The following is a 66,914-nucleotide window of genomic DNA, read 5'->3' as shown; positions in this document are numbered from 1 at the left end:
ATCGCCCGTATCTAAAATAATCCCCGGCACATGATTGGTGCTCAATAAATATTTGTTAAATGGATACATTAATAAATCACAATTATTTTTAAAATTCTGACAGATAGGTTCTCCTCCTACTGTAGAAGTCCCTCTTCTGCTGGGATTCAAGTCCATTATATAAGATGGATAAACAAAGACAGCATGTTCATAAGGTAGGTATTTCCTATGCCCTTTAAACAGTAACGAGAAGTAACTCAGAATGGCCTAAAATGTCATTTCATTAAGTGGCAAAATAACCTAGCTACCCATAAGCAAGGGATATATTATATAATAGAAAGAAACACCATAACAAGATTATCATGACCCTAAAGATAATGATTATGTCTCTTTTAGACACACATTTTTCATTGTCAAGTTTTTTTTTACAGTAATGTTATTATGACACTTATGATATTCAAAACGCTCATATAATAAAATTTCCTAAGACTCTCTATTAAACATTTCAAAGACTGTACTGTTGGAAAGATCCTTCAGTTTTTCTGAAACTTATATATTCTAACAAACCTAGTGCATGTCCCTTACAGACTACTAATATTTTACAACCTCCTTGATCCCAAATGTTGTCATATTAATATGAAAAGCCACAATAAAAACTCAATAGTAAGAAGGGTCTGACTTACCAACAATGCAAGAATATCTAAACATGCTTTTGACAACAAAAACCTCACTTAGGTCTCTTAATTAGAGGGAAATTTATTAAAAAGCACATATTTGTCTCCAAAAACCCAAGGGAAAAGCAGGCTTGGGAGGGACTGGAAAATCGAAAACAGGAAAATCTACAACAAGGTCATTCTTTTGATATCTTCTTTTTTCTTGTCTCTCAGTAGATTGATGTCCTGTATTTCTTTTCAAGTGTTTAGCCACGTATGACACCACTTTCTGGTTATGTTCCTAACAAAGAGACTATATTGTATCTGGTTTCTAAAGCCATTTTTTAAAAAAATAGATAGAATCAGATTAGGCCAGCTAAGATCATCTTATTTTTGTGTTTGAAATCACAGAGGGAGTTGGGTCATATAAAATAAATGTGGCTGCAACATTACACTTCTGCTAAAGACAGGGAGAAGTTTCCAGAAAAAGATCAGGTGGGCTAGATAGGCACTACAAAAGGGAGCTATGATTTTTTAAATCTTGAGATAATCTAATAATCATTAAGTAATGCTCATATGGCCGGGCGAGGTGGCTCACGCCTGTAATCCCACACTTTGGAAGGCAGAGGGGAGTGTATCACTTGAGGTCAGGAGTTTGAGACCAGCCAAACTCCAGGAGCCAGTTTGAGTTTGGCCAACACGGTGAAACCCCATCTCTACTAAAACAAGGGGCCTGTAATCCCAGCTACTCAGGAGGCTGAGGCAGGAGAATCACTTGAACCAGGAAGCGAGGTTGCAGTGAGCGAGATTGCGCCATTGCACTCCAGCCTGGGCGACAAGGGTGAAACTCTGTCTCAATAATAATAATACTAATACTTATATATGTTATATAATTAAGGTTATAAAAAGAGCAGAAAAGTCTTTAAGTTTGGGGAAAAATGTAGTCTTTCCCACATCATGCTATTGTGAAATAAAACCACGCAATTTTTGCAGACACTTCTCCATTTAAAAATTCAAGACAGGTAAGCATAAGACAGATTAAACAGAGTATGTACTAATAATCACTATATCATCGTTCTTGTCTTCTAAGCATCAAAAGTTTAGAAAAGCTTTCTTTAATGAAACAGAATGGGGCTGGAGTTTTCAAATCAACAGCCTGTGATTTTGAAAAGTTGATAAATTGAACAAATATGACTTTTCATTAGTGAGTAAACTTGAAAATTGTATTCATCAAAATGGACATGATAAAAAGAGACTAAGTATGAACAAATAAAGAAAATGTCTAATCTTAACTAGGAAAATGAAAGCAGCAAAATCTTAGAAAATCTATATAGAACAAAAAATATAACAGAGACTTAATATATTGATAAAGAACTAACCTTTATCCTTAATGCTCTGAAAAATATACAGATTCTTAATTGAATCCAAAACCATTTACAAAGTTGGACTTATTCTACCGTCATTCAGAGCGCCCGGATGCTTAGGGATAACAGACTTCAGGAATTTGAACTCATTTGTCGGGGAGCTTCCAGTCAGACACACTTCATACTGGTACCTCTGGGATAGGGTCCTGGTGCGGCTCATGTCCACCAGATGCCTGGAAAGGGGTCCTCGGGCACCGAGCAGTGACCCACCGAGGCCACTCTGCTCCTCCTACACTGCCGCACCACCACGAACAGGAGCACTGAGAGAGGAAGAGCGACCACACCAAGGCCAATGCCATCACCAGGTAGACGGTAAGCAAGTCGCCCTGGACCTGGGCCAGGGCCGCCTCTGGGAGCGGCAGATAGGACTGGGAGAAGTCATCCACCAGGGGCACGTGCAGCGTGGCGGTGGCCGAGCGCGGAGGCTCGCTATTGTTCTTGACCAGCACCACCAGCTTGTGCTTGGCCGCGTCGCGCTCGCTCAACAGCCTGGCGGTGCGCACCTCGCCATTGTGCGCCCACACGCGGAACAGCCCGGGCTCCGTGGCCTTCAGCAGCTGGTACGACAGCCAGGCGTTCTGGCCCGAGTCGCCGTCCACCGCCACCACCTTGGTCACCAGGTAGCCCGGCTCGGCCGCCCAGGGCACCCGCTCGGTGCAGGGCGCGGAGCCGTTCTGCAGCGGGTACAGCATGAAGGGCGAGTTGTCGTTGGCGTCCAGCACCAGCACGCGCACCAGCGCCTCGCTGCTCAGCTCCGGGGAGCCGCGGTCTGTGGCACCCACGAGGAACTCGAACCCCTGTAGAGCCTAGTAGTCCAGCGATCGGAGGGCGAACAGGTGGCCGTTTTCTGTGCTGATGGAGATCAGGGAGGCGAGGCGCAGGTGCGGGTTCGGTGGCAGCAGCGAGTAGGTGACCTGGGCGTTGGTGCCCAAGTGTCTGTGGCGCTGACGCTGCCAATGTGCAGGGCGGGGCTGTTGTTCTCGCGGACGAACAGGGTGTAGGAGGTTTGGGTGAAGGCGGGAGCGTTGTCATTGACGTAGGAGACCAGCACGGTTACACGGTACTCGGTTTTCAGCCTAGGCGTTCCCTAGTCCAAGGCTGTGATGGTGAGTTGTACTCGGCTCTAAACTCTCTGTCCAGTGGTCCTTCTGTTAACAGCCAGTAGAAATTCTAAACGGAAGGTTTCAGCATGAACAGAACATCATTTTGAATTGAGCAAACTATTCTTCCATTTTCCTCAGAATCTCGGTCTGAAATGCTGAAAAGAGCTACCACATCTCGGGAGAATTTTTGCGGATGGGGCTTGTGAATGAAGCCATGGTCAGTTCTGGAGCGTTATCGTTTATATCTACCATCTGTATTATGACGGCGCATTTTCCATGAAGACCTGCCCCATCACAGTCTTTAATATCCACCTCATATGACACAATTTTTTCAAAATCTAATTTTCTGATCATTTTAATTTCTCCCGTTCGTTCATTAAGTGCAAATGTCTTAGAAATCTCTTCATCACCATAAAAAGTGAGTAGAATATTTCACCATTAATTCCCATGTCTAAATCTCTAGCGGAAACAGTGGCAACAAGGGATTCCAAGGGGCTGTTTTCTGATATCTGCACCTGATAGAGTGGCTGCACAGACTCAAGCACATTGCCATTGATGTCCAAGGTTTCAACGAGGACCAGAGCAGTCCCAGTTCTGGGAGAAGCCCTGCCATTTACTGCCATGAGAGTTAACCCGAACTCAGCCTGCTCCTCCCGATCCAGGGCTTTGTCCAGAACCAGCTCTGGGTATTTTCTGCCTTCACTGCCATTTTGGGTGAGAACGTGGACATGGGAGTTGGGGTTGGTGGTGTAGTTATGAGTGTTATTGATGCCCACATCCAAATCTTGTGTGTTTTTCAGAGGAAACACAGTTCCTGGAGGAGTATTTTCCATGATTTTCAAAATAATTTCTACTTCTGGGAATACAGGGGAATTGTCATTTATGTTACTGACCAAACGTTTAAACCTATATACCTCCAAAGGTTCTTCCAGTAACACTTGGAATTGCAGCACACAAGGCTCAGTGAGGTCACACAATTCTTCCTGATTCAGTTTCTCATTTACTTGCAGGTCTCCAGTCTGAAGGTTTAGCTGAAAATATTTTTTTGTTATTGTTAAAAATGACCCAAGCCCTCCGCCGGGATATTTTTCTTACTTCTAGCCCTAGGTCCTTTGCTACATTGGCCACAAAAGAACCGCTTTCTGTTTCTTCTGCTACAGTATAAACATTTCACTCCGCGCAAGTCTGAGACAGCATAACAAAGAGAAGCAGCACTTGCCTTATTCTAGGAAAATGCTCCTTTTCAGCCTCCATTTCTCCAACACCAACATCATTCAGGGTCTGGATGCCTGTGTTGGGTTGGTAGGCAATCTGCTCTGGGAATCAATCCTTGCCACAACGCAATTTTCTGTTAAGAAAGCCTCTTCTCTTTGATGGGTCTAATGACTGCTAGCACAGTAGATGAAGAGATTCATTCTAACATTTCAGGGGTATGAACTTAGGTGATATACTAGCTAAAGCTGGTTTATTATGCAAACTCAATACGTAGCTTAAGGAGTTGTGGATAACTTATTTGTGAATATTGTCTAAGGACTGTGAGCTTGCTATGTTGAATTGTTACAGTATCTAAAATAATTTGTAAAGAGCATCACCATCTATTGTTAATGATGAGATACACATATGTTGAAGCTGAGAGTCACTGAAACCTTTAAGAGGGAGACAGCTAAGATCATAGATATAAAAGCTGAAGTTAAAGTAAAAAGTAAAATGCAGAAGAAAATGTGTTAAGTTCACCTGAAATAGCACGTTAAGCATATTCCCAACTGGAGAAGATCTCAACTGATTTTTAGTAAGCAATCATATATCTCTTGTGGATTCATTGGAATCCTGAAACCCTAGCATGGAACTGAAATTCTTACTTCTAAGGAAAGAGAAAACATTTTTGGGGAGGAGACTTGGGGGTCTTCCCAACTGTGCCAACTTTAACCAATGTTTTACTCACAATGTTTAAATAATAGACACTATTATGTGTTCTGGCATTCTAACTACCTAGCTAACTGAGAAAACTAAGGATGAGCCAAATGTAAGAATTGTGGTTTATATTGGTTTCTCTTAAGGTATAAATAGCTCAAATCAACATTCTACTTTAGAATGTTTTCTTCTATACAAACAAATTTGATTAAACTTTCAAAATATGAGAACATGCCAGTCACAGTCAAAATCTGATGGACAATTTTCCTTATAGAAATATATTGGTCATGGATCCAAATTCACTATTATGTGAAGAAAATGTGTCCTGAATGTCTATGCATTTTTTAATATTAATGGGATAGAAGCTTGTACCTATGTCAGTAACCTAATGGATCGAAGTTAGTTTTTCATTCCCATCTTTCTTCTCTTGGATAAAGTTTCTCCTTTCTAAGATCTTAGCTCCTAGGTTTGGCAGAAACTTAAATTTTTTCATGAGGTTTTCTAGCAATAGGGTATATTAATTAAATGTTTATTACTATAACTGAAATCATGAGTCAATCCATATGATCTATAAATTGGGATTATTTGTGGAGCAAGAAGATTTTACATTACATGAGAAAAATAATTTTGTTCACACTGAGCTTAACAAGTAATTTTTAAAAGAAGGAGTCTGCTAAGGAAGGTATGATGATCCTGAGAAAAGGTACAGAAACCCAAAACTTAACAATTTTAGTGTTATTATTATTATTTAAACTAAAAGTATTATTTAAAAGTAATCCTGGGACATATAAAATAATGGAGGGAAAGTTAAGTTAATGAGACATTTCATAAAGCCCTTTGCAGCATTTATCTGTTGAAAGACCTCATAAATTATTTACAAATTTAAATTTTGTTACATAAGCCTCTAGTATAGATTTGTTATCTCTAGGCTTGTACATATTGTATTTCATTCATTAAGTTAACATTAGAAGCATGCAATAAAAGACCAGGGTTTCGTGGTAGGTAATCTAATTGAGTACTCAAGGTTGTACATACCTTTCAAGTCTCTTCTGATTTCAAGAAATCCCACTTCAAGATAGGTTAAACAAAGGAATTTTACTATTAGCAATGGAGTCTTACTGTAGAACCCAAGGGCAATAAGACATTGGAGACTTAGGAGGAACTGAACTTAGGTGGACAGGTCTAGAACTAAGTAGCTATTTTAGTCTCTACTGTTTTCTAGGCTTCTGCCTCCTCCACTCTTATTCCTTTCCACTTTTACTTTCCTTCCATTTTCTCTCCCTCTTTTTCTCCCTATCTAGAAAACTTATAAACATGGCTACCTCAGCACACGTTCAACATTTATTCAAGAGGAAAAAGTAGATGAACTATACCTCAATCACAAATTTAGGGGTTTGGAGAATGTAGCTATTCCAGCTTAAATTAGGAATCTATCACAGGACCAATAAAAAGTGATCAGGGCTCTTGCCTATAATCCCAATACTTTGGGAAGCTGATGTGGTAGGATCACTAGAGCCCAGAAGTTCAAGACTAGCCCATGTGACATGGCAAGACCCCACCTCTTAAAAAAATATATGGGGGGAGGGGGGCGTGTAAGAAAAGAAGGCCTGCAATGGAATAAGCATCACACTAGTGATCACCTCTCTTAGGTAGTATAGAGAAGTTCTCAGACAAGAAAGGATCGTGAGCTGGATATATACATCTTAATTCAAACAAGGTTTTGAATATATTTAAATAAAACAACATCTACTAGCATATATATGGTTCACACATAATTATGGAAAAAAAAAAAACCCTCAGTACAGGAAAAATTCTCTGCAATGTTTGCCAGAAAAGTAGAATGAAAAGATTATAGGTTTTAAAAAAAGAAACCTAAATTAGATAATATCTTAGAAACCAACCTAACCAGATAACAAGCAATTATTTTTATTAATATCATGCATTTACCTCTATAATAATATTCTCAATCATATAAAAACTGCTTTGGTTAGAGGATCCACAGTCAGAACACTCAGAAAATACGAATGAGCCCAGTGTGCAATTAAACTTGAAGGGAAAATAATGTGTATGTGAACATATTATTTGAGGTTGTATTTCAAAACAATGACTAAGCAAATTCCAGCTCTCTCAATTTTTTCACTATTAAAACAACAAAAAATAGTCTTAAATTCTTGTAACTTCTGAAAACTCTTGAATAAAATGCAGTTACCCAAAATGAAAAACTCTACATAACAAAAAGATTTCAAAGAAATAGACTCATTCTAAAAGTTCTGCATCATAATCAGATCCCTAATTGAATTCCATGCCATTCAGAAAGGTGGGGCTTTCTCCATTTCGCTGTCCTGGGGCAGCAGATTGGGAATTATCGGCTTCAGGAACTTGAACTCATTTGTCCCGGAGCCTCCCGTCAGACACACCTCGTACTGGTAGCTCTGGGACAGGGTCCCGGTGCCGCTCACGTCCACCAGATGCCCTGGAAAGGGACCCTCGGGCACCGAGCAGCGGCCCACCGAGGCCGCCCTGCTTCTCCTGCACAGCCGCACCGCCACGAACAGGAGCACCGACAAGAGGAACAGCGAAGACACCGAGGCCAACGCCACCACCAGGTAGATGGTGAGCGAGTCGGCCCGGGCCTGGGCCGGGGCCGCCTCAGGGAGAGGCAGGTAGGGCTGGGAGAAGCCGTCCACCAGGAGTACGTGTAGCGTGGCGGTGGCCGAGCGCGGAGGCTCGCCATTGTCCTTGACCAGCACCACCAGCCTGTGCTTGGCCGCGTCCCGCTCACTCAGCAGCCTGGCAGTGCGCACCTCGCCATTGTGCGCCCACACGCCGAACAGCCCGGGCTCCGTGGCCTTGAGCAGCTGGTACGACAGCCAGGCGTTCTGACCCGAGTCGCCGTCCACCGCCACCACCTTGGTCACCAGGTAGCCCGGCTCGGCCGCCCGGGGCACCAGCTCGGTGCAGGGCGCGGAGCCGTTCTGCGGTGGGTACAGCACGAAGGGCGAGTTGTCGTTGGCGTCCAGCACCAGCACGCGCACCAGCGCCTCGCTGCTCAGCGCCGGGGACCCGTGGTCTTTGGCTCCCACGCGGAACTCGAAGGCCTGCAGGGCCTCGTAGTCCAGCGACCTGAGGGCGAACAGGTGGCCGTTGTCTGCGTTGATGGAGACCAGGGAGGGGAGGGGCAGGTGCGGGTCCTGGGGCGGCAGCAGCGAGTAGGTGACCTGGGCGTTGGTGCCTGAGTCTCTGTCTGTGGCGCTGACGCTGCCGATGTGCAGGGCGGGGCTGTTGTTCTCGCGGACGAACAGGGTGTAGGAGGTTTGGGTGAAGGCGGGGGCGTTGTCATTGACGTCGGAGACCAGCACGGTTATGTTGTGCTCGGTTTTCAGCCTGGGTGTCCCCAAGTCGGTCACGGTGATGGTGATGTTATATTCATTTCTGATCTCTCTGTCCAGTGGGTGCTCTGTTACCAGAGTGTAAAAATTCTTGAAGGTAGGCTTCAAGACAAAGGGGAGGTTGTCCTGAATTGAGCAAACCATTCTCCCATTGTCTCCAGAGTCTTGGTCTCGTATGCTGAAGACAGCGACCACCATCTCAGGTGAAGAGTTTTCCGGTATGGGGCTGGTAAGAGATGTCATGGCTATTTCTGGCGGGTTGTCATTCACATCTACAACCCGAACTAAAATGTTTGATTTTCCAGAAAGGCTCCCACCGTCAATGGCCTGAATGTTTATGATGTAAGATTGAATAATCTCGAAATCTAGAGGTGCTTTTAAATAGACTTCGCCAGAAATTGGATGGATTTCAAATGTTTTCCGTACATCTCTGGAGACGTGGGAAAATGAATAAGACAGTTCTCCATTTATTCCTGCATCTAAATCTGTAGCAGACACTTTGATGATCAAGGAGTCCAGAGGGCTGCTCTCAGGTACATGAACTTCATAGACTGGCTTCTCAAATTCAGGGGCATTGTCATTGATGTCCAGGACCACAACATTAATCAGTGTAGTCCCAGACCTGGGCGGAGACCCGCCATCCAAGGCTGTTAGCGTTAAACTAAGCTCAGACTCCTTTTCTCGATCCAGGGATTGGTCCAGTACCAACTCTGGATATTTTCTGCCCTCATCACTATGTCGTAATTTAAGGTGGAAATGGGGATTGGGACTTATTGTATAGTTTTGAACACCATTCTTTCCCACATCCAAGTCCTGAGCACTATCTATTTGGAATAAAGTTCCTAGAGTAGTACCTTCGGAGATTTTTAGAAGTATATGATTATTTAGGAACGTGGGAGTGTGATCATTTATGTCTTTGACCAAAAGCTCAGCCCGAAAAAATTGCAACGGATTTTCAAATAACACCTGGAAATGCAATATACAAGGCTCTGTGAGATCACAAAGTGCCTCCCGGTCCAGCTGCTCATTTAAGAGCAAGTCGCCGTTTTGTGGATCCAATCGTAAATAAGGTTTATAGTCGTCAAAGATGACTCTGGCGCCCCGTGCAACCAGGTCTTCCACATCCAAACCCATGTCTTTCACCACGTTGGCTATAAATGTGCCGACCTCCATTTCCTCTGCTGTGGAATAGCTCCAGGTCTCAGAACACACCAAAGACCCTCCCAGGAAAACAAAGAAAAGCAGCACTTGCCTTGTCCGCTGAGCTCTTCCCTTTCCCGGCTCCATGGCTCCTTAGCCAAACGTCCGTCTGGCGAAAACGTTTCAACTCAGTCTCTAGCAGCTCTTAAAGTTGCTCCTCTCACCTGTCAGCCTGGACCTTTGGGAATCTAGAAACTCGTAATCCTGTTGCAAAGGTGTTGATGGTGCCCTACCTTTTGAAAGCGCCTCTTTTCTCCTGGTTTCCCAGCGCTTTCAGTTCCCATGGTTAAGGGAAACCAGAGCATCTGCTGTTACAAAAATTTCACCATCTTATCCTGCAGCGCCACCATGCGACTCTGCAGATTTTCAGGTTTTAGATAAATTCCAATACGTTTCAGACAAAATATTAGTTTTTCTTGAGTGTTTGTCAATAAATTTAAATTATATTCTCCTCCTATATGCCTATTTTCCGAGTTGCATTTTTGTGATGTGATGCTATTACCTTTCCATCATCAGCCACAATCTGCTACAGCTGTGGTATAGATGTAAGAAGCATATTTCAGATGTAGCCCCTGCCTCAAACAAGTTATGATCTCTCTGTGAAGACAATATATTAAACAACTAAAGATAGTGAAGAATACTCTTACATGTAGTTGACTTTGTAGGCAAGAGATTTTTAGGAAAATTGGAAATGAGAATTAGAGGTCTTAGCTGTCTCCACAACTACTCAGAAAAGAGGAATGAGATCATCTACTTGAAAATGAACCTGGTATACGAAAACAGTTGCTTTGGAAAGGTTGGACATTTTGAGCTGCATAAATGGTACCATTTATTTAGGGATACTCACTAGGAGACTTAGCTGGCAAGAGTAGAAAATAAATGCTCAAAAGTAGTGAGTAAAGTAAAACATTTCTGATTTTTAATGTAAGAGCAAGTCCAGTTAAACATTTTTTTAAACGTGAACAAATTAGACCTCAGTGTAGTTGTGAAGCTGAATTTCATCATTTGCAGACCCAGGCTTTCCATAGGCACAATTCTAAATATGTTTATCTATCTATTAATTAATTAGTTTAGCAGATAGTTATTAAGAATATACTTTGTGCAAGGAATGGTCATAAGTCTAAATATGTTTATCTATCTATTAATTAATTAGTTTAGCAGATAGTTATTAAGAATATACTTTGTGCAAGGAATGGTCATAAGTGTCAGGGATAGAATGGTAAACAGATGTAGTTTCTGCCACACAAGAGGGAGACAGAAAAATGACCACATATTTTAAATAGAGCACAATGAATGTCATGATAAAGAAAGTTCATGCTACTACAAGGGCATAGATGATGGTTATCTAACCAGAATTTGGAAATACAAGACAGATTTTTCTGGAGAAAGTATATTCTAAATTGATACATTAAAAATTAGTAGAAGTACTTTAAACACAAATTGGGTATGGGGTAAAATTGTTCAGGAAAACTAAAAACAAGATTGTGCAAATCCAAATAAAGAGAAATATTTGGAAGAAATAAAATAAAATCAATGTGGCTAAGGCATAGAGCGAGAGGAGAGAAATGGTAAGAGTTGAAATTGGAAAGATAAGCAAATATTTTGTAACGTGTCAAGGCATTTGGACTTTACGTCAGTAGAAATGTAGGGTTATTAAAGGGATTATAATTAAAACAGAAAAGTGACATGATTATGTTTCTACTTTTTAAAAACATTATCCTGTTTCAGAGTTGAGAATAAATTAGAGAGGAATAAGATTAAAGGTGAGAAATTGATTACAAATGGTTGCAATAATACAAGTAAGAGGAAACATTGGCCTCAACTAGAAATGCAGTGAAGGGGTTGCATTAGAATGATAAAACAATAGGGGATATGTTGATAAACATGGAAGGAGTGGGGTAGAAAGGCAAGAAGGTAAATGTACTTTGTCTTCAGGCTTAGGCAACTGAGTGACTGTTGGGTCTATTAACCGATAAACACAGAAAGAGCAGAAGAAAGAGGAACAGATATGGAACTGGAGGAGGTATATTTAGTTTTGAGGAAGGGAACAATTTTAACTCAAAACTGTTGAGTTTGAGCATCCATATAGACAGTTATATAAATTAGCTTCTATTACATAAATGTAGTTGAGGAAAGATGTTTGGGCTATAGAGTCACATTTGGGATTTATTGGCATAAATGGTGATTAAAGCTCTTCAAGAAAGATAATATGTTGCAGATTAAAAGAAGTATATTTGAATTTGTGACTTCAGACGTGATGTAGTTTTCAGAGACTACCATCTCCAGAGAGAGGCCATGATTATAGGTGACTAGGCTATAGTAGAAGTGAGTGTTATTAGAGATGAAGAAGGCTAGAAACAGAGGTAGGTCAAACTATTGGACTCAGAATTGTTGTAAGGGATGGGCAAAGAGGAAAATTAAAAGAAGTCACATTTAAGAGATGAAATGCCTTTACACTACTTTCTTATCATCTGGAATAATTTAAAATTAAACTGATACCAAGTTGATTTCATGCTCTCATTTAATAGCTCTTACATGCAGCCGGGCGCGGTGGCTCAAGCCTGTAATCCCAGCACTTTGGGAGGCCGAGACGGGCGGATCACAAGGTCAGGAGATCGAGACCATCCTGGCGAACACAGTGAAACCCCGTCTCTACTAAAAATACAAAAAACTAGCCGGGTGACGAGGCGGGCGCCTGTAGTCCCAGCTACTTGGGAGGCTGAGGCAGGAGAATGGCGGGAACCCGGGAGGCGGAGCTTGCAGTGAGCTGAGATCCGGCCACTGCACTCCAGCCTGGGCGACAGAGCAAGACTCCGCCTCAAAAAAAAAAAAAAAAAAAAAAAAATAGCTCTTACATGCAAAGATCATTTAGGTAGAAAGGTTTGCTAACTTCATTCAGTACATTAAAGATACCTTTCTATTATTTTCCATTGCTACTGTTGAGAAACGTGGAGCATAGCTGTCAGTCTGTCATGTGTTTGAGGATTCAATGTCCTCTTCCCATGGCTTTTGAAAAAAAGATTTCTCTTTTTCTTTGGTTTTCTGAACTTTCAATATAATGTTTCTAGATATGAATATCTTTTTAAACTTATCCTGTTAGGTTTATTTAGGTCTCTTAAATCTGCTTATTGATGTTTTCATCAATTTTGAAGAATTCAAATTATTATTTCTTTAACTATTGCTTCTGATGCAATTTTTCTCTTATCTCCTTGGGTTCTGGTTAAATATACGTTAAGCTTTTTTCTTTGTCCTCTGTTTCTAATATTCTCTTCTGTATTTTTCATCTTATCAGCTTCATGACCTATATATTGGATAAATTATATCCTTGTCTATCTTTCTCTTCAGTAATTACTTGTTTAGCTGTATCTAATTTTCTATTAAATTTTCTAGTTGGTTTAAAATTTTGATCATTATAGTTTTTCATTTCTAGGAGTTTTATTTGTTTCCTTATCTGTCAAATTTTATAATATTTTTCCCTGTACACCTTCAAATTTAACTTTTATTTCAATTAAATTACCTAGCATATTATAGACTGTGTCTGATAATTACAATATTTGAAATGCTTGCAAGTTTATTTTTATGTTCCTTTTCTCTGCTGGCTGTCACTCATAGTGTCATGTTCCCTTGTGTATGCACTTATCTTCGACTGTTTATGTTAAGAACATAAAAAACTAGTTGTATGAATGATTTGAGGCTTAGAGTGAATAAACATTCAAACATTCAAAACTATAAGAAGTCACATTCACATTCACTATAAGAAGTCAGATTTCATTAAAGATCTGCATTTGGGCCGGGTGCGGTGGCTCAAGCCTGTAATCCCAGCACTTTGGGAGGCCGAGATGGGCAGATCACAAGGTCAGGAGATCGAGACCATCCTGGCTAATATGGTGAAACCCCGTCTCTACTAAAGAATACAAAAAACTAGCCGGGCGACGAGGCGGGCGCCTGTAGTCCCAGCTACTTGGGAGGCGGAGGCAGGAGAATGGCGTGAACCTGGGAGGCGGAGCTTGCAGTGAGCTGAGATCCGGCCACCGTACTCCAGCCTGGGCGACAGAGCCAGACTCCGTCTCAAAAAAAAAAAAAAAAAAAAAAAAAAAAAAAAAAAAAAAAAAAGATCTGCATTTGATTCTATCAGTTCCTGGAGCACTACCTGTCAATGATCACCTTAAATCAAGTTTAAGGCTAAAAATCAAGTTCAAGGCTAAAAATCAAGTTCAAGGCTGAAATTCCCCACAACGGCTCATGCATTTCCAGTTTACTCTCACTCCAAGGGTTTGGCTCTTAGGGGTCCATGCTTATTAATAGAGGTTCACGTTTTCCAGGATTCCCAAGGAAAAAGTAGATTTTGGACTTATCTCCCTGGGTTTCTTTTTAACATTAACTCTAACCTGACAATGTATTAATGTCTTAATAGCTCATTGTTTTCAGTGAAGTCATTGTGCTACATAATTTTTATCATCCTTGTTAAAAATGTAAAGTCTCAGGGATATTGTTGCAACTAAAAATTACAAGTAAACTCTTAGCTTTCATGTTCTATGGGCAACTGATTATTTTGGAAGGCAACAGAAATAATACGTATTTTTAAACAACTTCAGCTGATCAATACTAAATCAATTCAACAATGACATAATGAATTTAAACAATCTCTTGGAAGAGACAACTGTCATTTACATTGGTATTCATTCTAACTTCTTTCTATACCCCTTGTTCCCCTATATATACATAAATAGCTTTCCTATATTCTCTTTTCTCTCCCTTCATAATGTGTATTAATATACTTGCATATTTCTATAAATATAAGATATTGTGTATATCACTGTACTGTAAATCTTTGTCTCTTTTTTCTTTTACAACATTTGAGATTTATTCATGTAGAGGGGGCGGAGCAAGATGGCCGAATAACAGCTCCAGTCTCCAACTCCCAGCGCGAGCGACACAGAAGACCGGTGATTTCTGCATTTTCAACTGAGGTACTGGGGTCATCTCACTAGGGAGTGCCGGACAATTGGTACTGGTCAGCTGCTGCAGCCCGACCAGCGAGAGCTGAAGCAGGGCGAGGCATCGCCTCACCTGGGAAGCGCAAGGGGGAAGGGAATCCCCTTTCCTAGCCAGGGGAACTGAGACACACAACACCTGGAAAATCGGGTAACTCCCACCCCAATACTGCGCTTTAAGCAAACGGGCACACCAGGAGATTATACCCACACCTGGCCGGGAGGGTCCCACGGCCACGGAGCCTCCCTCATTGCTAGCACAGCAGTCTGCCATCTAACCGCAAGGCAGCAGCAAGGCTGGGGGAGGGGCGCCCACCATTGCTGAGGCTTAAGTAGGTAAACAAAGCTGCTGGGAAGCTGGAACTGGGTGGAGCTCACAGCAGCTCAAGGAAACCTGCCTGTCTCTGTAGACTCCACCTCTGGGGACAGGGCACAGCTAAACAACAACAACAAAAAAGCAGCAGAACCTCTGCAGACGCAAACGACTCTGTCTGACAGCTTTGAAGAGAGCAGTGGATCTCCCAACATGGGGGCTGACATCTGAGAAGGGACAGACTGCCTGCTCAAGTGGGTCCCTGACCCCTGAGTAGCCTCACTGGGAGACATCCCCCACTAGGGGCAGTCTGAAACCCCACACCTTACAGTGTGGAGTACACCCCTGAGAGGAAGCTTCCAAAGTAAGAATCAGACAGGTACACTCGCTGTTCAGCAATGTTCTATCTTCTGCAACCTCTGCTGCTGATACCCAGGCAAACAGGGTCTGGAGTGGACCTCAAGCAATCTCCAACAGACCTATAGCTGAGGGTCCTGACTGTCAGAAGGAAAACTATCAAACAGGAAGGACACCTATACCAAAACCCCATCAGTACGTCACCATCATCAAAGACCAGAGACAGATAAAACCACAAAGATGGGGAAAAAGCAGGGCAGAAAAGCTGGAAATTCAAAAAATAAGAGCGCATCTCCCCCTGCGAAGGAGCGCAGCCCATCGCCAGCAACGGATCAAAGCTGGTCAGAGAATGACTTTGACGAGATGAGAGAAGAAGGCTTCAGTCCATCAAACTTCTCAGAGCTAAAGGAGGAATTACGTACCCAGCGCAAAGAAACTAAAAATCTTGAAAAAAGAGTGGAAGAATTGACAGCTAGACTAATTAATACAGAGAAGGTCATAAACGAAATGACAGAGATGAAAACCATGACACGAGAAATACATGACAAATGCACAAGCTTCAGTAACCAACTCGATCAACTGGAAGAAAGTATCAGCAATTGAGGATCAAATGAATGAAATGAAGTGAGAAAAGAAACCAAAAGAAAAAAGAAGAAAAAGAAATGAACAAAGCCTGCAAGAAGTATGGGATTATGTAAAAAGACCAAATCTACGTCTGATTGGGGTGTCTGAAAGTGAGGGGGAAAATGGAACCAAGTTGGAAAACACTCTTCAGGACATCATCCAGGAGAACTTCCCCAACCTAGTAGGGCAGGCCAACATTCAAATTCAGGAAATACAGAGAATGCCACAAAGATACTCCTCCAGAAGAGCAACTCCAAGACACATAATTGCCAGATTCACCAAAGTTGAAATGAAGGAAAAAATCTTAAGGGCAGCCAGAGAGAAAGGTCAGGTTACCCACAAAGGGAAGCCCATCAGACTAACAGCAGATCTCTCGGCAGAAACTCTACAAGCCAGAAGAGAGTGGGGGCCAATATTCAACGTTCTTAAAGAAAAGAATTTTAAACCCAGAATTTCATATCCAGCCAAACTAAGTTTCATAAGTGAAGGAGAAATAAAATCCTTTACAGATAAGCAAATGCTTAGAGATTTTGTCACCACCAGGCTTGCCTTACAAGAGACCCTGAAGGAAGCCCTAAACATGGAAAGGAACAACCGGTACCAGCCATTGCAAAAACATGCCAAAATGTAAAGACCATCGAGGCTAGGAAGAAACTGCATCAACTAACGAGCAAAATAACCAGTTAATATCATAATGGCAGGATCAAGTTCACACATAACAATATTAACCTTAAATGTAAATGGACTAAATGCTCCAATTAAAAGACACAGACTGGCAAACTGGATAAAGAGTCAAGACCCATCAGTCTGCTGTATTCAGGAGACCCATCTCACATGCAGAGACATACATAGGCTCAAAATAAAGGGATGGAGGAAGATCTACCAAGCAAATGGAGAACAAAAAAAAAGCAGGGGTTGCAATACTAGTCTCTGATAAAACAGACTTTAAACCATCAAAGATCAAAAGAGACAAAGAACGCCATTACATAATGGTAAAGGGATCAATTCAACAAGAAGAGCTAACTATCCTAAATATATATGCACCCAATACAGGAGCACCCAGATTCATAAAGCAAGTCCTTAGAGACTTACAAAGAGACTTAGACTCCCATACAATAATAATGGGAGACTTCAACACTCCACTGTCAACATTAGACAGATCAACGAGACAGAAAGTTAACAAGGATATCCAGGAATTGAACTCATCTCTGCACCAAGCGGACCTAATAGACATCTATAGAACTCTTCACCCCAAATCAACAGAATATACATTCTTCTCAGCACCACATTGCACTTATTCCAAAATTGACCACATAATTGGAAGTAAAGCACTCCTCAGCAAATGTAAAAGAACAGAAATTATAACAAACTGTCTCTCAGACCACAGTGCAATCAAACTAGAACTCAGGACTAAGAAACTCAATCAAAACCGCTCAACTACATGGAAACTGAACAACCTGCTCCTGAATGACTACTGGGTACATAACGAAATGAAGGCAGAAATAAAGATGTTCTTTGAAACCAATGAGAACAAAGATACAACATACCAGAATCTCTGGGACACATTTAAAGCAGTGTGTAGAGGGAAATTTATAGCACTAAATGCCCACAAGAGAAAGCAGGAAAGATCTAAAATTGACACTCTAACATCACAATTAAAAGAACTAGAGTGGCAAGAGCAAACACATTCAAAAGCTAGCAGAAGGCAAGAAATAACTAAGATCAGAGCAGAGCTGAAGGAGATAGAGACACAAAAAACCCTCCAAAAAATCAATGAATCCAGGAGTTGGTTTTTTGAAAAGATCAACAAAATTGACAGACCGCTAGCAAGACTAATAAAGAAGAAAAGAGAGAGGAATCAAATAGATGCAATAAAAAATGATAAAGGGGATATCACCACTGACCCCACAGAAATACAAACTACCATCAGAGAATACTATAAACACCTCTACGCAAATCAACTAGAAAATCTAGAAGAAATGGATAATTTCCTGGACACTTACACTCTTCCAAGACTAAACCAGGAAGAAGTTGAATCCCTGAATAGACCAATAGCAGGTTCTGAAATTGAGGCAATAATTAATAGCCTACCAACCAAAAAAAGTCCAGGACCAGATGGATTCACAGCTGAATTCTACCAGAAGTACAAGGAGGAGCTGGTACCATTTCTTCTGAAACTATTCCAATCAATAGAAAAAGAAGGAATCCTCCCTAACTCATTTTATGAGGCCAACATCATCCTGATACCAAAGCCTGGCAGAGACACAACAAAAAAAGAGAATTTTAGACCAATATCCCTGATGAATATCGATGCAAAAATCCTCAATAAAATACTGGCAAACCGGATTCAGCAGCACGTCAAAAAGCTTATCCACCATGATCAAGTGGGCTTCATCCCTGGGATGCAAGGCTGGTTCAACATTTGCAAATCAATAAACATAATCCAGCATATAAACAGAACCAAAGTCAAGAACCACATGCTTATCTCAATAGATGCAGAAAAGGCTTTTGACAAAATTCAACAGCCCTTCATGCTAAAAACGCTCAATAAATTCGGTATTGATGGAACGTACCTCAAAATAATAAGAGCTATTTATGACAAACCCACAGCTAATATCATACTGAATGGGCAAAAACTGGAAAAATTTCCTTTGAAAACTGGCACAAGACAGGGATGCCCTCTCTCACCACTCCTGTTCAACATAGTGTTGGAAGTTCTGGCTAGGGCAATCAGGCAAGAGAAAGAAATCAAGGATATTTAGTTAGGAAAAGAAGAAGTCAAATTGTCCCTGTTTGCAGATGACATGATTGTATATTTAGAAAACTCCATTGTCTCAGCCCAAAATCTCCTTAAGCTGATAAACAACTTCAGCAAAGTCTCAGGATACAAAATTAATGTGCAAAAATCACAAGCATTCTTATACAGCAGTAACAGAGAAACAGAGAGCCAAATCATGAGTGAACTTCCATTCACAATTCCTTCAAAGAGAATAAAATACCTAGGAATCCAACTTACAAGGGATGTAAAGGACCTCTTCAAGGAGAACTACAAACCACTGCTCAGTGAAATAAAAGAGGACACAAACAAATGGAAGAACATACCATGCTCATGGATAGGAAGAATCAATATTGTGAAAATGGCCATACTGTCCAAAGTTATTTATAGATTCAATGCCATCCCCATCAAGCTACCAATGAGTTTCTTCACAGAATTGGAAAAAACTGCTTTAAAATTCATATGGAACCAAAAAAGAGCCCGCATTGCCAAGACAATCCTAAGTCAAAAGGACAAAGCTGGAGGCGTCACGCTACCTGACTTCAAACTATACTACAAGGCTACAGTAACCAAAACAGCATGGTACTGGTACCAAAACAGAGCTATAGACCAATGGAACAGAACAGAGTTCTCAGAAATAATACCACACATCTACATCCATCTGATCTTTGACAAACCTGAGAGAAACAAGAAATGGGGAAAGGATTCCCTATTTAATCAATGGTGCTGGGAAAATTGGCTAGCCATAAGTAGAAAGCTGAAACTGGATCCTTTCGTTACTCGTTATACGAAGATTAATTCAAGATGGATTAGAGACTTAAATGTTAGACCTAATACCATAAAAACCCTAGAAGAAAACCTAGGTAGTACCATTCAGGACATAGGCATGGGCAAGGACTTCATGTCTAAAACACCAAAAGCAACGGCAGCAAAAGCAAAAATTGACAAATGGGATCTAATTAAACTAAAGAGCTTCTGCACAGCAAAAGAAACTACCATCAGAGTGAACAGGCAACCCACAGAATGGGAGAAAATTTTTCAATCTACCCATCTGACAAAGGGCTAATATCCAGAATCTACAAAGAACTCAAACAAATCTACAAGAAAAAAACAAACAACCCCATCAAAAAGTGGGCAAAGGATATGAACAGACATTTCTCAAAAGAAGACATTCATACAGCCAACAGACACATGAAAAAATGCTCATCATCACTGGCCATCAGAGAAATGCAAATCAAAACCACAATGAGATACCATCTCACACCAGTTAGAATGGCAATCATTAAAAAGTCAGGAAACAACAGGTGTTGGAGAGGATGTGGAGAAATAGGAACACTTTTACACTGTTGGTGGGATTGTAAACTAGTTCAACCATTATGGAAAACAGTATGGCAATTCCTCAAGGATCTAGAACTAGGTGTACCATATGACCCAGCCATCCCACTACTGGGTATATACCCAAAGGATTATAAATCATGCTGTTATAAAGACACATGCACACGTATGTTTATTGCGGCACTATTCACAATAGCAAAGACTTGGAATCAACCCAAATGTCCATCTGTGACAGACTGGATTAAGAAAATGTGGCACATATACACCATAGAATACTATGCAGCCATAAAAAAGGATGAGTTTGCGTCCTTTGTAGGGACATGGATGCAGCTGGAAACCATCATTCTTTGCAAACTATCACAAGAAGAGAAAACCAAACACCGCATGTTCTCACTCATAGGTGGGAACTGAACAATGAGATCACTTGGACTCGGGAAGGGGAACATCACACACCGGGACCTATCATGGGGAGGGGGGAGGGGGGAGGGTTGCATTGGGAGTTACACATGATATAAATGATGTATTGATGGGTGCTGACGAGTTGATGGGTGCAGCACACCAACATGGCACAAGTATACATATGTAACAAACCTGCACGTTAAGCACATGTACCCTAGAACTTAAAGTATAATAAAAAATAAAAATAAATTTAAAAAAGAGATTTATTCATGTGATTACATGTCTAGCTAACTCCTTTTGATCACTGCATAATAATCCTTCACTAACATATTACACATTTTATCAATTGCTTTACTGATAGATATGCAAGTGGAGTCCTATTCTTCATTTTCCCAAGATGAATATTCTTATATACATCATTTTGTAAAGCTCTGTAAGAGTTTTCTGGCTTACACACTCCAATAAAATTGCTGAATTATAGAGTACATATATATATATTAAATTTTACTAAATACTATCAGAAAGGTCTCTAAATAGGCTCTACATGTGATTTCCTATTATTCCACTTGATATTATCCAAATCTCTCATCTTTACTAATTTTAGTGTATGTTTCACCAACTAAAAGGGTTGAACTTCATTTAAAGCTATTTTCAGACTTTGTTTTTCCTTTTTTTGAATTTCCTTTTCCTTTGTCTTAAAAAATCCTATTGTCTCTCTGGCTTTGTTGTTGTTGGTTTGCAACAGTTATTTGAATAATGTAAATATTAATCTTGTCAGTTAAAACACTGCAGGTGGCTTCTCACTGTCATCTTTTAGTTTGTCTGTGCTATCCTTTAATTTGGAGGCAGTAATATTCATCAGTTTGTATTTTTCTGTTTTGTACTTTAAAGCCTTGTTAAGAAATCCAAATCCAAACTAAGATGATATGGATATTTTTTACCTAGATTTATTTCATCTCTTCCAATTCAAATATTTCAAATTCACCTATTACATACATATGAAGGTTGTTTTTATATAACATGAGATAGGGATTTTGTTTCTGTATATAGTGAGCCAATATCCCCAATAACATTTGCTAAATAATCTCTCTTCTCCACCAACCCCAGTTATTATGATACCTCCTCTATTGTGACCAAGTTGTCTTACATAAAAGGATCTGACCCTGGATTCTATTCTATCTGGTAGTCTATGAGTCTGTTCCTAAATCATTCAGATAGATTTACCTACTTCATATTTGTAGTATATACTAATATCTATAATATAAGGCATTCCCTCATATTTCTTTTTAAAAATTATCCTAGCTCTTCATGCAACTTGATATTCTATATTAATATTAGAAACCATTTTTAGATCCTTAACTACTTATGATAGATTTCACTGGAATTGCATTGAATTTATAAATTATTTTGGGAAGCATAGATCTTTATTAAGTTTTTCTATCAAGGAACTAGCATCTGTCTCAATTAATTCAGACATTTAATTATTTCATTTAATGTTTTATTGACATCATTCACTTTTCCATAAAAGTTTTATGACTTCTTTGTTAGCCTAATTTCTAGAAACATTATAGTTTCAATGCTATTATAAATTTTCATTTATAATTGATAATACTGAGGATAAAAATACACTACTTTTATTTCTCTTTCCATTTCATTTTTTTCTACTTTCTTATTCTAGTCTTTCTTCTCTTTCTTTAGTTTTTACTTACTTCAGTTTTTACTTTAGCAGTGACTTTCAGGAGCATAGTTTTGCCTCTTATGACTCTGAGGGAAAAAGGGGACCCAAACATCTTTCCAGGATTTTATTGTTTAAATGTCAATTTAAAGAAATCCACACAACTAATAATTACTTGTTAAAATGAAAAATAAAATCAGTGAAAATTGCATGAAACAGAGGGAAAAAAAATCTAAGGAAATTGGAATTTGTTTGACTTATTTCACAATGGCAAGTGAAATTCCATTTTACTACATCATCTGGTCTGTAATAGTATTTAATCTTGTAAGAGCAATTTCAAAACGTATATGCACACTAGCCCTATATCCATACTACTTTCTAGTTATCAAAATCTCTATCTATAATCTTCTATATAACTTTCTTTTAGAGTTGAGATATAATATGTAACATGATGAGGCATCTATAAACCATAAATGCCTGCTCATTCCTTCTTCGTAGGCATCTGAGAGAGGCCATAAAGTATTAATGATATTTTATATTTACTCAATAATTAATAGGAAAGTGAAACTAAATCGTTTTCTTTAACAGTTTGAATCTTCATTTCAATTTCTTATGACGTTCTTGCTTTGTACTCATCTGATGGAAGGCTATTTTACCCAGGATAAGACCCTAAATTATTTTCTGCTTTAGAAATAAACAATACAAGATTTAAGCTAGTAAATAGGGTGTATTTAAAGAAAACTAGGCTGGGTGTAATGGCTCATGCCTGTAATCCTAGCACTTTGGGAGGCCAAAGCAGGTGGATCACTTGAGTTCAGGAGATCCAGACTAGCCTGGGCCACACGGCAAAATTCCATCTCTACCACATATACAAAAATTTAACTGGGCGTCATGGCGGGTGCCTGTAGTTTGAACTGTTTAGTAGGCTGAAGCGGGAGGATTTCTTGAGCCCAGGATGTCAAGGCTGCAGTGAGCCAAGGTCCTGCCACTACACTCTAGCCTGGGCAACAAAGTGAGACTTTATCTCAAAAAACAAAGACAAAAGACTAGCTAAGGCGGGCAGATCGCTTGAGCCAAGGAGTTCCAGACCAGACTGGAAAACATAGCAAGATTCCATCTGTACAAAAAAATTACAAAAGAGTTAGCCGGGCTGTGGTCGCCTGTGCCACTGGTCCCAGCTACTCAGGAGTCTGAGGCAGGAGAATCACCTGAACCCAGGAAGTCAAGGCTGCACTGAGCCATGACAGTGCCACTGCATTCCAGCCAGGGCAATGGAATGAGACCCTGTCTCAAAAAACATAAATAAATAAAATTAAATTAAGAAAACTAAAGAGTGACAGCAAGGCCCAGAGCATTATAGGACTCGTCCTCCACAACAGGATTATCAACAAAAGTAGTTACAGAAAAAATTACTTAAGAAATTAATAATTTCCAATGTGACCACTTAAGTTTCATCATAAAGTAAATATTTGGAAAACTAGTAAGGTTCTCCAGAACTGAAAATGGAGGGATAGCATCTTTTTTATCCTTTCTAAAGAACATTTTCAGAGAGAATAATGTGATAAATGCACTAGATTTTCGACCCAGATTCAGCAACACTTTTTATTTTTACTTTATGTTTTGATGGTGTCTAGATTTAAGTTACATATATAAAGACATTAGCTCTTAATACTTTATTTTGCATTTCCAAACAATTGAGAACATTGTCTTACATAACAGTACCATTATCACAGCAAAAATAGCAATAACTCCATTAATATAACATTTTGACCAAATAAATGAAAAACCAGAAAACACAGATTACATTTCCATGTCATTATAGCCACTAATAAAGATTTTTAAAGAGACTGTGAGAAAAACAAGAGCTATAATCATGCATGCAACTACAATACAACCAAAAATCCACAAAAGATTACGCAGAAAGTACCATCAGCTTGCAAAGAATAACTAAAAATTAGAAATTTAAAATAAATTGTTTTATTCAATGTTAAATCCAAAGCTATTTCGAAAGTTCTCAATTTCCCCCATATTCTTACCAGTGTCATGAACTTGAAAACTGGGGATAATCGGCTTCAGAAATTTGAACTCATTTGTCCCGGAACCTCCTGTCAGACACACCTGGTACTGGTAGCTCTGGGACAGGGTCCCGGTGCCGCTCACGTCCACCAGATGCCCTGGAAAGGGGCTCTCGGGCACCGAGCAGCGACCCACAGAGGTCGCCGTGCTCCTCCTGCACAGCCGCACCACCACGAACAGGAGCACCGACAAGAGAAACAGCGACGACACTGAGGCCAAAGCCACCACCAGGTAGACGGTGAGCGAGTCGGCCTGGGCTTGGGCCGGGGCCGCCTCCGGGAGCGGCAAGTAGGGCTGGGAGAAGCCGTCCACCAGGAGCACGTGTAGTGTGGCGGTGGCCGAGAGCGGAGGCTCGCCATTGTCCTTGACCAGCACCACCAGTCTATGCTTGGCCGCGTCGCGCTCGCTCAGCAGCCTGGCGGTGCGCACCTCGCCATTGTGCGCCCACACACCGAACAGCCCGGGCTCCGTGGCCTTGAGCAGCTGGTACGACAGCCAGGCGTTCTGGCCCGAGTCACCGTCCACCGCCACCACCTTGGTCACCAGGTAGCCCGGCTCGGCCGCCCGGGGCACCAGCTCTGTGCAGGGCGCGGAGCCGTTCTGCAGCGGGTACAGCACGAAGGGCGAGTTGTCGTTGGCGTCCAGCACCAGCACGCGCACCAGCGCCTCGCTGCTCAGCGCAGGGGAGCCGCGGTCTGTGGCGCCCACGCGGAATTCGAACTCCTGCAGGGCCTCGTAGTCCAGCGATCGGAGGGCGAACAGGTGGCCGTTGTCTGTGTTGATGGAGACCAGGGAGGCGAGAGGCAGGTGCGGGTCCTGGGGCGGCAGCAGCGAGTAGGTGACCTGGGCGTTGGTGCCTGAGTCTCTGTCTGTGGCGCTGACGCTGCCAATGTGCAGGGCGGGGCTGTTGTTTTCGCGGACGAACAGGGTGTAGGAGGTTCGGGTGAAGGCAGGAGCGTTGTCATTGACGTCGGAGACCAGCACGGTTATGTTGTACTGGGTTTTCAGCCTGGGGGACCCCAAGTCTGTGACGGTGATCGTGATGTTGTACTCTGCTTGGCTCTCTCTGTCCAGTGCTTTTTCAGAAACTAGAGTGAAAAAGTTCTTGAAGGTCGGTTTCAGGAAAAAAGGGAGGTTATCTTGAATAGAGCAAGTCATCCTCCCATTGTCTCCAGAGTCTTGGTCTACGACACTAAAAAGAGCTACTAGGGTCTCTGAGGCATTCTCTGGAATTCTCTTTGTAATCGACGATATGGTCACTTCTGGTGGATTGTCGTTTATATCCATAACTTTAACTAGAAGGGTACATTTTCCTGAAAGACCCCCACCATCTGTTGCCTGAATATTTATAGTGTAGGACTGTATCACTTCAAAATCCAGGGGTGATCTCAAATTAACTTCCCCAGATATTGGATTAATTTCAAATGTTTTACGAATATCTTCTGATGCATGGAAAAATGTGTAAGATATTTTCCCAAAGTTTCCTGCATCCAGATCCTTAGCTGAGATGGTGACAATCCAGGAGCCAATGGGTCTATCCTCGGGGACTTGCACCTCATAGAGACTCTGAGGAAACTCAGGGGCATTATCATTGATGTCCAACACCTTAATGAGAACCAAAGTTGTCCCAGACTTGGGCGGGGATCCACCATCCAGTGCTGTGAGTGTTAATCTGATTTCAGCTTCCTGTTCATAGTCTAAAGCTCTATCTAGGACCAGCTCTGGGTATATCTTTCTGTCACTACTGTCTGGAATTTTAATGTAGAAGTGAGAATTGGGGCTAATTGTGTAGTTTTGGAGACTGTTGCTTCCCACATCCAAATCTTGAGCACTCTCCATTAGGAATGTAGTTCCAATAGTGGTACCTTCTGATATTTTAATAAGTATTTCCTTGTCTAGGAATGTAGGGGAGTGATCATTTATGTCTTTGACATGCAGCTCAACCCGAAAAAACTGTAAAGGGTTTTCCAAAACCACCTGAAAATTAAGGACACAGGGCTCGGTGGAGCCACACAGCTCATCTCGGTCTAGTTTCTCATTTAGGAGCAAATCGCCAGTTAGCAAATCAAGGTGCAAATACTTTTTATTATCATCAGACACTACCCGGGCTTCACGTGAAGACAGCTCCTCCATCCCCAGCCCTAGGTCCCTCGCTAGATTAGCCACAAAAGAGCCAATTTCTGTTTCCTCTGCCACAGAATAGTGTGCAGATTCAGTATCTGCCCGAGACAATCCCAGCAAAACAAGGAATATTAGAACTTGCCTTTTTCGCAGATCGAGTGACCCTCTGATCTCCATGGTTCCTTTAGGCAACCTCTTGTGGAAAAATTGAAGCTCAGCCCTAATTTTGGAAGCTGAAGCTCTGGTTTTTAATAGGAACCCCCTGGACAGTGTATCCTCCAGCAGCTCTGTAGGCAAAGCTCCTTTAATGCCTGTCTTTTCAGTGGGTTGGATGCTTTCTGTTCTGAATAGCGAAGCTCACCGTGCCAGCCTATGTACTGTTTTCGTCTTATCCTGTAGCGCCACCATGTGTCTCTATGTTTTTCTTTTCTTTTCATTAAAAAGTTTTCCTCTTTGAAAAAGTAAATCATAAATACATCCGGAACATTCAAAACAAATCCCAGAAATCTTTTTTTTTTTACCTTTAAATACTTCACTAAGTATTTCTAATAGATAAGGCATTCTAAAAGATAATTGTAATATAATGTTCACAATCAACAACTTGAGCAATAATTCCTCGATGTAATTTATACTGCATTTGGTTTTCCCCAGTTCTCTCCAAAACGTCCTTTGCTGATGGTTTGTTTGAATTTGAATCCAGAAAATGTCCATACACTGCATTATCACTGTTTTGAATGCTTGACACTAAAGGATCTGTTAAAATATTCTGAACTGAAGAAATAATTTTTTATTTAAGTCATTTCTTGAGTAATTACAAATATATTCTCTCCTTCACTCTTGTAAATACTTGTTGTCAGTCATAGTAACGTCATTACTTTTTTCACTTTCATATTTTGAAAATATAAAGAAGGACATGGCACAAATAAGTTAGAGATAATCCTTGCTCTTATGGAGCTCACAAGCTAGAAAAATTGGCAGACAAGTAAATGAAGTAAGTCATAACGTATGCATTTATAAAAAGTAATATAGAAATATCTAGAAAGGACCTCTTATACCTACAGGCTGCATACTTTAGTGCTTAGGAATATGGGATCTGGAACCAAATTATCAATATTAGAATCCTGGTTATGTGACTCACTATAAGCTTGGGCAAGTTATAGATATCTTTGTTTCCTCACCTGTAAAATGGGGTAATAATAATATTTGCCTCCCATGATTATTACCATAGGCATCTAATGAATTAATATTTACAAAGTGGTTTGTAAGTGCTGGTTAAGTGTCTGTCAAAAATAAAATAATTAAGATCTAAATAAGACTTGGGACATCAGTGAAAGCTTTCCTGAGGTAATGAACAATACATTGTGATCTGAAGGAACTAGCCAGGAGAAGGAGGAATATTTCAGATGGGCATTTTGAGGAACACAGAGAAGTGAAGTATGCCTTGGACTTTAAAAACCGTGGAAGGGGAGGGTCTAATAATGAAATTAGGGTTGAAAGCAGGGTGAGAACGTGAATCATTATACAGTTCATATCATGCGTTCTTGCATTTATCCTAAAGGTAATTCAAGTACAAAGATGGGTTTTAAATTTCTGATTAACACGATCACATCTGCATTTAAAAAATCAGTTTGGCTGAAGTATGGAGAATTAATTTCAGGGGGAATGACTGGAGAATCAAGGAGATCAGATAAGAGATGATGATAGTCTGGATGAGGATAATGCCAGTGCGGATGGAGAGAAGAGGGATGAGTAGAAAGGTATGAGGAGATGAAATATTTTCAACTGTTCGTTGATAGGTTGCATGAGGAGAAAAAGGGGAAAGACTCAGAGATGATATCACACCTCTGGAATGGGAAACTCAATGACTAGTGGTGTCATTTACTAGGACAGGGAATGCTAAAAAAACATGATTGGGGTGGAAAAAGATGAAGTGTCAGTTTTGAATGTGCTGATATTGAGGAAGTGCCTGTAGGATGTATGTTTGTGTGTTTGTGGTGTGTGTGTGTGTGTGTGTGTGTGTGTGTGTGTGTTTGCCTATAACCAAAGCATAGGAAATAAACCTGGGCTGACGATATGAACTTTGGGATTCATCAGTATATATGTGTATATATATATGGTGATTGAAACCATGAATGCTCTAGGATAACCAAGCAGAAGTGTGTCAAATAAGTATAGAAGAGGCTTGGCACAAAAGTCTGAGAAACATCTTCATTTAGAGGAGACAGGGCAAGAAGCATATTTGAAAAGATAAAGAAGGATCAGAGTTCAAAATCATGAAATCAAAAGCCAATAGCATTTTAAGGAGATGAGGAAGATCGACAGCTGCAAATACTTCAGAAAAGTCAAGAAAAATAAGCATGACAATTATCCATTGGACTTAAAAAGATGGTCATTGTGGAGGATTCTGATAGATGTCTGACAAAATCTGTTTTCCCTTGCTTCTATAGTAATAGAACTGTACCCAGGTATGTGGCCACGAAGGTAGGTTGTGCCTCCCCTGTATTTGAGTGTGGCCACGTGAATTAAGTTCTCACAGATGGATTGTGAGCAGAATTTCTGTCTGCCTCTTCCAGTTACAGAACAAAAATCATCTGGATATGCCTCTTTCTTCCAAGCGAGCTAGAACCCAGATGTGGCAGTGACCCAGCTACACCCATGCAGATTATATTGCCATAGGGAATGTTGAAGAAATTACTTGAAAGAAAATTTCATTTCACAAGGACTGTGAGGATCAAAGCTGCCCTACCTACCTAATAATTTTTACATTGGTACTGTCATGTGAAAAAGAGTGACATGTTTACAAGCCACTGTTTCATTGCATTGTGTTGGTTCCACAGTATAATCTTACTTAACTTATATGGAAATCTTTGATAACCTTTGCAATAGCAGTTTCAGTAGAATGGTTGTGATGAAAATTAGATTGTACTTTGGTGCAAAGTGAGAGGGATGAGGAAGCAAAAATGAAGTAGACCACTCTTTCGGCAATTTTTTTTTGAGACAGAGTCTCGATCTGTCACCCAGGTTCACTGGCTCACTGCAGCCAGGCTCTCAAGAAATACATTGGTATCTGGAGAAGAATTCACTCAGAGGATATTTTAAAGACTAGAGAAACTTGAATATACTTAAAATGCCAATGTGTAATGTTCAGTAGGGAAGGAGAAAATTAAGATACAGAAGGGATAATGCAGGTCCCCTAGAAAAGTTGTTAAAGATGGGATCCAGGCAATGTATGAAGGGATTGGATTTAGACCAGTGGGAGGGACCTCAGCAGGTGAAAAGTATAGATACAAATGCTGTTAAAGCTGTGGCGTAGGGGACAGGAAAATGAATTTCTAGCTGATGGATTCTATTTTCTCAATAAGGTATTAGGCAAGCTCATCTGATAAAACAGGGTATCCAAGTGGTAGGGTAAGAAGTTTAAAGTAAGATAAGTAGGTTTAAAATAGTTGTTGAGAATATAAAAGAAAGCTCGTTAGAAAAATTATAAAAGGAGTTTTTGGTCTCAGAAGCCCAATTAGGTTTGAATATTATACATTTATAGTGGCAGTGGTATTGCTAATTTTGTAAGTTTGGTCTTATAGAGTGCAGCACCCCATTTGTAAGAGAGGAGGAGGACTATATTCATCTGGGCTGGAGTTTCATCAGGTGGTTTGAGTGAAGAAAAATTGAACAAGGGAATTGAGAATATGGGCATGAGAGTAACTGCGAGTGGTAAGCCAGGAAATCAATTGGTTAGGAAGGAAATTAAAACAGGAGCATTTGATAGGTAGTATCAGCATCATGGAACGGAGCTCCTGATAAGGTTAAAGACAAGACGTGATAGGAACAGCAGAATGAGAAGGTTATAGGCATAGACAATTGTGCTCTCAGAGGGAGATAGCTGAAATTATTATATCATACAATAGTTTCTTGGTGGGGAAAAGTACAACATGTAGCCAAGGCATTAATGACTGAATAACAGGAGTAGAGGTAAAGACTTAGGGACTGAGAGGTCAAGTTGTTAGATTAATCAGTGGGCCCAGGAGTGGTGGCAGAACTTGAAATAGAAAGATAAAGAGAACAATGTGTTTGTAAGATAAAATGTCCTATGTCTCTTCCCCCCCCATACTTTTGCCTATTTCCAATAAAAAAAAAAAAAAAAAAAAAAAAAAAAACCTGTTTTTTTTTTTTTTTGTAAGGGTTTTCAAGAGAATCCATTCTGTAAGGCTGGACTATCTCTTGTGTCTCTATTTTCTGTTTCCTTTAACCCCCTCTAGACATAAAATTATGTTCTAACTTACTTACAACCTATAGTTCTTTCATATAAAATTGGCTGATACAGCTTGATTCCTATGCACTGTTTTAAGTATAACTATAAATGAGGTCTTTGAACTATAAGAGCAAAATTCGTTTTTAGCAATACATTCTAGGAGAATTGGTTGGTTATACGTATCTCGGCATTTAAGTTCCTGAACGCCTGGTCACTCTTCATTAGAGACAGGAAACTCATAGTTCTTTTTATAAAGAGAGGAGTCCTGATGCTCATCTATCTAGAAAAACTGGAAGTAATAGGACAAGTACTTGGCCCTTTTCTCCACTGTTGCACCTGCTAGATTTTCTGTCTGAGCTGTTCGAACTATTCTTTCCCCCTCCACCAGTAGATGTGAGAAGATCACAGGGAAGCTGCTAGAATAAATCCCACCTTTGGAGGCCAGGAGTTCAAGACCAGCCTGGGCAACATAATGAGAACCCATCTCTACAAAAACCTTTTTAAAAAGCTGGGGGTAGTGGCATGTGCCGGTGGTCCCAGCTACTTGGGAGGCTGCAGCAGGAGGATTGCTTGAGCCCAGGAGCTCAAGGCTTCAATGAGCCATGATTGCACCCCTGCACTGCAGCCTAGGTGACTGAGACCCTGTCTCTAAAAAATAAAGAAAGAAAGAAAACAGAAAAAAAGAAAAGAATAATTACTCAGTCGACACAGTTCAACAGAACTGGTAGTGAAATCTTAGCAAGAAGTATAAACACTAGGTTGTCTTAGATATGCCATAAAAAGAGATTACTCTTCTTGGCATTATCAACTGACTAATACCCAGTCCCTCTACAATGTTAAGATAAAATTTTAAAATATTTTCAAGAAGCAGTTGAGGCCAGGTGCTCACACCTACAATCACAGCACTTTGGGAGGCTGAGGCAGGCAGATTGCTTGAGCTTAGGAGTTGGAGACCAGTCTGGGCAATATGATGAAACTTTGTCTCCACTAAAATGCAAAAATTAGTGGGTGTGGTGGCCTGGGCCTGTAGTCCTGTGTACTAGGGAGGCTGAGGTGGGAGGATTGCTTGAGCCCGGGAGGTGGAGGTTGCAGTGAGTGGAGATCGCACTGCTGCACTCCAGTGTGGGTGACAGAACAGGACCCTGTCTCAAAAAATAAAATAAGAGAAGCAATTGAGTCTAGTCTGTGGCACTGAAAGTAGTCATTTTACTCATCCCCATGAATTTCCTCTTTCCCATGCTTGCTCTGTCTCTTTCATACACACACTTTTTTTGCCTCTATACTTTTACTCGTTTTGTTATCCTACATTTTTCTCCCACAACATAGACTTTAGACTTGTTGGTAAAAGTGATGGAAAATCTCCTCCTCCAAACTTGAAGTCTTTTTCTTGCACTGTGTGTCAGATCTTTAAAGGGTAGAGTGGTTTAACATGAGACAAAACTACTCCCTTACAATGGTTTGAATTGTTTTTTTTAAATTAGATCCCTAAAGGACTCTTTTGATACTATCAATGTTCAACATCTGGTATACTTCTATACGCCTGAGAAAAGTGGTTTTCAAACTTTGGGTTACTACCCATTAGTATACCATGAAATAAACTTAGTGGATCATGGCCACATCTGAAAATTGAATAGAATGAAATATATAGGTAATTTCAAATTATATCATAAAAAGACTAAGCATTGTTCACAAGCATTTCTATTTTTTGTGTTTCAAAATATGTAAAATATAATCTTAACTATTGGTTGCAGTAAAAAAAGTCTGAAAAGTAGTTTCTGGTGTATATACATTAAATTCTATGATAGTACAGGCAAAAAAATTTACACATTAGCACACAACTCCAATTTATGCTATATGAATTATTATTTGGACACATGCATCTGCATTCGACTACATTGCATTAAAGCTTTGGTACATTAATTTAAAAATTATAACTTCATATTCCCAGATTCTGTGAGTGGCCACAATATTAACGTGCCTGCACAATCCTCTCCAGGATGAATGAGGAAAGGATACTGAGAAACTGGTCTTCTGACCCTTTTGAATCAAGTGATAACACTTACAGTTGTACCATAGGATATAGGTTTCCTGGTTTACTTTTGAAAGCAAAAAGCATAGTTAAAGGTTAACTAAAAACACACTGGATTTAAAAACAGAAAAATGATATATCTGAATACCAATCATTATTTTAAGACTAAAAAAAGAGAAATGAAGAAATGCTGGAAAATGTGAATCACTTCTAAATTGCTCTATTTAATTTTACCATAAGCATAACAGTGGGTGAAGTTCAACTAAAGATAGGGGCATGAAAAAAAAATGTGACTTGGTATTGCTCTTTAGGGAGGCAAATTAATTGCAAATTAAGACCATCTAGGTTAAAGAATGAATTGCCATCTTTTACGAACCGGGAATAAAAGTAAATGTTCACTTAATAGCAAAGGGAGAAAGAACATGAGAAAAATCAGGAGTAAATAAGTATAGTTTTAAATACACACAAATTGGGGGAAATAAACATTGGCATAGAAATGCCATAAAATAAAATACCTATGGAATATAAAAGTCGACTATGGTCACTGAATGTTGAACCCAAAGTTATTGGAAAAGGTAGAATTTCCCTGTATTTCTTTCCCAGGGAACTGGGGAGGGAAGTCGGGGATAATAGGCTTCAGGAACTTGAACTCATTTGTCCCTGAGCCTCCTGCCAGACACACCTCATACTGGTAACTCTGGGATAGGGTCCCGGTGCCGCTCACGTCCACCAGATGCCCTGGAAAGTGGCCCTCGGGCACAGAGCAGCGACCCACCGAGGCCGCCCTGCTCCCCCTGCACAGCCGCACCGCCACGAACAGGAGCACTGAAAAGAGGAAGAGCGAAGACACCGAGGCCAACGCCACCACCAGGTAGACGGTGAGCGAGTCGGCCTGGGCCTGGGCCGGGGCCGCCTCCGGGAGCGGCAGGTAGGGCTGGGAGAAGTCGTCCACCAGGAGCACGTGTAGCGTGGCGGTGGCCGAGCGCGGAGGCTCGCCATTGTCCTTGATCAGCACCACCAGCCTGTGCTTGGCCGCGTCGCGCTCGCTCAGCAGCCTGGAGGTGCGCACCTCGCCATTGTGCGCCCACATGCGGAACAGCCCGGGCTCCGTGGCCTTGAGCAGCTGGTACGACAGCCAGGCGTTCTGGCCCGAGTCACCGTCCACCGCCACCACCTTGGTCACCAGGTAGCCCGGCTCGGCCGCCCGGGGCACCAGCTCGGTACATGGCGCAGAGCCGTTCTGCAGCGGGTACAGCACGAAGGGCGAGTTGTCGTTGGCGTCCAGCACCAGCACGCGCACCAGCGCCTCGCTGCTCAGCGCCGAGGAGCCGCGGTCTGTGGCGCCCACGCGGAACTCGAACTCCTGCAGGGCCTCGTAGTCCAGAGACCTGAGGGCAAACAGGTGGCCGTTGTCCGCGTTGATGGAGACCAAGGAGGTGAGGGACAGGTGCGGGTCCTGGGGTGGCAGCAGCGAGTAGGTGACCTGGGCGTTGGTGCCTGAGTCTCTGTCTGTGGCGCTGATGCTGCCGATGTGCAGGGCGGGGCTGTTGTTTTCGCGGACGAACAGGGTGTAGGAGGTTTGGGTGAAGGCGGGGGCGTTGTCATTGACATCGGCGACCAGCACGGTTATGTTGAGCTGTGTTTTCAGCGTAGGGGTCCCCAAATCAGTGACAGTGATAGTGATGTTGTATTCCCCTCTGCTTTCTCTGTCTAGTGGTCTCTCCGTTAGTAGGGTGTAAAAGTTTTCCGCGGATTTCAGGAGGAAGGGTAGATCCTCCTGAATGGAGCAACTTATTTTCCCATTTTCTCCTGAATCAAGATCTGAAACACTGAAAAGTGCAACCACAGTTTCAGGCGCGTTCTCAGGTATTGGGCTGGTAAATGCAGACATGGTAACTTCTGGGGCATGGTCATTCACATCCATCACTTGAATCAGAATGGTGCATTTTCCAGAAAGGGTTCCAGCATCTCTTGCCTCAATATTGACTTCATAGGACTGCAGTTTTTCGAAATCGAGTTGTTTTTTTAGTTCAATTTCTCCTGTCAAGGGATTGATCTTAAAGGTTTTACCAATCTCGTCTGAAGCTTGGAAAAGTGAATAGGAAATCTCTCCGTTGACTCCTGTGTCTACATCCGTGGCAGAGACCTTGACAACCAGGAAGCCTATTGGACTGTCCTCAGAGATCTGCACCCTATAGAAAGGCTGCTCAAATTCAGGGGCATTATCGTTGACATCCAGGACTTCAATGTAGACCTGAGCAGTGCCAGATCTGGGCGGAGAGCCACCATCCAGTGCTGTGAGTGTTAACCTGAGTTCAGCTTCTGCCTCTCGGTCCAGCGCTTTGTCCAGCACCAGCTCTGGATATTTCCTGCCATCACTGCGTTTGCGGGTGAGGACCCGAAAATAGGAATTGGGGCTGATTACATAGTTCTCAATATTGTTTTGGCCTACATCTAAGTCTTCAGCATTCTTCAGAGGAAACGTAGTCCCAGGAGGACTGCTCTCTGACACTTTCACCAACATTTCTTTGTCCAGAAATACTGGAGAATGGTCGTTTATGTCTATTACCTGTAGCTCAGCTTGAAAAAACTCGAAGGGACTCTCTAGCAACACTTGGAAATGTAGCACACAGGGCTCTGTGTGACCGCACAGATCCTCACGGTCCAATTTCTCAATGAGCAACAAATCGCAGGTCTCCTGATTGAGCTGCAAATGTAGTTTGTTCCCTCTGGAAACAACCCTAACCCCCCGCCTGGAGAATTCCCTCTGCTCCAGACCCAAGTCCTTTGCTAAATTGGTGACAAAGGAACTGCCCTCAGTTTCCTCCACCACAGAATAGCGTCTAGGTTCCGCCGCGCCCGCCAGAGATAAGCCCAAAAGGAGAAAGCAAAAAAGGACTTGCCTTTGTCTGCAAATGAGCTTCCCGCTGGCCTCCATTGTTCTTGGTGGGTTCAGCTTCCTGGGAGGACGGTTCTGTGGGACTGTAAAGTCCCCAGTATCTGAGGCTGTAGTTATTCCACAAATACCTCAGAAATATTGCAGAGAATAGTCCTCTCCAGAGGACCCTGCCGTCTTCTCTTTGGCATCCAAGCTTCCCGTGGGCTTCCAGGTTCTGCTGCTTTTGCTGGTTAATGGAGCTGCAGCTGCGGTTCTGGTTTGTACCTTCTTATCCTGCAGCGCCACCACGCGTCCTCACAGAATCTTACATTTTGTGGGATGATAATAGATGTAATATTCCCAACTCTGCCTGTATGTACCCTAGGACTATGTAAGGTTACAACACCACCGTTAATATCGCCGGACGTCACTGAGCAGAGAACTGCCCGAAGGAGAAATTACATTAGTCTTTCAACAATGCTAACTGAGTTTTGGGCAAAAAGGAAATATTTAGGTAACAGTCTAGCTTGACAAAAAGAATATATGCAGAAAATTTCAAATATAATTGTAGTTAACATAGTTAACTTTTAGATGTTTACACTTTTATTTCCATAAGCCATAGGAATAATTAGTAGCTGTGAACCTCGAACAAATTATTTAATCTCTCTGCTTTAATTTGCTCGTCTGTAAAGTGAGGATAATAATAGCACCTACCACATAGGGCTGTTGTGAATTCCCCACCTTACACATGAGAAATCTGATGCAAAGAGAGAGTAACCTTAAAAATAAACTATATACCAAGTATAAAGCAATTTGATGCCATCAAGCAACTGAATCTTGATGGCATAAATCCATCATAAGTCTGGCATAAATCCATTACTATTATTAGAAAAACACCTCAAAATTCAAATGGTAGAAGAATACAGGAGCATAACTATCTCAGGTAGAGAAATTATGTCCAATAATGAAGGGAAATGAACGAGGAAAGGCTGGAGAGTTTGTCTAAACAGAGACAATATGTGTAACAGCTGTGGTGATTTTGTTTCTGGGAAGGATGTCCTTCTTCGTTACCTCCACTTCTAACAGCATCAATTAAAAGAAATTACCTTGAAATTTTTCAAATCTCATAGAAGAGAGGAGTGTAATGAACCTCCAAGGACTCAGTACTAGCTTCACCAATTATCAATGTTTTTCCATAATTCTTGACTCTATCCCTTCAACATTTTCACATCCCAGACAAACTGAATTTTCACCCACAAATACGTCATTATATATTTCTTTAAATGCATCATGACTTTAAATGACTCTAAAAATACCCTTAAGTACAATGCCATTATCATACCTAAAAATTAAGTTAATATTATTTAATACCCATCTATGTTCAAACTCTTCCAAGTTTTTCAAAGTCATTGCTGTTGTTTCAATCAAGATCCAAACAAGATCCACACATTGTATTTGATTGCTAGACCTCTTGAGATTTTTCTTTGTGTAAACTTCACTCCTCTTATTTCTAATGCCATTTATTTGTCAGAGAAATTGGATAATTTTACCCTGAGACCATGAAAGCAATTTTAGATTTTACTACTGTGAGTTTTTTTGTCCTTAGGTTCTATCCCACCAGTGACATGAGGTAATACTAGCTTTCTTAGACTTACCAGCACTAGTTTATAATATATTCAGAGCACAACTATGCAAAAATTACCTATTTAAAAAATAAGAATCAGTTATATATTTTTAAACAAACAATGCTTCTCCTTAACTCGCTAGAATTTCTAAAAGTTTAATGATCATCTATTTTTCTCTTTGATATTACACATTTAAAACTATTCTTTTTCTTAAATCTTCCTGATTCAGCAGTGCCATACAGGTAATAGAAAACTGTTAAAAACAAACTCTCAAATCAGGAAAATGTATTACAAATGTAAGTATGGGTGACTCTGAAAATATACAACAATGTGAAGAAAATAATTAACTAATAATGCAATCAAAATTATGTACTATTCCTAATCAGGACCATTAATCTTTTCTGTGAAATGGAAGTTATATGTTCAGGACACGAGAAGGCACAGGTTGCTCTTTCAATTTTGTTTTTTACTTGAGATTTAGACAGATCACAGCATTAGTAATAATAGCTGAAAATTTACCCAGAAAAGCAAGATTATTGGTTTATGAGAAAATGAAATCATAGATAAAGATTATTTCTAAATAAAGACTGAACAGTAGTATGAATGTGATAAAAACATTTCTTCTCTTTAGTTAGGCAGAAACTTGCCAGGTGATATCTAATGACAGAAAACAGTATGGAATTGGAGCAAAGCCACTGACTCAGAGTCAGACAGATCGAGGATGGATGCTCAGTTTTGTCACTTATTAGTTAGCGGACCTTGGTGATCTTACTGAATCTCTGAGACCATCTATTTGGTCATTCCTAAAATACCATGCCACATATGTTTCTTCTGAGATTAAAAGTGTGAAAATAGTGTATGATCCATAAAACGAGTGTTTTAAAAAAATAAGGTCTAAAAAGGTACACTACAATCTATGCTTCTGAAACTAAGGTAGTATACTCGAACAGCATTCTAATCAACTCAGAAAACGAAAGTCATGGTAAATATTGAAAACAATGGAAAGCAATTTAAAATATCTCAAACAAGACTTACCATTTAATAGACTTTATATTAAGCATAATTGTTTGACATAAAACATTACACATATACATTTCATGCTTTGTGAAGGGTTCTTGATACTAAATCTGGATCCTTTCCTATGTAAAGAAATTTCTTGACTTAAAGAGTACATATTTGAAGTGATCAAAAATACTACTTTACGGGCACCTTACAATAAATTCCTAATTATAAATGTATTCATAAACACAGGATTTATTTTTCATTCTTTATCAGAAAACCAAATTATTCTGAAACGGGGGGTTTTCTTCAACTTCCCTACGTGTGCTGTGGGGTAGGAAGTTGGGGATAATTGGTTTCAGAAATTTGAACTCATTTGTCCCGGAGCCTCCAGTCACACACACCTCATACTGGTAGCTCTGGGACAGGGTCCCGGTGCTGTTCACGTCTACCAGATGCCCTGGAAAGGGGCCCTCGGGCACCGAGCAGCGACCCACAGAGGCTGCCCTGCTCCTCCTGCACAGCCGCACCGCCACGAACAGGAGCACCGACAAGAGGAACAGCGACGACACCGAGGCCAATGACACCACCAGGTGGACGGTGAGTGAGTCGGCCTGGGCCTGGGCCGGGGCCGTCTCTGGGAGAGGCAGGTAGGGCTGGGAGAAGCCGTCCACCAGGAGCACGTGCAGCGTGGTGGTGGCCGAGCGTGGAGGCTCGCCATTGTCCTTGACCAGCACCACCAGCCTGTGCTTGGCCGCGTCGCGCTCGCTCAGCAGCCTGGCGGTGCGCACCTCGCCATTGTGCGCCCACACGCCGAACAGCCCAGGCTCCGTGGCCTTGAGCAGCTGGTACGACAGCCAGGAATTCTGGCCAGAGTCGCCGTCCACCGCTACCACCTTGGTCACCAGATAGCCCGGCTCCGCCGCCCGGGGCACCAGCTCTGTGCAGGGCGCGGAGCCGTTCTGCAGCGGGTACAGTACGAAGGGCGAGTTATCGTTGGCGTCCAGCACAAGCACGCGCACCAGTGCCTCGCTGCTCAGCGCCGGGGAGCCGCGGTCTGTGGCGCCCACGCGGAACTCGAACTCCTGCAGGGCCTCGTAGTCCAGCGACCGGAGGGCGAACACGTGGCCGTTGTCTGTGTTGATGGATACCAGGGAGGCGAGGGGTAGGTGCGGGTCCTGGGGTGGCAGCAGCGAGTAGGTGACCTGGGCGTTGGTGCCTGAGTCTCTGTCTGTGGCGCTGATGCTGCCGATGTGCAGGGCGGGGCTGTTGTTCTCGCGGACGAACATGGTGTAGGAGGTTTGGGTGAAGGCGGGGGCGTTGTCATTGACGTCGGAGACCAGCACGGTTATGTTGTACTCGGTTTTCAGCCTGGGTGTCCCCAAGTCGGTGACGGTGATGGTAATGTTGTACTCGGCTCTGCTCTCTCTGTCCAGTGGTCTCTCTGTTTCCAAAGTGTAGTAATTATTTACAGAAGATTTTAGCACGAATGGGATGTCTTCCGGGACAGAACAAACTATCTTTCCGTTGTCCCCAGAGTCTCTGTCTCGTATCCTGAAAACCATAACCACGGTCTCTGGTGTGCTTTCTGGGATTGGACTGGTAATTGATGACACAGTGATTTCAGGAGCATTGTCATTTACATCCATCACCTGAATTCTGACTGTAGATTTTCCAAAAAGTCCTCCCCCATCTGTGGCTTGAATGATTATTGAGTATGACTCAATCGTTTCAAAATCCAAAGGTGCTGTTAAAGTAATGTCTCCAGACTGTTGATTAATTTCAAATGTCTTGCGAATATCTTCTGAGGCATGGGAAAAGGTATAGGATAGTTCACTGTTTGTTCCAGAGTCTAAATCCCAAGCCAAGACTGTCACAACCAGCGAGCCAAGGGTGCTATTCTCCGGAATCTTCACCTCATAAAAAGCCTGCTCAAACTCAGGGGAGTTGTCATTAATATCTACAACCACCACCCTGACCAAGGCAGTTCCGGACCTGGGAGGGGACCCGCCATCCAGAGCAGTGAGGATGAAACTGAGCTCCCTGCACTCTTCATAATCCAGCGCCTTGTCCAGAACTAACTCAGGGTATTTCCTATTATCTGGATTGACTCTTATTTTAATGTGGAAATGAGAGTTCGGATTTATTGTGTAGCTTTTTACAGCATTGATTCCTACATCTAAATCCTTCGCACTTTCAAGCAAGAACACAGCACCAAGAGGACTGTTCTCTGGGATTTCTAAGAGCATTTCTTTTTCCAAGAAGACGGGAGAGTGATCATTTATATCCCTGACCTGGAGTTCAATTTGTAAAAACTGCGTGGGGTTTTTCATTAACACTTGGAAATACAGCACACAAGGCTCATTGGAGCCACAGAGCTCCTCCCTGTCTAGCATTTCGCTCAGGAGCAAATCTCCAGTATTTGTGTCCAGCTGCAAACACTCTTTGTTATCATTAGAAACCACCTGAGCCCCCCGCGAAGACAGCTCACTCACCTCCAGTCCCAGGGTCTTTGCCAAATTTCCTACAAAGCTGCCACTCTGCAATTCCTCCATCACCAAAAAACTCCCAGTTTCAGAGACCGCCTGAGACATTCCCAGCAAAACAAAGAAAAGCAGGACTTGCCTTATCTGCAGAGTTCCTGCCCCTCCGTTTTCCATAGCTTCTTTTCCAAAACTCCAAAATCTTCTTGTGGAATTGCCTCAGCACCACTTCGCAGTTGTGGGAAACGTGCCTCTGATCTGTCTACCAAATCTTCGGAAGCCTAAAGATTTTAACCTTGTTGAATGGCTTCTAGGTTGTCCCTTAAAGGATTGTTCTGTCTTCCCAGTTCTCTGCGTGTACTGGATAACAGGGTCTACAACATCCTCCAGGGTAATTTTTTTTCTTGGTATTATCCTGCAGCGCCACCACGCGTCTCCACAGATTTTCACAGTTTGATGAACACTACCTAAATTTTATTTACATAAATGTCCTCCAGAAGCAAATATTGCATTTAAATAATTCCTTCTGTTTAAGTAATTAAAAATATATTATATCTTCCTTAATAATCGTTTTATATTCTTTATAGTTTGTGATGACGTTTGTATTTGTTTTAAAGCATTTTTTCAGTGTCTTTCCCCACTCTCCTCACAACCAAATGTGCTCAATTGTGGTGAATACAGATACAAGATGTGATCCCTGGTCCCCAGGAATTCGTAGTATTTCTGAGACAATTGTAAGCCTGAAACAAGCAGGGTATAACTAATTGTTGAGCTGAATGAAATTCTATTACTACTTGGCTTTCCTTACATGGTAGGGGAAAGGGAAGGTGATCTCAAAAGTCCTTTCTGAAGTTATGAAACTGGATTAACTATGTGATGAGGCAAATTTAGGTCATTATGACAGCATAAAAAGGCATTTCCATAGATTTCCTTAATAGCAATGAACTGTGAACAGGTAGAAAATGAAGCAAGAGATTGGGGTGGAACATATTATGTAAACCTATCATTTAGTTCCAGTTTTTCATAATTTACAAAAAATTCATAAGTACACTAGCACAAGCAAGTTAGTTTCATTTAAAGTAGACTCTAATTCCTAAAGCTGGCTTGCCCCAGGTTCCCAAAATTTATTGTAGCCACAACTGTAGCTATCTGTTTTCTCTTTCAGCCCAGGAAGAGAAAGTAAGAGTCTATCCCTAAACATAGAACAAAAACCTAACTTTCACTCTGATTAGACCAAGTAAGATCATGTGCCTGTGACTGAAGCAATCATTGTTTCAAGAGGTATAGAATTATACTTGGAGATTTTAGCCCTAGAATCTAAAGACCCATCTCTGGCCATTACTTTATTTTAATCCTGTCTGGGACCACCTTTTAAGCTTGGGATGGTTTCAGTCCTAGCCAAAGTACATCATTGGTACATAATGAAGGAGATTGTTTGGAATAGATGCTAAGGGCTCATCAATGATGTTCACTATAGAAAGTCTTAACGTGCATTAAGAATGGATGGAAGAAGAATCCAATAAGTCTGCATTTTAAAATGTTAAATTCAATTAATATTCTTAAAAATGTAAGCTGGATACATGATTTAAATAGTAATTGGTACAGAAAGGTAAAAGTTGAAAAGTGATGGATTGACCATACATAATTAACCTCTCTTTTTTTAAAAAAATACACACTGAAATGACAGAAAAGTAATTAAAATGGGAACTAATGAAGATTAAGAATACACAAGTGAACACACATATTTTTCTAATACAGAAAGCAGGTGCAAAAGCAATTAACTTAGCAGTTCCAAAAAATGCCCCTAAAGTAAAATTCCTTCATTGAAGATACTCACAAGAAACACAATCTCATTTAAGCCAAGATTTGGAGGGACCAGATATTTAAGAAGACTGAAGTCAGTTAAGGATGGAAAAAAAAGTTATCAGTTGGAAGTATGTGTAGAGGATAATTGAATTCTCTATTCTTCTCATCACCCTACATAGACAGAAATGTAACTCACAACCAGAAAATAGAAAGTTTATTTTCTGGACAAATTTAATGGAACTTTCTCTAGTCTTGGGGATCTAGGCACAGCTGAGCACAGTTGTGAGGTGCCAAATTGAAAATAGGGAGAGTAAGCAAACCTTTGCATTTTACATGGTTAGACTTCTAGTCCTTTTTCATGCAATACTCTTAGACTGTATGACACAAGGTATATGCCTGACCCCTAGTTCATCCCCACACAGTGAATATTGTAGAATTCTAATCTGGAGAATATGAAAGCCCCAAATAAAGACACATATTAATATTTGGTGTCTCATAAGGTAATAGCCTTATCCTAGCATGGTTATATTAGAATGAAGCCCTGCCATCAACAGGTACTGTTTGCTCACAGAGTTGATTGTCAGCATTTTGGTATTATCATCCTTCTAAAATATGAGAAGATAGCCAAGGCATTTGAGGAGATGCCTGTAACATGGCATAGAAAGACCAAAACTACCATCATCACTACCACCAAGAAAAAAGAAGGAACAATAATATAGAAAGCAGAAGAAAGCCTTTCAAAATGTCTGATTAATATTCCCAGAGAAAGAAAATCTAATAAAAGCTAATACTTATTTAGTATTTGCTCTATGCTACCCATTGTTCTAAGTGTCTCATAATGCATTTATCCATTTAATCTAAATAGTAACTGTGTGAAGTATGTATTCCTATTGTAAGATGAAGACTAGATTACGACTTAAGTGCTCCTTACTAGCTATATTACCTTGGACAAGTTCTCAACTCCCCTTAGACTCACTTTCACTTTTAAAATGGATAATAATAACAATACTACATAATGCATTTTTAAAGAAAAGATTAATTATAAATGAGAGAAAATATTACATTTATAAATCTATGACAGGATACCATGAAAAACATTCAGAGAACCAAAAACAACTCTTAAAAGTATTTGTCAGTCACAAAGAAAAACTTAAATATAAAAGATTGAGTGATTAAATAAATTGTCCAAAAAATGGAATGAGAGGCAAAGAAAAAATAAGAAAGGAAAAAAGTCTTAGAGTTTTATAGAGTCAATCTAGGAGGTCTAATATTTAACTGAGATTTTTGTTGAAGTGAGAATCCAGAGAGCTCAAGGGAGAAATTATAAGTAAAACATACCAAGAAAATTCCTCTTAAAAATTGTTTTTGTGTAGAGATAGATTCTCACTATGTTGCCCAGGGTGGTCTCAAACTCGGGGCCTCAAATAATCCTCCTGCCTCAGCCTCTCAAAGTACTGGGATTGCAGGTGTGAGTCACCATGCCCAACCAAAATTTCTCAGAAATAAAATTGATAGTCTGAACGTCAGCCAAGGAGTCTAGCATATGCCTGTAGTCACAGCTACTTGGAAGGCTGAGGCAGAAGTAGCTCTTGAGTTAGAGGCTGCAGGGTGCTATGATTGTGCCTATAAATAGCCACTGCACTCCAGCCTGGATAACACAGTTACCAGGCTGTGTTAAAAAAGAAAAAAGATAAAAGAAAAAGAAGAAAAAGAAAAAAGATAAACATGAACAGGCATAGCCATATGAACAGATTAGTCAATAAAGAGCCAGTACTAAGGTATTTTCAGAAGATCAGGGGAATTTTTTAAATGCTCCCAGAAAGAAAGAAAAAAAAGGTGAGGGGAATCACATAAAAAGACATAGGAATCAGAATGGAATCAGTCTTCTGAACAGCAATTCTATATGCAGTCAATAAAAGGAGCAGTGTTTTTGAAATCTGAGGGAAAATTATTTTCAATCTAGAATGTTATGCCCAAACTATCAATCAAATTAAAAAATAAAATAACAAAATAAGCTCTCAAAAAGTTTTACTTCCTCTGTGTCCATTTCTATGAAGGTACTGAGAGATGTGCATCAACAAAATAAGAGAGTAAACTAAGAAAGAAGAATGTACTGGATCTTATAAAAGAAGACCAATAAAGAAAAATATTAGGCCGGGCGCGGTGGCTCAAGCCTGTAATCCCAGCACTTTGGGAGGCCGAGACGGGTGGATCACAAGGTCAGAAGATCGAGACCATCCTGGCTAACACCGTGAAACCCCGTCTCTACTAAAAATACAAAAAGCTAGCCTGGCGAGGTGGAGGGCGCCTGTAGTCCCAGCTACTCGGGAGGCTGAGGCAGGAGAATGGCGTGAACCCAGGAGGCGGAGCTTGCAGTGAGCTGAGATCCGGCCACTGCACTCCAGCCTGGGCGACAGAGCGAGACTCCGTCTCAAAAAAAAAAAAAAAAGAAAAAAAAAAAGAAAAATATTTTTTAAAGTCCTAGGGTGACAGCCTATAGAGCAACCAGTATGAATGAAGTAGAGATCTGGGTGAAAGATCACCAAGAAATAAGCATAATTGATAGGTATCTGATACATTTGAATATTTTGAGAAGAAAGAGATTCAAATTAGAGAATGTAAAGAAACTAATATTAGTAAATGGAAAATTACGTAAGTACAAAACAATTTTCAGTTCTAGGAAAAATGTTTCTTGAGAAAGGAAATTTAATCACACTACACTAATGTGTATCTTGAAGAAACCTTAGTAATATGGACACTATTAGTTTAACTTAAAAAAAAACTGTAGGCTGCGCATGGTGGCTCACACCTGTAATCTCAACACTTTGGGAGGCTGAGGTGGGTGGATCACCTGGGGTCAGGAGTTCAAGACGAGCCTGACCAACATGGTGAAACCCCATCTCTACTAAAATACAAAACTTAGCCAGGTGGGGTGGTGGGTGCCTGTAATCCCAGCTACTCAGGAGGCTGAGGCAGGAGAACCACTTGAACCCGGGAGGCAGAGGTTACAGTGAGGTGAGATCACACCACTATACTCCAATCTGGGCTACAGAGTAAGACTCTGCCAAAAACAACAACAACAACAACAACAACAACAACAAAAACTGTAACAATTTTATTGGGAGAATAGGAGAAAGGGAATGTGCAGTGCTTATATTGGTTTACATTAGTTGGAAAGAAAGTTAAATCATTTTTAAAAATCCATAGCAAGAAGTGATTAAAATGTAAAATGGAGTTGCAAGATTTAACAACAAAAACATATCATTTAGAAGTATTGAGGTAATTCTAGAAGAAGCCACTCAATAGAAGGAGTCTGGAAATTAAAGAAAATACTGTTTCTTTTCTTTCTTTTTTTTGGAGACCCCGCCATTGCACTCCAGCCTGGGTGACAAGAGCGAAACATCGTCTCAAAAAGCAAAACAAAACGAAACAAAAAACCCAAGAGAAAAATCAAAGTCAGTGTTCTAGAGTGAGAAATAATAATCAATAAATTATTGTACACTTGGAAAGGATTAAAACCTTAAAATTATTCATTAGAAATGGATTAACTACCTGTTACTTAATATAAAAAGGATTTACAATGTTATTCACAATGATATGCAATACGTGAAAATTGAAAATAGGCCTGGCTTCCTGTAATCTCAGCACTTTGGGAGGCTGAGGGGAGTGCATCGCTTGAGCTCAGAAGTTAAAGACCAGCCTAAGAAATGTTGTGACGATCCGTTTCTACAAAAAATACAGAAAGTAACTGGCACGGTGGCGGATGCCTGTAGTCCTAGCTACTTGAAGGCTGAGGTGAACTGATCGCTTGAGCCCAGGAGGCAGAGGTTGCAGTGAGCTGAGATCCTGCCACTGACCTCCAGTCTGGGTGGCTCAAGACTCTGTATAAAAAAAAAAAAAAAAAAAAAAAAAAAAAAAATGCTGGGTGCGCAGGGCTCACGCCTGTATTCCCAGCACCTTGGGAGGCCAAGGCGGGTGGATCATGAGGTTAAGAGTTTGAGACCCACCTGGCCAACATGGTGAAACCCCAAGCCTACTAAAGATTAAAAAAAAAAATTTAGCCGGGCGTGGTGGTGGGCGCCTGTAATGCCAGCTACTCGGGAGGCTGAGGCAGGAGAATTGCTTGAACCCGAGAGGGGGAGGTTGCAGTGAGCTGAGATCACACCACTGCGCTCCAGCCAGGGTGACAGAACGAGACTCGGTCAAAAAAAAAAAAAAAAAAAAAAAAAAAAAAAAAAAAAAAAAAAAAAGTGGGGGAAGAAAAGAAAAAGTTAAAAATACGATTAGTTGTATTGCGTAATAACGTAACTAGTTTTAAATTAAATAATATCGATATGGTTCTATAAAACTAAAAAAGTACATGAAAATGTAAATAGCATTCTTACTAAAAATTAACTTCAAAGCTATTTTGAAGGGTGGGGTTTTCTTCACTATTCTTCCCAGGACCTTTTGCCTGGATATTAGGGATAACCGGTTTTAGGAACTTGAATTCATTTGTCCCGGAGCCTCCTGTCAGACACACCTCATACTGGTAGCTCTGGGATAGGGTGCCGGTGCCGCTCACGTCCACCAGATGCCCTGGAAAGGGGCCCTCGGGCACCAAGCAGCGACCCACCGAGGCCGCCCTGCTCCTCCTGCACAGCCGCACAGCCACGAACAGGAGCACCGACAAGAGGAACAGCGACGACACCGAGGCCAACGCCACCACCAGGTAGACGGTGAGCGATTCGGTCTGGGCCTGGGCCGGAGCCGCCTCTGGGAGCGGCAGATAGGGCTGGGAGAAGCCGTCCACCAGGAGCACTTGCAACGTGGCCGTGACTGAGCGCGGAGGCTCGCCATTGTCCTTGACCAGCACCACCAGCCTGTGCTTGGCTGCGTCGCGCTCGCTCAGCAGCCTGGCGGTGCGCACCTCGCCATTGTGCGCCCACACGCCGAACAGCCCAGGCTCCGTGGCCTTGAGCAGCTGGTACGACAGCCAGGCGTTCTGGCCCGAGTCACCATCCACCGCCACCACCTTGGTCACCAGATAGCCCGGCTCGGCAGCACGGGGCACCAGCTCGGTGCAGGGCGCGGAGCCATTCTGCAGCGGGTACAGCACGAAGGGCGAGTTGTCGTTGGCGTCCAGCACCAGCACGCGCACCAGCGCCTCGCTGCTCAGCGCGGGGGAGCCGCGGTCTGCGGCGCCCACGTGGAACTCGAACTCCTGCAGGGCCTCGTAGTCCAGCGACCGGAGGGCGAACAGGTGGCCGTTGTCTGTGTTGATGGAGACTAGGGAGGCGAGGGGCAGGTGCGGATCCTGGGGCGGCAGCAGCGAGTAGGTGACCTGGGCGTTGGTGCCTGAGTCTCTGTCTGTGGCGCTGACACTGCCGATGTGCAGGGCGGGGCTGTTGTTCTCGCGGACGAACATGGTGTAGGAGGTTTGGGTGAAGGTGGGGGCGTTGTCATTGATGTCGGAGACCAACACAGTTGTATTGTACTCGGTTTTCAGCCTGGGTATCCCCAAGTCGGTGACGGTGATGGTGATATTGTACTCGGCTGTGCTCTCTCTGTCCAGTGGTCTCTCTGTTTCCAACGTGTAATAATTCTCAACTGAAGACTTTAGCACGAATGGGAGGTCTTCTGGAATGGAACAAACAATTCTTCCGTTGTCCCCAGAGTCTATATCTTGGATACTAAAAACCATAACCACGGTCTCTGGCGTATTTTCTGGGATTGGACTGGTAATTGATGACACAGTGATTTCAGGAGCATTGTCATTTACATCCATCACCTGAATTCTGACCGTAGATTTTCCAAAAAGTCCTCCCCCATCTGTGGCTTGAATGATTATTGAGTATGATTCAATCGTTTCAAAATCCAAAGGTGCTGTTAAAGTAATGTCTCCAGACTTTTGATTAATTTCAAATGTCTTGCGAATATCTTCTGAAGCATGGGATAAAGTATAGCATATTTCACCATTTGTTCCAGAGTCTAAATCCCAAGCTGAGACAGTCAAAACCAGCGAGCCAAGGATGCTATTCTCTGGAATCTTCACCTCATAAAAAGCCTGCTCAAACTCAGGGGAGTTGTCATTAATGTCCACAACCACCACTTTGACCAAGGCAGTTCCAGACCTGGGAGGGGACCCGCCATCCAGAGCAGTGAGGATGAAACTGAGCTCCGGGCGCTCTTCATAATCCAGTGCCCTGTCCAGAACTAACTCGGGGTATTTCCTATTGTCTGGATTGACTCTCATTTTAATGTGAAAATGAGAGTTGGGGCTTATTGTGTAGGTTTTTACAGCATTGATTCCTACATCTAAATCCTTCGCACTTTCTAGTAAGAACACAGCACCAACAGGACTATTCTCTGGGATTTCTAGGAGCATTTGTTTTTCCAAGAAGATAGGAGAGTGATCATTTATATCCCTGACCTGGAGTTCAATTTGTAAAAACTGCGTGGGGTTTTTCATTAACACCTGGAAATGTAGCACACAAGGCTGGATGGAACCGCAGAGCTCCTCCCTGTCTAGTGTTTCACTTAAGAGCAAATCCCCAGTGTTTATGTCCAGCTGCAAATGCTGTTTCTTATCATTAGAGACCACCTGAGCCCCCCGTAAGGACAGTTCTCTCACCTTTAGCCCCAGGTCCTTTGCCAGATTGCCTACAAAACTCCCGCTCTGCATTTCCTCTGCCACGGAAAAGCTCCCAGGTTCAGAGCCCGCCTGAGACATTCCCAGCAAAACAAAGAGAAGCAGGACTTGCCTTATCTGCTGAGTGCGTGCTCTTCCATTCTCCATAGCTCCTTTCTTGTAGGCTTCTTGAAGAATGGCTTCAGTTCTGGGGAACGTGTCTCTGACTTGTCCACCAAATCCTCTACTGGTCTAAGGATTTTAACCCTGTTGAATGGCTTCTAAGTCACCCTCTTGAAGGCTTGTTCTTTCTGTCTTCTGCTTCTCTGTGTGCACTGGTTATCAGTGTTCACAACGCCATCCAGTCAATTTACTTTTCACGATGTTATCCTGCAGCGCCACCAAGTGTCTCCATAGATTTTCACAGTTTGGTGAAAGCTACCTAAATTCCATTCACTTATATGTCCTCTGGAAACAAACATTGTTTTATTCATTGTGTTCAAGTGATTACAAATATATTGCACCTTCTATAATAATTATTTCATGTTCTCTTTAGTTTGATATGCTGTTAATACTCATCTTAAAGCATTTACCTTTCCCTACTCTCCACACAGCCAAACATGCTTAGTTGTGGTGAATACAGAAATACAAGATGTGATTCCTGGACCCCAATGGTTTGTAATCTTTCTGAGAAGATTGGAAACATAAAACAACAATAATATTATCAAGCTGTACAAAATTCTATCACTACTTGACTTTCCTTAGGTGGTAATGAAAAGGCAAAGTATACATGGGTCGTTTTAGAAGTCTTCTCATATTTGATATGAAACTGGATTAACCATGAGATGGGACATACTTTGATAGTTATGATAGCACAAGAAGGCATTCATTTAGATTTCCTTGGTAACAAAGAATTGTGAACTGCTAGAAAGTAAAGTAAGATATTGGGAGTAGAACACATTATGAGAATCCTTGATTTAGTTCCAGCTTCTCAAAAAATAATAAGTGCACAAGCATGTTAGTTTCATTTAAAGCAGGCTTATTTCTGAGACTGGCCTCCCTCAGTTTCCCAAGATTTATTCCAGCAACAATTATGGCTATCTGCTTTGTTTTTCAGCTCAAGAAGCTGAAGAGATTTTCTTCCTCAATAATAGAACAAAATCTTAGCCTTCATTCTGATTAGCCCAATTGAGAGCACTTCAGCCTGTTACTGAAGAAATCAGTGTCTCAAGATGTATAGGATTAAAGGTAGAGATTATAGTCCTAGAATCTAAAGACTCCATTTTTGGCCCTTTGTTTTAATCCAGTCAGAAATTGCCCCTTAAACCTGAGGTGGTTTCAGTCCTAGCTGAAATGCATGGCTCCTACATAATGAGGGAGATGGTTGGAATAGGTGCTTGGAACCTGCCAGTGGTATCCACTATTAGACATCTCAAAATACTCTCAAGAATGTAGGACATCTAAGAAGTCTGCAGTTTAAAAAAAATGCTAATTTCAAATTACATTCATAAAAATGTGAACTAGATACATGGTTGAAAAATTATCAGTGCAGAAGAGTAGAAATTCAATAGTATGTGGATTGACTATACAATTATTCTTCCTTCTTCTCAACCCCCCCTAAAATGACAGAAAAATAACAAAAGGTATGAACTCACAAAGACTAAGAATACATAAGTGAATACACAAATTATCTGATGATAGGAAGCAGATGAAAGAACAACTGACAACAGTTCCAAGAAATGTCTAAAATAAAGTTCCTGCATTGGAGATACTAAAAATAAACTACTGGATTTTCCCTACATAATCCTAGTATGTACCAGACTTGGAGGAACCAGGTGTATAAGAAGGCTGAAGTGAAGTAAGGGCTTTAAAAAGAATTTATTAGTTGAAAGTATGTATACTGGATAGTTGAATTCTGTGGTCTTTTCGCCATCATACAGAGACAAGAAAATAACTGAGAGCCAGAGAATGGAAAGCTTATACTCTGGAGAAATTAGATTACGTTCTGGAGAAATTATACTATCTCCAGTCTTGGAAACCTCAGGCAGAGCTGAGTGAAAGTAGGAGGTATGAAACTAAAGATAAGGAGATTAGGCAAAACACTGCCTTCTGTATAGTGAGACTCCTAGCCATGATACTCTCAGATTGTAGGACACAAGATATATGCCTAATGTCTTCTCCATCAAACCCCAGAACATTGAATATTGTAGAATTCTATCCCGGGGAATATGAAAGGTGCAGATAAAGACTTACATGTACTGATATGTGGGGGTTTCCCAAGGTAGCAGCTCTATCCTATCATGGTTACATTAGAGTGAAGCCCTGTCATCAATACTCATGAAGGGTTGACTGTCAGCATTTGCTGTGTCATCATTCATATATATAACAAGATAGCCAAAGATCACAAGACTTTTGAGAAAATACTTACAACATGAAATAGAAAGACCAAAACTGTAATACTACCGCCACACACAAAAAGCAACAGGAGGCAATAGATATAATTCAGAAAACAAAAGAAAGTCTTTTAAAGTGTCTGATTAATATCCCTAGAGAAACAAAATGTAATAAGAGCTAACACTTATTGACCTATTCTAAGTTCATTATTCTAGTGCCTCATATATATTTATCTAGTTAATGTTAACAATAACCCTATCAAGTACATATTCATATCTGGAAGACAAAGAATAGCTTAGGGCTTAAGTGCCCCTTACTAGCTATATAGCCTTAGGCAAATTCTTCCCTTTGATTCACTTGCAAGTTTAAAATAGGTATAATAATAACTCTTACTATATAATGCATTTTTAAAGAATAAATAGATTAATTATAGGTGAAACAAGATTTACATTTGCAAATTTGCAATATGTCATGAAAAACCAAAAGAGCTCTTAAAAATAAATATTTGTTATCCAAAAAGAAAAACTTAAATATGAAGATTAGATGATCACATGAATTGTCTAATAAGTAGAACAAGAGATGGAAAAGAAGAAAAAAAATTATAATTTAGAGTCTCAGAAAATCAATGCAGGAGGTGCAATATTTAATGAGATTCTGGTTAAAGTGAGACTGTAGAAAACTCAATGGATAAACTATTACTAAAACATAACAAGAAAATTTCTCAGAACTTACAGTGAGAGTCTATATGTTAACAGGGTATGCCTACATGGCCAGATTAATAAATAAAATGCCTATATTACGGTCTTTTCAGAATACCAGGAAAAAGTTTTTCAGGGCTTCCAGGGAAGGAGGTAAGAGAGAAGGAACAAAGAGAGGTGGAATCAAAATCAAGTCAGTCTTTTGAAAAGGAACTCGACATGCAATGAGTAAAAGAAACAGCTTCAGCTTTCAAAATCTGAGGGAAAATTATTTTCAAACTAGAATTTTATACCCAGTCAAACTATCAAGCAAATGAAAACAAACAAAAAAGATGTCTTCACAATGTAAGGAGACAATTTTTAAAAATCTCTTCTGCATTCATTTATATGAAGGCCTTGAGAGATGTGTGCCAGCTGAATAAGAGAGTAAACTAAGAAAGAAGAGTATACTGGACCTTGTAAAAAGAGACTCATGAAGAAAAGTACGGAAGGGAAAAAAGTCCCAGGGTAACAGTCTATAGATGAACCAGTCTAAATGAAACAGAGGAAATTCAGGTTGAAAGAGCTCCTGAAAGTAAATGTCATTGACAGAGTATCTTAAAAATTGGAATATTTTTAAGAAGAAAATACATTGAAATGAAAGATATGGAAAAAAGCAATAGAAGTACATAGAAAATAATGCAAGTATGAAATAACAATTATGAACTCTAGGAACCATACTTTTCAAGTAAGGAAATGTAATTATAGTACAGTACACAAAGACATTCTGAAGCACACAGCAATATAGATACTAACTACTAATTTAACTAAGAAACTGTGGCATCTCTATTGGGAGAACAGGAGAAAAACAATTTGCAATGTTTGTATGTGTTTGCTAGTTTGGAAATAAGAAAGCTAAATGCTTTTCTATTATAGAAAGAAATGGTTCAAATACAAAACAGTATCAAGATATAGTATTATAAACATATTATTTATAAATATTGAGATCAATTCAAGAAGAAACCACACTGTGGTAAGGGACTGGTAGAACAGCTAATTTAGAAAATTATAAAATGTTAGTTATATATAGTATATATTTAACATATAGTAATATAAAAAACTAATGAAACTTGTTTTTCGTTCTAACCTTTAGTTCCTCTTGATTATTAAAAATTTGGTATTTAAAATAAATATGCAACATAAAAATGAATATCTCCAGCAATCTCAAACACGAATTTCAAAATGTTTTATTTGTATTCATTTTCATGCAGATTGTAATTATATTTCAGTTATAAGGCATAGTCTGTTTTATACATCAGCAAAAGTTAACATAAGAAAATATTGGCCAAGTGAAAGTAGCATGCTTAAACATAAAATAATAAGTATATAAACTAAGGGTATTATTGATGTTCAATATTGCTCACAATATGCTTTGTTTCATTTTGTCAAGAGCATAGTAGTAGGGAAATATTTCTTTTTAAATACATGATTTAGAAATAAATGACATGGTTTTCAAACACGAATATATAGAATGTTAGAATGAGTTTGGAAATGTAGATATGCCTTCTTAAATAGAGCAAGTACACTATAGACAGAAACGATTAGAATCATGGGATGCAAGCTCTGAAATGAATCAAAACCTCAGATTTTTGTGATGAGATATAATAGTAATTAATTCCTTGGGCAGTTGGAAAGAATTAAAGTCTTAACACTATCATTTAGAAAAAAATACTAATTACATTAAACCTAGTTGTTATTAATGCAAAAAAAAAAAAAAGACATGAAACATTGTAAAATCACAGGGATATACTACTGGAAAATAATGCTTGAAGTTGCATAATAACTTAAATTTGGGATTTAAAAGTAAACTAATGGAAACATGGCTATGCAACACACCAAAAGTACATGAAACTAAAAACAGACTTTACTGAATATTAAATCCAAAGCTATTTCGGAAGGTGGAATTTTGTTCATCTTTCCTCCCAGGGCCCTGTGTCTGAATATCTGAAATAATTGGTTTCAAGAACTTGAACTCACTGGTTCCGGGGCCTCCCGTCAGACACACCTCATACTGGTAGCTCTGGGACAGGGTCCCAGCGCCGCTCATGTCCACCAGATGCCCTGGAAAGGGGCCCTCGGGCACCGAGCAGCGACCCACAGAGGCGGCCCTGCTCCTCCTGTACAGCCGCACCGCCACGAACAGGAGCACTGAAAAGAGGAACAGCGACGACACCGAGGCCAACGCCACCACCAGGTAAACGGTGAGCGAGTCGGCCTCGACCTGGGCCGGCGCCGCCTCTGGGAGAGGCAGGTAGGGCTGGGAGAAGCCGTCCACCAGGAGCACGTGTAGCGTGGTGGTGGCTGAGCGCGGAGGCTCGCCATTGTCCTTGACCAGCACCACCAGCCTGTGCTTGGCCGCGTCGCGCTCGCTCAGCAGCCTGGCGGTGCGCACCTCGCCATTGTGCGCCCACACACCGAACAGCCCAGGCTCCGTGGCCTTGAGCAGCTGGTACGACAGCCAGGCATTCTGACCCGAGTCGTCGTCCACCGCCACCACCTTGGTCACCAGGTAGCCCGGTTCGGCCGCCCGGGGCACCAGCTCGGTGCAGGGCGCGGAGCCATTCTGCAGCGGGTACAGCACGAAGGGCGAGTTGTCGTTGGCGTCCAGCACCAGCACGCGCACCAGCGCCTCGCTGCTCAGCGCCGGGGAGCCACGGTCTGCGGCGCCCACGTGGAACTCGAAGGCCTGCAGGGCTTCGTAGTCCAGAGACCTGAGGGCGAACAGGTGGCCATTGTCCGCGTTGATGGAGACCAGGGAGGCGACGGGCTGGTGCGGGTGCTGGGGCGGCAGCAGCGAGTAGGTGACCTGGGCGTTGGTGCCTGAGTCTCTGTCTGTGGCGCTGACGCTGCCGATGTGCAAGGCGGGGCTGTTGTTCTCGCGGACGAACAGGGTGTAGGAGGTTTGGGTGAAGGTGGGGGCGTTGTCATTGACGTCGGAGACCAGCACGGTTATGTTGTGCTCGGTTTTCAGCCTGGGTGTCCCCAAGTCAGTGACGGTGATAGTGATGTTGTACGCAGTTCTGCTCTCTCTGTCCAGCGCACCTTCTGTCATTAGGATGTAAAAATTCTCCACAGAAGGTTTTAGTAGGAATGGCAGATTCTCTTGAATGTAGCAAACCATCTTTCCATTTTCTCCAGAGTCTCTGTCATTAATCTTAAAAACAGCCAGTACCGTCTCAGGAGAATTCTCAGCAACAGAGTTGGAAAGTGATGATATGATGAGTTCAGGGGCATTGTCATTGGTGTCCAACACTTCCACCAAAACCCTACATATTGCAGAAAGGCCTCCACCGTCCATTGCCTGTATATTTATTTCGTAAGAATTTACTAACTCATAATCAAGCAATTCTCTGAGAAAGATTTCCCCAGAAAAAGGATTGATTTGAAAGGTTGTTCGAATATTTTCTGAGGCATCAAAAAATGAATAGGATACTTCCGCGTTAACTCCAGAGTCTATATCTTCTGCCGATACCTTAAAAATAAGGAACCCAATGGGGCTGTTTTCTGGAGCCTGGGTCTCATACAGAGCCTGGGCAAACTGTGGGGCATTGTCATTGACGTCCAAGATAACAATGCCTATAGTGGAGGTCCCAGACCTGGGTGGAGACCCACCATCCAGCGCTGTGAGGGTTAAGCTGAACTCTCCCTGCTCCTCCCGATCCAGTGCTTTGTCCAACACTAGCTCTGGATATATCATGCCTTCATCACTGCCACCAATTTTAACATGGAAAAAAGAGTTGGGGCTGATCGTGTAGTTTTGGATACCGTTAGGTCCTTCATCTGGATCCTGTGCTCTTTCTAGTCGAAATACTGTCCCTTCAGCAGTATTTTCTGATATTTTTAAGACTGTTTCTTTGTCCTGAAACACTGGCGAGTGATCATTTATATCCCTGACTCTCAGCTGAACCCGGTAAATCTGAAAGGGATCATCCATTAAAATTTGGAAATACAGCATACAGGGCTCTTTAGGGCCACACAGCTTCTCTCGGTCCAGTTTCTCATTTGTGAGCAAATTCCCAGTGTGTGAATCCAGGAGCAGGTATTGTTTGTTACCATCGGAAACCACCCTTGTTCCCCTTGCAGCCAGCTCCCCCTCTGCTAGTCCCAGATCCTTTGCCAGATTGACCACAAAGGATCCTCTGTCTGTTTCCTCAGTCACCGAATAACGTCCAAACTCAGAACCTGCCAAGGACACTCCCCAAAAAAGAAAAAGAAACAGGACTTGCCTTTGTCTTGGGAAGCTGAACCCCCTGGCCTCCATAGCTGCTGCTTTCCTCAATGTCAGTCTCAATCACACTGCCCCAGCACAAATAGCAATCGCAAACCCAGACTTATGTGTAGCAGAGATCTAGGGTTTTTAATTTTTCCTTTCCTAATCGGGGGCTCGACAGCTTTTCTTCTCAGCCCATCTGTCTCGATCTTTCCTTTTTGTCAAGGACTTCCGTAGCATTCTGGTCAATTTTGTTCCTCCATCTCTTTAGCCTGCAGCGCCACCTTGTGGCTTCCAATACAGTCAAATGGCCGTGTCCAATTTTTGTGTTTGTCTATATAAAAATTCTTCATTGCTTCATGAGAAAAGTTAAAAACTGAACAGTTGAAAAAATGTTTCTAGTAGTAACCCTGTTCAATTCTGTGTTAGATTTAGCTGTGTACTAGGCCTTTCGCCTCTGACACAACTCTTATGTAAACAAAGGGAAAATTGTGGGTGCCTCCTGGAACCACCAAAATAATCGATTTCACTTTCTCCAAAACTTTGGGCATAGGAACACCAAAAACTAACAACAACAAGAAACGTGTTTTACATCTTCTTCAACAAATTTCTTCAAGATCTCATTACATTGCCTAGCTAGAATCACTGCTCTGTAGTCCAGAACCAAGCATTTAGGCTGTCTCTCCACTGTGCTTCTCTAAAACTTATGCATACAACTATGCTTACTCTATAAATATTATTGCTTTATGTTTCAGGCCAATTTGCCCCCTCATCAATGTGTGAACTACTTGAGAACACTATGTCTTAGTCATCTTCGGTTGGCAAATTAGCCACTCACTAAATGCTTGCTATATTAAGGCATGCATAAATAAACTCTAGTAAGACATGAAACAACCGTGCCTTTCGAACTCTGCTATTTGAAAATTATTTTCTTTAATTTGTTCATACTTTGCAATTTTTTTTCTTATATTGGCTTTAAAATAACTTGCAGAGTTAAAGAAGGGACTGGCCTTTATTTTCAGGTCCCTTTTAATGGAAATCTAGTAGGCCCTAATTTCTCTGAACCAAATAAGGGGAGGTAAAGAACAGATCAAACTAACACTTATCCTAACACTATTGAAAGTGAGAACAAATTATTAAATCTGACTCACACAGAATTTTATTCAAAGGGCTAATATCTAGAAAGAAGCTCAAATTTTCACATAATAAGTAAGAAATACAGATTAAACATAGGGATGTTTTACAGAGAAAGGGCTAGATACCACCAATATATACTATGATGAATATACAAACCAAACCATATAAATGTCTCATTGATACGTTCCTTTTTTTCCAACTTAATGAGACTGAGTTGTTAGCCATTAAAAATATAACAGGGACCTCCGACTTTTTAAGTCAGAAATAAAAACAATAAATTATTAAATATTTTTACATAATACCTTTGCCTTTTGGCTACAAACACAAACACATTTACACATACTCAACGTCTTACAATGGCTTCTCTTTTTATTTTTAGATAAGGCTGGTTAAAGATTTCTCACATCACAATAGGAATATTATATTTTATTTAGGTTGATATCAATACAGGGAAAATTGAACATTTTTTAAAAAGGTAACTTTACGAGACTCCATCTCAAAAAAAAAACATAAAATTTTGGATGGGCACATTGGCTCATGCCTGTAATCCCAGAATTTTGGGAGGCTGAGGAAGGAGGATGGCTTGAGCCCAGGAGTTCAAGATCAGCCTGGGCAACCTGGCCAAATCCCATCTCTGCAAAAGACTAGCCAGGCATGGTGGCACGCACCTGTAGTCCAAGCTACTTGGGAGGCTAAGGTGGGAGGATCCCTTGAGCCCAGGAGGCAGAGGTTGCAGTGAGTCAGGATTGTGCCACTGAACTCCAGCCTGGGTGACAGAGTAAGACCGTGTCTCAGGAAGGAAGGAAGGAAGGAAGGAAGGAAGGAAGGAAGGAAGGAAGGAAGGAAGGAAGGAAGGAAGGAAGGAAGGAAGGAAGGAAGGAAGGAAGGAAGGAAGGAAGGAAGGAAGGAAGGAAGGAAGGAAGGAAGGAACTTTAAAAAGTATTATAATGAAAATTTAGCTTGAACCCAACAAGAATACCAATTTTGAAAGGAAAATAGACAAAAGAAATGTAACATAGGAAATATGCCTAATACATGCAACAGGTTATTTTAATACTTGAGGTTCTAGGAAACTGAGAACTAACATGAAAAATGGAGCAAAATTGAATAGGAAGTAAATAAAATATAAAGACGGAAAAATTTTAAATTATATCAATTTTGAAGATAAAGTCTATTTTGTTAATTGGGATTCCATATGCAACACCTCTTTGGGGTAAATATAAGAAAAAGGGAAACTGAAATTAACAATATAATTTGAACTAACAATCAGAGAAAAATAACACCTTATTGGTGGTGGTGAGCATGAACAATTTAATCAACAAGACAATCATAAGAAGTTAAATAATTTATCAAATGGGTTCCTATCAAGAATTAAACCCAAAGCTATTGTGAAGGGTGGAATAGTAATCTATTTCTTTCCCAGTGCCCTAAGGAGGGAAGTTGGGGATAATCGGATTCAGGAACTTGAACTCATTTGCTTCTGAGCCTCCTGTCAGACACACTTCGTACTGGTAGCTCTGGGATAGGGTCCCGGTGCCGCTCACGTCCACCAGATGCCCTGGAAAGGGGCCCTCAGGCACTGAGCAGCGACCCACTGAGGCCGCCCTGCTCCTCCTGCACAGTCTCACTGCTACGAACAGGAGCACCGAGAAGAGGAAGAGCGACGACACCGAGGCCAACGCCACCACCAGGTAGACGGTGAGCCAGTCGCCCTGGGCCTGGGCGGGGGCCGCCTCTGGTAGCGGCAGGTAGGGCTGGGAGAAGCCGTCCACCAGGAGTACGTTCAGCGTGGCGGTGGCCGAGCGCGGAGGCTCGCCATTGTCCTTGACCAGCACCACCAGCCTGTGCTTGGTCGCGTCGCGCTCGCTCAGCAGCCGGGCGGTGCGCACCTCGCCATTGTGCGCCCACACACCGAACAGCCCAGGCTCCGTGGCCTTGAGCAGCTGGTACGACAGCCAGGCGTTCTGGCCCGAGTCACCGTCCACCGCCACCACCTTGGTCACCAGGTAACCTGGCTCGGCCGCCCGGGGCACCAGCTCGGTGCAGGGCGCGGAGCCATTCTGCAGCGGGTACAGCACGAAGGGCGAGTTGTCGTTGGCGTCCAGCACCAGCACGCGCACCAGCGCCTCGCTACTCAGCGCTGGGGACCCGCGGTCTGTGGTGCCTACGCGGAACTCGAACCCTTGCAGGGCCTCGTAGTCCAGCGACCTGAGGGCGAACAGGTGGCCGTTGTCCGCGTTGATGGAGACCAGGGAGGAGAGGGGCAGGTGCGGGTCCTGGGGCGGCAGTAGGAAGTAGGTGACCTGGGCGTTGGTGCCTGAGTCTCTGTCTGTGGCGCTGACACTGCCGATGTGTAGGGCAGGGCTGTTGTTTTCGGGGACAAAGAGGGTGTAGGAGGTTTGGGTGAAAGTGGGGGCGTTGTCATTGACATCTGATATCTGCACTGTTATGTTGTGCTCCGTTTTCAGCCTTGGAGTACCCATATCTGTGACAGTGAGGGTAATATTATATTCAGCTCTTGCTTCTCTGTCGAGTGCTCTGTCTGTTACCAAGGTGTAAAAGTTCTTGACTGAAGGTTTTAGAAGAAAGGGAAGGTCTTCCTGGATGGAGGAAATCGTCTTCCCATTGTTTCCGGAGTCAGGATCTGAAACGCTGAAAACAGCAACTACAATCTCAGGCGAGTTCTCTGGGATGGGGCTGGTGAGTGCAGAAATGGTCACCTGTGGGGGATTGTCATTCACATCCACCACCTGCAGGAGAAGAGTGCACTTTCCTGAAAGACCTCCCCCATCTGTGGCTTTGATGTGCACTTCATAAGAGGTAACCGCTTCGAAATCTACTTGTTTTCTCAGTCGAATTTCCCCTGTCATAGCATTTACCTCCAACGTTTTACTAATATCCTCTGAAGGCTGAAAGAGTGAGTATGATATTTTTCCATTGGCTCCGCTGTCTAAATCCCTGGCGGAGACAGTGGCAACCAGGGAGCCAAGGGAGCTGTTCTCTGGAATCCGCACTTGGTAGATGGGCTGCTCAAACTCAGGGGCGTTATCATTGATGTCCACCACTTCAATGCGGACCTGAGCAGTTCCAGATCGCGGTGGAGAGCCGCCATCCAGCGCTGTCAGGGTTAATCTTAGTTGAGGCTCCTCCTCCCGATCCAGCTCTTTATCCAACACTAGCTCAGGGTATTTCCTGCCATCATTGCGTTCTTTGGTTAGAACCCCAAAATGGGAATTTGGGCTGATTTTATAGTTTTGAACATTATTGCTTCCTACGTCCAAGTCCAAAGCATGATACAGAGGGAACTCAGTTCCTAGAGGACTGTTTTCCGGTATTTTTAGAATCATTTCCTTTTCAGTGAATATGGGAGAATGGTCATTTATATCTATCACCCTCAGTTCAGCCTGAAATATTTCTAAAGGTTTTTCCATTAACACTTGGAAATGTAGTATGCAAGGCTCAGTGGGACCACATAGCTCCTCTCGATCTAGCTTCTCATTTATGAGCAAATCCCCAGTTTGACCCTTGAGCTGCAAATGCTGTTTTTTCCCCTGGGAAATGATCCTGGCCCTGCGGGTGGACATCTCTGTCAACCCCAACCCCAGGTCTTTTTCTAGATTTGCCACAAAAGAGCCTCTCTCTGTTTCTTCCACTACGGAATAGGACCCCAACTCGGCGCCAGCCCCAGACAAGCTCAGCAAAACAAAGAAAACAAGGACTTGCCTTTGTCTCCGACTGTGCATCCATCCAATCTCCATTGCTTTTTCTTGAAAAGTTGGTTCACAGAGGCTTCTTGTATCCCCAGGATCCTAGTAGCACGGTTTTGCAGTCCAGAATGTCAGAACCAAGCAGCCCAGTGGGGTCTTAAAGAGATTTCACATTCGGGTTTGCTCTGGCTCCGCTATTTTTTTGCTACCAGGCTTTGGGAAACGGTTTGCTGGATCCTAGAGCTGAGTGGGCAAGTCTATTTTCCATCATCTTAACCTGCAGCGCCACCACGCGTTCTCACTGAGTCATATTTTCTAGTTTGAAATTGGCGGCAAAATTATTTTAAACGTACTGAAGAAGCTATGCAATACGAAACCCTGAGTCCTATTTTCATGTGTCTTTTGTGTGTACAGATGGAGCGCTGTGATGTTGTTGTACAGGGAGGAGTACAAGGAGCAAACAGTCACATGTTATTGACTGTTTAATGCTGTTGGGTTGTTAATGATTAAATAAAATGTTTAATGATTAAATAAAATGTTTAAATTGAAATTAACATTTAAGTTGAGAAGAAATACACACTTAGGAGCATAATGTTTCTCTCCTTTTGAATCATCCAGCCCAAAATATCGTAAGCAAAATGTTTCTGAGTGACATGGGAACAATTTCACAACCACATATTTGTCATTCTACATATTACAGGCACTATACATAGAAACTGCAACATTGCAATCAGTAGTAGTTCTAAAGAGGATAGTTAACCTATGCTTTATTAGAGAGTAATTTAATTCCTCTTTGTCACCTAGGTCTGAGAACTGTGAGTTTTTTACAACTTTCAAATTATTGGAAAATGACTTCCCAAATAAGCAGATGTCAAGGTTGGGCCTGCCACAATTTTGAATTGTTTTTATCATGACAAGAATAATTTCTCTTTTATTCTACTTAAAAATCAGATATACTGAGATATAATTAAATACATATAATACAATCCACCCTTAAATATATGCACCTACTAAGTACCCACGAAAATTTTAAAAAATACAATCTACCCATTTGAAATATATGATTCAGGACAGGTGCAGTGTCTTATATCTGTAATCCCAGCGCTTTGGGAGCCTGAGGCAGGCAGATCACGAAGTCAGGAGTTTGAGGCCAGCCTGGCCTACATAGTGAAGCCCCATCTCTACTAAAAATACAAAAATTATCTTGGGAGGCTGAGGCAGGAGAATCCAGGAGGTGGAGGTTGCAGTGAGCCGATATCACACCAACGCACTCCTGCCTAGGTGACAAAGCGAGACTCTGTCTCAAAAATAAATCAATCAATAAAATATATGATTCATGGCTTATGATATATTCAGAGTTGTGCATCCATCATCACAATTTAGAACATTTTAATCACCTCAGAATAGCTCTGTATCCTTTAACTATTACTCCTTACCCCCCAGCAATTCCCTTATCCCTCCTGTGCCCAGCCTTGAGAAACCATCAATCTATTATTTGTCTCCATGGAGTTTCCTATTCTGGATCTTCATATTATGGAATAATATAACATTTGGACTTTTTTGACTGGCTTCTTTCTCTTAGCATAATGCTTTCGAGGTTCATCCAAGTTGTAGCATTTATCAATATTTAATTTCTATTTTTGGCCAAATAATACTCCATTGTGTAGAATATGACATTTTGATTATCAGTTCATCTGCTCATAGACATTTGGGTTGTTTTCACCTTTTTGGTTATTATGAATAATGCTGCTATGGACATTCACGTATAAATGTCTATGTGGGTGATGTTTTCATTTTTTTTTTTTTCTTTTTTTGAGATGGAGTCTAGCTCTGTCACCCAGGCTGCAGTGCAGTGGCATGATCTCAGTTCACTGCACCCTCTGCCTCTCAGGTTCAAGCGATTCTTGTGCCTCAGCCTCCCAAGTAGCTGGGATTACAGGTGCCTGACTTCTTGTATCCCCAGGATCCTAGTAGCTAATATTTTTGTATTTTTAGTAGAGACGGGTTTTCACCATGTTGGCCAGGCTGGTCTCACACTCCTGACCTCAGGTGATCTGCATGCCTCAGCCTCCCAAAGTGCTGGGATTACAGGCATGAGCCACCGCACCCAGCCTAGTTTTCATTTCTGTCGCCCGGGCTGGAGTGCAGTGGCCGGATCTCAGCTCACTGCAAGCTCCACCTCCCGGGTTTACACCATTCTCCTGCATCAGCCTCCAGAGTAGCTGGGACTACAGACGCTCGCCACCTCGCCCGGCTAGCTTTTTGTATTTTTTAGTAGAGACGGGGTTTCACCGTGTTAGCCAGGATGGTCTCGATCTCCTGACCTCATGATCTGCCCGTCTCGGCCTCCCAAAGTGCTGGGATTACAGGCTTGAGCCACCGCACCCGGCCAGTTTTCATTTCTTAAGAGTGGAATTTCTGGGTCATGTGATAATCCTATGTTTATTCGAGGAACTGCCAAAACTGTTTTATGAAGTGGCTACACCATCTTATATTCCCACCCGCAGTGTATTAGGATTTTGATTTTTCTTTCTCCCAATACTTGTTATCTGACTTTTGATTATAGTCGTTTTAGTGGGTGAGAAGTGGTATCTTGTACATTTGATTTGTCTTTCCCATATGACTAATGATGTTGAGTACCTTTTCATGTGTCTATTGGCCACTTGTATATCTATCTTGAAGAAATTTCTAGTTAGATTTTAGCCCATTTTAATTGGGTTATTTGTCTTTTTATAATTTAATTGCAAGAGTTCTTTATATATTCTAGATAAAAGTCCCTTATTAGATTTGGATTCTTTTGTTTGGGTTTTCTGTTTTCATAATTTAAATTGCAGTAAAGATTCACGATATCTTTCTCAATTTAATGTTTTTTGTTAATAACTTTTGGAATTTTGTTAATTTCCTTGCCTTGGGTTAAATCATCTAATCAATAAAGCCCAAATTGCTGGTATGAAGACCTTTATGTGCCTTTGGCCACAGGTGGTGCTGTGGCCAAACAGCCAATGTGTGGTAGTAGACAGTATAATGGCCAACCAAAGATGTCTATCACCTAATTTCCCAAATCTGCAAATAGGTTACCTTATGTGGCAAAAGATACTTTGCAGATATGATTAACATGTTGAGGCTGCAGTGAGCTGTGATTGAACCACTGCACCCCAGCCTGGGTGACAGAGTGAGATCCCATCTCTAAAACAAGAAGAAAAAAGAAATTTTCGAAGGGGAGGTTGTCCTGTATTATCTGAATGTGACAGAACACTTCCTGGCTTTGGTCAGAGGGAATTATGACTATTGACGAATGGTCAGAGAAGATGCAATATTGTTGGCTTTGATTATTGACAAAGGGGGCCATGAGCCAAGTAATGTGGGCAGTGTCTAGAAGAGAGAAGACAAAGAAATGCATTCTCCCCTAGAGTCACAGGAATGGAATGCACCCCTGCTGATGCCTTGATTTTAGCTTAATAAAACCCATATTAGACTTCTGATTTACAGAATTGTAAGCCAATACATTTTTATTGTTTTAAGCAATAAAGTTTGTGGCAATTTTTTACAGCAGTAAGAGGAAATGAATACATAACATAAGTATGGATTCTCATGCACCCAGCAGCTGAGTCAACAAAAATTTATAATTTCTGTAAGAATAGCATTATCACAGCAATGCTGGAGAAAGTCTGATTCAACTATAATGAGTCTTTTTTTCAGAATAAAGTCATTTATGACCCATACACATATATTTGCAGCGTAATTTTTAGGAAGAGTTGTCAAAGCCATAAGGTTAGTTATACAGCAAACAACTGGAGTCCCTCAGATTTCTTTTATCTGAAATTCCCCAAATCTCTTAGTTATGAAGTGATAGGAATTCCTTCACAACATTGCCTATATTTTTCAGAAATTAGTTATTTTATTTATAATTAAAACTAAAATAACAACTACTTTTAAATGTTTCAAAAGAAACACGTGTTTATACATATATAATATACATTATGTATATTACAAATAAATATTTGGGTTAGCAGAAAAAGAATGAAGAAAGAGCACAATAAGTTCAATGCAACCATAGAGTAACTCTATTTCCTATTCAGGCTTTCAGACTATTCAAACTAATTTCTGCAGCAATGAATGTGACATATTGACAAGATGACAAGGTATGGGAATATAATCAGACTGATTCACTCAAAATGAATATCACTTATGATGTCTGTCTGATCCAACTTATTTAGGTCAGTGCTTCTATAAGGGCTTTGGGTTTAGTGGTCCACATCAGTGTGGACATCGGTGTAGAGACAAATACAAACTATAAACTAAAAGTTACATTTTTACATGGGAGTTTAGGTCATGTAATAGAAGTAGAAATAATAGATACATTTCACTTTCTTAGAAAAACAATGCTACCAGTTAATGCCAATATAATATATTGGTTAAAAACTGGGGCATTAGATTTAGGTAGACTTAGATTGTATTTAATATTTTTCCTTATGTTGCTTGAGAATTATGAGCAAGTTACTTACCTTTCTAAGCCTCAGTGTTTTCATACGTAAAAAAGGAGATAATATACCAATCCTATAATGGTTTGGGAGAAACTTTAAAAGATAACAAATGTAAGACACCCTGTATACCACTTTAAACTAAACTTTAACTAAATTAGAAATCAACAAGTAAAAGCTTAAAAAATCAGGTTAAACTGTGTTTAAGTTCTGTGCATTTTACTGTATGTATAATATTTTAAGTAAAAATTACAGTTCCTAAGTAAAAAAACAAAGTTCAGAAGTAGGTAATGCAGAGATTACACGACGACTCCATGGTCACCAGGGACTCTTGTATCTTTTAAGTTTATTTTATACTATCTGTCATAATCCTTAATGTTTCGATCATTGGGGTCCAACATGGCTGTTGTACTAGCCATGACATACAGATTCCAGGCAACAAGGAGCACTTAGAGAAGGAAAAAGGGGGCCCCCTTCCTAGATGAATCACCTCCTTTTAAACAGTCTTCTTGGAAGTCAGTATAAAACTCGTACACACATCTCAGGGACTACAACCCAGTCATACGTTCAGTTTCCCAACCAAGAAGGCTGGGAAAATGTATTGTTTTGACTAAGCAAATTAATGCCCTAAACAAAATCTGAGACCTGTTACTAAAGAGGAAAAGATAAATGGATATGGGAGGCCACTGCAAATTCCATCACAGAGGGTCAATATTTCTCCAAGGGGAAAAACTAATTTCATTACCGTGGTAAATACGGGGAAGGTTTCTTCCTATTTGAACACTACAAAAGTGGAAAGCAATTCAAAATAATTATATTAAAACATATACCGATATATTAATGAAAGGAAGCAAAATTACATAACCTTTTAAGAGAAATGTTCATCAAACAGCATCAAAGAAGATAAGTACTATGAGGCAGAATAAAGCAGGAGCCAGACATTCTCACTGTACTAGCTCTCTTTCCTTCCTGCTCAGACTTCACTGTAATCTTAGTGCATTACTGCTCTGTATACACCTAATGAATTAAGAACTAAGAAGCAAATCAACAGGGAACTTCAACTGACTATGCAGAAGCAATTTCTCATTGTTTTTCCCACTTACCCACTCCTTTTATTCCAAAACTAGTATTTTCAGATATTCCAGATATTCCAGAACTAGTATTTGTACAACTATTGACCTCATCAGTGTTTTGACTGGCAAGCTTTAAAACTATTCAAATTGGTATACTAATGAAGAAA

At 41.2% G+C, this 66,914-nt stretch overlaps 8 protein-coding genes and 1 pseudogene across 10 annotated transcripts in view; all 9 read right to left on the bottom strand.

Moving 5' to 3' along the window:
• Positions 1-2,066: 2,066 nt before the first annotated feature.
• On the bottom strand, positions 2,067-4,323 carry LOC104681799 (annotated as a pseudogene).
• Positions 4,324-6,774: 2,451 nt separating this feature from the next.
• On the bottom strand, positions 6,775-9,960 carry LOC104681797 (protocadherin beta-18). Its single transcript, XM_010388219.2, has one exon. The coding sequence runs from the start codon at positions 9,744-9,746 to the stop codon at positions 7,380-7,382; it is 2,367 nt and encodes a 788-aa protein (XP_010386521.2). The 5' UTR covers positions 9,747-9,960; the 3' UTR covers positions 6,775-7,379.
• Positions 9,961-23,720: 13,760 nt separating this feature from the next.
• On the bottom strand, positions 23,721-28,262 carry PCDHB14 (protocadherin beta 14). The gene has a single exon (XM_010388218.2). The coding sequence runs from the start codon at positions 26,504-26,506 to the stop codon at positions 24,110-24,112; it is 2,397 nt and encodes a 798-aa protein (XP_010386520.2). The 5' UTR covers positions 26,507-28,262; the 3' UTR covers positions 23,721-24,109.
• A 4,389-nt stretch (positions 28,263-32,651) lies between these two features.
• On the bottom strand, positions 32,652-35,709 carry PCDHB13 (protocadherin beta 13). The gene has a single exon (XM_010388217.2). It carries the CDS (start codon positions 35,543-35,545, stop codon positions 33,149-33,151), a length of 2,397 nt encoding a protein of 798 aa, XP_010386519.2. The 5' UTR covers positions 35,546-35,709; the 3' UTR covers positions 32,652-33,148.
• A 1,846-nt stretch (positions 35,710-37,555) lies between these two features.
• PCDHB12 (protocadherin beta 12) lies at positions 37,556-40,948 on the bottom strand. Its single transcript, XM_010388214.2, has one exon. It carries the CDS (start codon positions 40,767-40,769, stop codon positions 38,382-38,384), a length of 2,388 nt encoding a protein of 795 aa, XP_010386516.2. The 5' UTR covers positions 40,770-40,948; the 3' UTR covers positions 37,556-38,381.
• Positions 40,949-46,638: 5,690 nt separating this feature from the next.
• Positions 46,639-49,342, bottom strand: LOC104681792 (protocadherin beta-11). 2 transcript variants are annotated; one of them, XM_010388213.2, is made up of 2 exons: positions 49,142-49,342; positions 46,672-48,444 (listed from the first exon to the last, which is right to left on the bottom strand). In XM_010388213.2, the coding sequence occupies exon 2, from the start codon at positions 48,163-48,165 to the stop codon at positions 46,783-46,785; it is 1,383 nt and encodes a 460-aa protein (XP_010386515.2). In that variant the 5' UTR covers positions 48,166-48,444; positions 49,142-49,342; the 3' UTR covers positions 46,672-46,782. The 2 variants fall into 2 exon arrangements, with proteins under 2 accessions (XP_010386514.2, XP_010386515.2); XM_010388212.2 differs by having other exon boundaries at positions 46,639-49,265.
• Positions 49,343-53,313: 3,971 nt separating this feature from the next.
• Positions 53,314-56,586, bottom strand: PCDHB10 (protocadherin beta 10). Its single transcript, XM_010388206.2, has one exon. The coding sequence runs from the start codon at positions 56,398-56,400 to the stop codon at positions 54,004-54,006; it is 2,397 nt and encodes a 798-aa protein (XP_010386508.2). The 5' UTR covers positions 56,401-56,586; the 3' UTR covers positions 53,314-54,003.
• Positions 56,587-58,460: 1,874 nt separating this feature from the next.
• On the bottom strand, positions 58,461-62,778 carry PCDHB16 (protocadherin beta 16). 2 transcript variants are annotated; one of them, XM_010388208.2, is made up of 2 exons: positions 62,750-62,778; positions 58,461-61,209 (listed from the first exon to the last, which is right to left on the bottom strand). In XM_010388208.2, exons 1-2 carry the CDS (start codon positions 62,776-62,778, stop codon positions 58,914-58,916), a joined length of 2,325 nt encoding a protein of 774 aa, XP_010386510.2. In that variant the 3' UTR covers positions 58,461-58,913. The 2 variants fall into 2 exon arrangements, with proteins under 2 accessions (XP_010386510.2, XP_030783282.1); XM_030927422.1 differs by lacking the exon at positions 62,750-62,778 and having other exon boundaries at positions 58,461-61,410.
• Positions 62,779-66,912: 4,134 nt separating this feature from the next.
• The window catches only part of LOC104681790 (protocadherin beta-16), a 2,597-nt gene continuing 2,595 nt past the window's right edge, over positions 66,913-66,914 (bottom strand). The window contains exon 1 of the mRNA XM_010388209.2: positions 66,913-66,914. This exon is cut by the window's right edge and continues 2,595 nt beyond it. The gene's annotated coding sequence lies outside the window, so the exon portion shown is untranslated.

Source organism: Rhinopithecus roxellana, chromosome 3 (assembly GCF_007565055.1).
Source record: "Rhinopithecus roxellana isolate Shanxi Qingling chromosome 3, ASM756505v1, whole genome shotgun sequence".
In the NCBI taxonomy this organism is placed as follows: Eukaryota; Metazoa; Chordata; class Mammalia; order Primates; family Cercopithecidae; genus Rhinopithecus; species Rhinopithecus roxellana.
The sequence above is the reverse complement of the archived record's forward strand: the minus strand, read 5'-3'. Positions and strand labels throughout refer to the sequence as shown.

What these genes read in the sequence shown, in the direction of transcription:
- PCDHB13 (XM_010388217.2), bottom strand. Translation starts at nt 35,545, where the DNA reads ATGGAGGCCAGCGGGAAGCTCATTTGCAGACAAAGGCAAGTCCTTTTT.
- PCDHB12 (XM_010388214.2), bottom strand. Translation starts at nt 40,769, where the DNA reads ATGGAAAACGGAGGGGCAGGAACTCTGCAGATAAGGCAAGTCCTGCTT.
- PCDHB10 (XM_010388206.2), bottom strand. Translation starts at nt 56,400, where the DNA reads ATGGAGGCCAGGGGGTTCAGCTTCCCAAGACAAAGGCAAGTCCTGTTT.
- LOC104681797 (XM_010388219.2), bottom strand. Translation starts at nt 9,746, where the DNA reads ATGGAGCCGGGAAAGGGAAGAGCTCAGCGGACAAGGCAAGTGCTGCTT.
- PCDHB14 (XM_010388218.2), bottom strand. Translation starts at nt 26,506, where the DNA reads ATGGAGATCAGAGGGTCACTCGATCTGCGAAAAAGGCAAGTTCTAATA.
- PCDHB16 (XM_030927422.1), bottom strand. Translation starts at nt 61,244, where the DNA reads ATGGAGATTGGATGGATGCACAGTCGGAGACAAAGGCAAGTCCTTGTT.
- LOC104681792 (XM_010388212.2), bottom strand. Translation starts at nt 49,176, where the DNA reads ATGGAGAATGGAAGAGCACGCACTCAGCAGATAAGGCAAGTCCTGCTT.